The sequence below is a fragment of the Tenrec ecaudatus genome, chromosome 8 (assembly GCF_050624435.1).
Source record: "Tenrec ecaudatus isolate mTenEca1 chromosome 8, mTenEca1.hap1, whole genome shotgun sequence".
Lineage (NCBI taxonomy): Eukaryota > Metazoa > Chordata > Mammalia > Afrosoricida > Tenrecidae > Tenrec > Tenrec ecaudatus.
Window position 1 is genome coordinate 10,475,964 of NC_134537.1, and position 61,076 is coordinate 10,537,039.

A 61,076-nucleotide genomic window follows, 5' to 3' on the forward strand; every position below is an offset into this window, starting at 1 on the left:
GCTTCCACCAGCTGGGAGAATTCATGAGAGAGGGATGCTAGAAGATGCCTCGGTACTCTTTGTCCTCAAATGAGTAAAGAGACCCTAGGTAGGAACTGTTTAGCCCTGGACACCCTCTTAAAGGACCAGCCACTGTCTAACACCTGCCCAGTGTCAGGGCATGGGAATGGGCCCTAGCATCCCCAGTTCTCCCAGTGCAGTACATATAAACTCCTAGGCAAGATTTGCTTTTTTTTAATATGGAGCCCTGGTGGTGTAGTGGGTCACAGAGTGGGCTGGGAACCATAGGGCCAGCAGTTTGAAACCCCACAAAGTTCTGAGGGCGAAAGACGAGGCTTTCTACCCTGTACAGATCAAAAGTCTCGGGAACCTGCAAGGGCAGTTCTACCTGGACCTCTAGGTAGCTGTGAGTCAGAACTGACCGGGAGGCAGTGAGTTAGAATGAATGTGATTGTTGGTTTGTTCCCCCAAACACTGTCGGAGCCCCAGAAAGTACAGGCCATATCTGACAATATCTGATTCCATGTGTCTTTGATAGGAAGAAACTACTTATTTTATTCTTGCATCTCTGGTGAATCTTACTGTTGAAATATCAGGAGGCTGAGGGCTGGGGACTGGGGGCCTGGAGTGGGGTGGAGGGCAGGAGTAATGCCCTCTATCCACTGAGAAATTTTACTGTGCAAATGATGGAGAACAAATAAACATGGCTCCCTGCTGGGTGGCTTTTGTGAGTCTAATTGCTTGTTAATCATCTGGGGCAGATCCGGGAGGGAATCACTGTGTTGGTTCTCACATCGGGTCTGTGTTGATTAGGTCAGAAAACGTGTGGAAGCCCGTTTCATTTTCCCATCTTGTACTGCTTTCATGAAAACGTATCACTCGCAGAGCTTTCTGAACTGGAAGAGAAAATTGAAATACACATCTGCACATAAATAAAATATGCGCGTATACTAAATAAGTCAATTCTTACAGGAGGTACTGGCCCATGTTGATGAAAAATGAATGAGGAGCCTCTCAGCCTCAGCCTCATAGTGAAGACACTAGGTGAGTGAAGACACAGATCGGCGAGGGTCCATGCAGACAGCAGCGGCGTAGGGAGACAGCACTGGGTTTCTGGAACCATAAGCCCTGACGCTGAGGGACTGACGAAGCTTACGTCCTGCTTCTGCCCGAGGGTCAATCATTTAACTTCAGGGTGTTGGGGTTCTGTTTCCCTACCCTGCTGGGACTCCCACTGGTCGGTGAGAAGACCGTGGACCCGCTACGGGCCACGCCCAGACACCTCGCTTTGGGGGGCTGTGTTTTCCTTACGTTTTCTTTCTGTTGACCCGCAGCATTTCCCAGGGTGGGTCTTCTGCCAGCCGGTCCCAGATGAAAACAGCCATGGTGCCGGACAGAGCCCAGGCCACTGTGGGTATGTCCATCCTCATGAAATTCCCCAACCAAACCCACTGCCCTAGACTTGATTCTGACTCCCCATAAACAAAAACTCGGGTCAATTCTGACACATAGTGAACCTTAGAAGACAGAGTAGGACTGACCCCGTGGGCTTCCAGGACTGCAGACCACCATAGCTCTCTCCCGAAGACAGGCTGTTGGAGTTGACCCGCTGACCTTCCATGAGCAGCAGAGCGCTTCGCTTGCTGTGTCACCAGGAAAGGAAGCACAAAGTAAACCTCATTTTAAATACGCTGAAATGTGGCTGGCTGTTTGGTTGCCACTGAGTTGGCACAGGGTCTTCAATGGCTGGTTTTGGGGGGAATAGAACCTCCCGCCTTTCTTCTGAGGCACCTCCGGTGGCCTAGAACTGGCCCATCCAGCTTTGGAGTTAACAGCCGTGCCCCTAACCCATTTGCAAAAGGCCTGTGGCAGTTACATGATCTGTCAACTTGCGAAGGGGGTGGAGTCTAGCCTGTCAGTCAGGGCATCACCAATGAGACCTCTACGTGGGCCTGGCCTTCTCCGGAGGACTCTGGGAACTTCGGTCTTCTTCCTTGAGGCGGGACAAACTCTCTGCTTCCTCTCTCTGTGAGACATTCCTTTTGACAAGCCACATGGAGCTTTGCTGATGGCAGCCAGAGACCTGGAGCTGGAAGAGCCATATAGAGACCCATGCCAGTGCTGAGATGCTTCCACCACCACTGGATCCACAAGACTTTTCTCCCACTGGCCTGTGAGCTTCCTGTACTCAGCAAGCATCATTGAATGTGTTTTGTGAATCTGAAGAGGAATTTACAGACTGGTATTGGACATATGGGCTAATATCAGACTTATGGACTTGATCTGAACTGGGCTGGGATGTTTTCTCAATATACAATTACCCATTGAGCTAAAGTTGTCTCTCATACATACATGAGTCTCCCTAGATTTGTTTCTCTAGTCAAACCGATGAACACAGGCCAAAGTGGCTTGCATGGCAGCATGGACTTGTCCATCTCAACTGATCACATCCTGCCCATCTCGGATGCCTTCCGGTAAAAAGAAATGTACAAGCCCTGGCCTCATTCTGACAACAAACACACCGACTCCCTTGCCTTTCTACATTCTGTCCACAGGTGCCCCAGGCCTCATGCCCTCTCTTCCCCATAATACAGTTTGCAAATAACTTCATTGTACGATGAATTCCTCAAAAACAGGAATCCTATCTTTGAACCCTTGCCATTCAGTGAGCAACCACAAGGGAGCCAACAGACAAGGGGCCTTTCTATAGAAAGACAAAGTTAGAACCATCAGTGCCACCGGCTGATGGAGGGTTTAGTGGTCATTAGTCACCTAGTAAAAACGGGTCCAAAAGCACATTGTGGGGAGAAAGGGGAGAAAGCAATGACCAACATGTAACATACACACACACACGCTCCAAGGTGGACAAACAACAGAACTATGGGTGAAGTGTGACAGTGAACAGTATAAGATATGAAAATAATTATAATTTATCAAGGGGTTACGAGACTGGGGGAGAGAAGAAAAAAAATGAGGAGCTGATACCATGGGCTCAAGAAGAAAAAAAATGTTTTGAAAAGGATGATGGCAACACAGGAAGAAATGTGCTTGACAAAATGGATAGATAGATGGTTATAAGAGTTCTAAGAGCCCCCAATAAAAGAATGTATTGCAGGTGAAGGCTCTCACGCTGGCAGGGGAGAGAAAACAGAACCTCTTGGGAACATGGAGGCAGGCTGTCCCAACGTCACATGTATGCCTATCATGTGATCCAGTCCTTCTGTGTCTGCATGTTTGTCCCAGAAGGATAAAAACACGGGCCACTGTGCTTACTGAGCTGTGATGCAGTGACAGATCACCACACACATAACAACTTACAGTGTCTGTGGGTCAGGAGTCTGAGCATGGCTCAGCTCAGACTGTACAGCAGGCTCCAGACTCTCTCCCGAGAGGACCACTGAGGCGTCTGCAGGGTGGTTCTCAGCTGAGGCTCACCAAGACGTACAGGCACGCCAAGCTCACGTGGTAGCTGGCAGTTTCGGGCTGCCCGGTGCGAATGCCTCAGCTCCTCGCTGGCTGTTGGCCAGAGGCTTTGCTCAGTTTCTTACTGTGTAGGCCTCTCCTTAGGACAGCTTATTTCATCCACCAAGCCAGGGAGAAAGGCTCAAGACCGACGATGACCACAAGATCGAGGGGACAAGGTGCCCTGTGAGAGCCGCAGTTCCTCACGGCTGCCTGGCTTTTCCAGGTCGTGCCAGTTCCCCATCATTGGCAGGGCACGTTTTTCTATCACTCCCCAGGAATGGGAACACCTGAGACTGTCTTCTCTGATAGGTGCCGCCTTGCGCAGGATTCAGCGTTCACGGGTTTTACTGTGTCATTTTATGTAACACGGTCATGGGAATGTTCGCTTCCCTGGAAGGAAGGCACAGGGCCTGCCTTCACTGAGAGGGAGGGACGTGCCTACCAGACTTGAGCCCTGGTTGTGCTGTGGTTAAACCACTCGGCTGCTAGCCAAATGTCTGGCGGTTTGAACTTACCTGTTGCTCCGTGGGAGAAAGATAAGACAGTCACTTCCACAAAGATGTCGCCTCGGAAACGCTAGACAGCAGGTCTGCCCCTCCTAGAGGTCGCTATGAGTTGGAGTCACTAGAGGCTTGGGGCGAATACTAGGAGACAGAGAAGATACAGATGATAAGGTCTCTTCTGCAATATGCATCCAATTCTACACCTCCATGCAGAGGTTTGCATATGAATGTCCAAAACCGTCCATAGCTGGACACACCCAAACCCCGCCCCCAGATGAATGGATAATGAATCATATCAATATACAAGGGAATATCAATATACAAGGGACATACAGGGAATACCATGCGTCTTAGTTGCCTAGTGCCGCCAAAATAAAAGCTCCCCAAGGTGAGTGTCTTTAAAGAACAGGAATTCTTGTTTGACGGTTTGGGAGGCTAAACATCCAGCTCAGGGCCTGGCACCTCCTTGTCCGCAGCCCCCTCGTTTATTGGTGCTTGACTTGAACATGGAGGGTCACATGGTTCCTGAGTCCTCCTGTGTTTGTGTTTGTGTCTGTGTCTCTTCTGCCCTGTTGATCATACAGCTCTCCAAAGTGATTAGGGTTAGGGCCTACCCTCCCACCCTCCCCTGGAGGCTGCAGTAATGTGACCAAAGAAAACCTTATTTCCCAAACAGGGTCCCATGTGACAAATACAGGCATTAGAGCTTCAACATAGATTTTGAGGGGATGCAATTCAACTCCTCACACCACTCAGCCACCAAAGAGAACGAATGATTGATACACAGCAACGTGGACAAGTTTTGCAGAGGCGATAGCTCAAAAACACACAAAAGCACTCACACGATCCTCCCCCCACCCCCAAATATATGGCAACATGAATGCATAATGATAGAAATCCAAGTAGCGGCTCCCTCTGGGTGCCTGGAAGTGGGCAGGAGGCAATTTTCAGGAGCGAGAGAGAACTGTGCTTTGTTCTGGTGGGGCCACGTGGGTGTACACTGCGTTCGAATCACATCCAATGCTTAGTCGAACCAGGCAGGCGTTTCCCTGCATGTTAATCACACGCCAGTCAAATCAAGTGGATTCTCTTGTCATCTTAGTATTTCCTCTTTCAACCACACAGAAGCATATTCTGGTCAGCAGCTAAGTCCTTTTTCAGGTTCAGGTCTACTGAGAAGGAGAGGCCGTCCAAAACCTCACAACAAGGTCAGGCAAAATGGAGTCAGATTATTAACTGTTCCACAGAAGTGAGTCGAACTGAGCCCTTTGTACTGCTATGTGGACTAATTAGCTGTTATATTCCTTTGTGCTGTAAAAGCTTCTATATATATATATAGAAGAAACCAGATGGTGCCCAACTTTCAAAAAAGAATAGCATCCAAGTTTTAATGGCTTGGCTTTTTCTTTCTTTCTTTTCACATCGTACAGAACCCACCCTTTTGTGCTGGATACTATTTACACAAAAATAGGGATTATGTATTAGGAGCCGGTTGTCAGGGAAATCTTACAATAATACTCACTGCGAATGCCAGTCACGGGTTTATCAGAAGAATGTAGATCTCATCACAGCATATTACTATACTGATGTATTAAGTCAATGACTGTCCGCCGACTGACAGCTCAGTGCTCTTGGTGCGCTGTCTTCTGCTTCTGCAAACACCATGGATTTTAGTCTGGAGTCCTCAGGTCCCAGTCGTGTTTGGGGGAGAGCCCAGTTCACCCAGTAGAGTTTCTGCATCGGATCTCTCTGGTGTGGCCTTTGGAGCGTGCTGTGCATTTTGAAGATGCGGGATTCAATGCCCCGGGGTTCTATGGCACTTGGCCTGGGTTCCCAGGGTGTACAGAAACTCAGGCCAATGTGACGTATTCAGTGCATTATGCCAGGGATACTCCCCCCTTAGGGTCCCTAAAATTATGTTTAGTCATCCCCCTACCTTAGAGGTTGGTCCTCCCCCCTTTTCTACCAAGCCATGCACTTGTCTTCTCCAAGACATGTCTGCTTCCTCTCCCTGCTCCTGACTTGACTTTCCCATCAGTATCCCTCATCCCTCTGATAAGGCTGTTGACCTGTCTGGAGGGACCTAGTCATAATTAAGCAGTCAGCATCCCCTTCCCCTGCCTTGACAATTTGATCCCAGCTGGTGTGAGAAACCCTCCATTCAGGTGACCATCAAGGTACACACCTATAGAGGATGGTGTACGGTTCACTGGCACCAGGCAGGCTCTCCATCAGGCTGTCTGGCCACCCTGCCCAGACACTGGATGGAAAGGCTTGTCTTAAAGCAAACAGTCATCTAAGTGAGGTGTCAGCTAAGTTCACACAGAAGTAGCACACTAGCCTGTGTGATCCAGGCCTGAAGGTTTATAAATTAAAAAAATCCAAATCCTCACTGTAAGACATATAATTGATCAAGGTTACAAGAGGGGGAGGACAAAAGAGGCGCTTATACCAAGGGCTCAAGTAGAAAATGTTTTGGAAATGAAGATGGCAACATATGTACAAATATGATTGATACAATGGATGTATGGAATGTCTTAAGAGCTGTAAGAACCCCCAATAAAGTGATTTTTTAAAAAAAATCCAAATTCAGAGGAGGAAATGGCATGAGAACTTAAATTCTGGACAACCCAGTTTGCAGAAGGCTATGGATGGCTAAAAAGGAGGTGGGGGGTTGGGGAGAGAAACATGGGTAGCAGGGAAACAAGGCACTAACCCACCCAAGGGGAGGGTATTGTTTATATCCCCACAAGCAAAGTAGGACCAGACTTCAACCTGATGCTCCAATATGAATGCAACATACCAGCATGAATCAGGGAACCAATAGAGAGAGATCGGCCCCAATCCCAACTACGTGGACAGCGCCCCCACCCCCGGCTCCCAACTCCAGAAGAATTTACTTCAGAGGACAGCACTGAAGCTACAGCTCAGGGAGAGGGACATGTTTGATCAGCGCATACTAGAGAAAATGAAGGGGGAGGGAGAGAGAGTGGAGCACATCCTGGCCCACCAAGCCTTGAGGATGATATTCCTGCTCTGAGCAGTCAATGCAGAGAGGACCTATGGCCAGCCCCACTACAAGACATAACATGCCTCACTGACCCTACAGGGGACAACACCGGAGACACAGTGTGGTAACTGCGCCCAATCTGACCCCACTATACTGAGGCAAAACACTAAGGGCAAGCAACAGAGCAGCAAGGAAGTTCCAAGGGAATACCAAAATTAGACTTTGAGGCCAAGGTGGGGCACCCCATCAGATTTGACTGAAAACACTCCTTTGTTTTGCTCTGTCTTGTTTTTTGTGCATATTATTATCTTTGCAGGTCTGTCTAGATAAGATACACAGGATAAACAATCTGGAGGAGAAAACAATGGGACCGATGGTTCAGAAGGTGGGGGACATGGGAGAGAGGGTTGCTGAGGAAAGGAAGTGGGTGTTAACAAATCCAGGGATAAGAGAACAACAAGTGATCCAAAATCAATAGTGAGGAGACTGTAGGAGGCCTGGCAGGGTGTGATCAAGGGCAATGTAATTAAGAGGAATTACTGAAACCCAAATGAAGGCTGAAACTGATAGTGGGGCAATAGGAAAGTAAAAGGAAACAGAGGAAAGAACTAGGAGGCAACAGGCATTTGTAGAAGTCTAAATACAGGGATGTGCGTATGTAAATATATTTATATATGACGATGAGGAAATAAATCTATGTGCATACATGTATAGGTTTAGTATTAAGGGAGCAGATGGAAATTAGGCCTCTACTCAAGTACTCCCTCAATGCAAGAACACTTTGTTACATTAACCTGGCATTCCATGATGCTCACCTTCCTGACATGATCGCTGAAGACAAAACAGGTTCATAAACAAATGTGGTGAAGAAAGCTGATGGTGTCTGACTATTGAAAGATATAGCATCTAGGTCTTAAAGCCTTGAAGATACACAAGCAGCCATCTATCTGAGAACCAACAAAGCCCACATGGAAGAAGCACACCAGCCTGTGTGACCACGAGGTGTTGATGGGATCAGGTATCTGGCATCAAAGAACAAAAAAATTTTATCATTGTGAATGAGGGGGAGTTCAGAGTGGAGACCAAAAGCCCATCTGTAGACAACTAGACATCCCCTTATAGAAGGGTCATCAGGAGGAGATGAGCCAGTCAGGGTGCAGTGTAGCAATGATGAAACCTACAGCTTTCCTCTTGTACCTAAATGCTTCCCCCTGACCCCACTATCATGTTCCCAATTCTACCTTACAAATCCGGCTAGACCAGAACTTGTACACTGGTACATATCAGAGCTGGAAACACAGGGAATCCAGGACAGATAAACCCCTCAGGACCATTAGTGATACCAGAGTAGCGATACCAGGAGGGGAAAGGGAAAGTGGGGGGAGAAGGGAGAAATGATCGCAAGGATCTACATATAACCCCCTCCCTGGGGGGGAGGTGGGGGTAAGGGGACAGAAAACAGAAAAGTAGGTGAAGGAAGACATCGGACAGTATAAGATATGACAAAATAATAATTTAGGAATCATCAAAGGTTCATGAGAAAGGGTGGCAGGGAGGGAGGGGGAAATGAGGAGCTGATACCAAGGGCTCAAGTAGAAAGAAAATATTTTGAGAACGATGATGGCAACAAATGTAAAAATGTGCTTGACACAGCTGTGGAGGATATATGTACGGATTGTGAAAAGAGTTGTATGAGTCCCCAATAAAACGATTTAAAAAGAAAAAGGAAGAAGGGTATGAGTATGGGGAAGCCCCAAATCCAATTTTAGGGTCCCTATGTGGATTAAGACTCCTGTGAGTTCACTCTGACCGTGGACCGGGGATGTGACCGGCACTGCTATCAGACAGAGTACATTGGAATGTGGATCCTGCAGATGCCAGAATGTAACGCCATTTGATCCCCCTTTGGACCCAGTTTAATTTGCTCCAGTTTAGCATTTTCAGCTTTCTTTTCTACTGAGGTTTTTCTGTTTTATCTGGTCTTTGTTGTTGGTTGTTTTTGGTTTTTTACATTTTGCTTTGGGTATTTTTCTACCTAGGGAACCTAGAATCGGTAAATCTATAGAGATAGTCACTGGATTGATTTCCTAGAGGCTTCAGAGGAGGTTGGGGGAAATGCAGAACTAACAACAACTACAAGGAAGAAGAATATGTTCTAAACTTGATTGTGGTGATATCTTCTAAATATTACTGAATGGCTGAATTGTATGACAGGTGAATTATATGTCAATAAAACTATTTTTAACTGAATAAACTCAAAGTAAAGAAACAGAATAAACTAGAAAATATCAAAGATAACTGTGTGCACAATGTCTATGTCTATCCCTTCTCTCACAAAACCTCCTGTCTTTTCTTCAAGGGTGGATCCAAATGATGATTTGTTTACTCTTTGCCATTATCTACCTCCAGAGACGGTAAGAAGCAGGAAGATGCCTGTCCCGTATCAAGAGACTGAACAAATCAACGTGTTCATTTAGGGGTTGTTGGCTATCATGCATCCCATTGGCATTGAGAAGCACTACTCCCTCTTAGGATTGTCTCCAAGGGACAGGTGTTGTTTGAGCTCAGTTCTGTTGCTATGTCCTTAGTCTCTGCCAGCCTGTTCCTCAATATCTCCATAACGGACCTTGCTTTAGGGGTACGTAGGAAATCAAACAGATTGAGCGTGCCGTCGTTTGAGGGAGAAATGTGTTGTCGAGAGCGTGGTAAATCAGTCAAGGACAAGGCAGGAAAACAAGCAAATGTGCGTCGGCAGCATCCCACCAGAGCCTGAGAGCATCTGGTGCATCATGAATATGACAGGCGATTAAGAAAGTGGCTTGGGGTTTGTTTTCTGGGATGTGCTGCTGTCAGTCATCAAAAAGTAAAAGATTTTTTGTTTTATTTTCCTTCTCTCAGGAGAGGAGCTGCTGTCTGTTCCTTAAATGCGGAACTTTCCTTCCCATGGAGACTCCGTGGTTGCAAAGGAAAGAAACGTGAAATTGGGGGTGGATTGACAGAAAAAAGGATTCCTGGAAACAAACGCTTGCTATGAAAGTCTAGTTTTGTTTTCTGCTGTTCTTTCAGTTTGGGTTTGAGGTTATTAGCCAACAGAGAAGAGAAGACGCAATTCAAGCATCGTGCTTTTTTGGTGGTGGAAGGGGATCTAACCGAGAGATGGCTGTTCCCAAGGTCTGGAAAGAAGGTATTCCAGGGATTTCAGGAGGCGGGGCTCCGGTGAGCCTGCCACTCAGACGGAGAGGGCGATGAGCCCCCTGTGGGGACCCAACACATGTTTACTTTTCCAGACTTCCATTCTCCCTCGCCTGGGCTGGCTGCTCCAACTCCAGGATCCATACAGCCCAGATGTGTGCTCGGTTAGTCCCTAAGTCTCTGAAGCACGCATGACCTTGGAGCATGATCATTAAATTATTTCATTCTGAAATGCTTCTAAATCCTTTCACAGTTAAAAAAATTTTTTTTATTTTGTTTTTGTTGAGAACATACAGAGCAAAACATACCCTACATCTAAGATTCGGTGACACAGCTTCATGTTCTTCAAGCGGCACGCCTTTCTCCCCTCCTTTCTGGGTTGTTCCCCTCGCCCGTTAAATAAACACGTGGCCCCAAAGTTTCCTTCCTATATATTTTTTAATTGCCGTTGTCAGTTTGTTCCCTTGTAGATAGTTCTTTAAAAATCGTAATGGACAAAACTCAGCCCAAACTCATTCCAAAGCCATTCCATCAGCTCTAAGTCATTTCGACCCCGTGTGCGGTTTTACAACTCCCTTCTTTAAGGAAGTACAAAGCCTCACCTTTCTCCCTCAGGACGGCCGGGGGCTTCGAACTGCTGGTCTTTCGCTGGCCACCCAACGTACAACACCCCACCACTAGAGCTCCTTGATGGACAAGGGAGGTGGATGCGGTTTGGGTGTGTTTTTTTTTCTAATTACACTGAATGGTTAGTTTTAAGAAGACATTGGGGAATATTTGTGGTTTACTGTTACTTTGGGGCAATCAATTCCGGGCTTCATCTTTACGCCGTCAGAAAGTGTACTCTGTAGGAGAATTTGAAATTCTAGTCTGCATTTTTTTTCCTTTTTGATCAGGATTTATTAATTTTTTGGTTACGTTTTTATGTTTCATTCCAAATTTATGGAAGAGCTGCACGGATAATTTACCTATTGTCAACCTGTACTGTTCACCTCGTGTTAACTTGTCATCCGTGACCCTTTTAAAACTCTTCCCCTTTTCCTCCTAACCATCCTCTCCCTTTGTGGCACTTACATCATCTCCTGTCAACTTGCAAAGGAGTGGGGTCTAGCCTGTCAATCAGGTCGCAGCTTGATGACCTCATTTGGAAGTGCCAAGGAGATAAATCGCTCGCTGGAGGCCGGAGACACTCTCTGCTTCGTCTTCCTGCTGACAAGACACATGGAGCTACACTAGAGCCCTGGAGCTGAAGGAGCCACCTGGAGACCCCTGTCAGCTCTGAGATGCTTCCACCGCCACTGGATCCATAAGACTCCACCCACTGGCCCGTGATCTTCCTGCATTCGGTGTCATTGCATGTGCTGGATGAGTCTGAAGAGGAATTTTTAGATTGGTATTGGACATATGGGATTAATATCGGACTTATAGGTTAAAATCTGGACTGGGCTGGGATGTTTTCTTAATATATAATTACTCTTTATATAAAGCTCTTTCTCTATACACATGAGTGTCTGTGAATTTGTTTCCCTAGTCACCTGGACTAGCACACCCTTCTTTCCTCTCTCCTCCCTCTCTCAGGTAGGTAAGTAGATAGGTAGGTACACAGGTAGATAATGGGTGGCTGGTAGATGACCTTTTCAGACATATTTGAGAAGAAGTTATGAACAGCGTAACCTCGTCCAGAAAGACTTCAGTATGTGTCATAAGAGTAAAGAGACCCTCCTACGTCACCGTGGCACAGTGGCCAGCTTTGGCAAAGGGAGCAGTGATCCAGCCATTCCACCAGGTATCCTAGACTGTCATCATGCAAATTGTCCCAGCAATGGTTTGCGGGGTTGTTTTTCCCACTACACTCAGACTCAGATGAATCAGGTACTGAATTTAGCTGTCATGTCACCTTTAATCTGGGCTATTTCCTTAGTCTATGACATTCACGACTTTTTAAAATTAAAAGACCGTTTTATTTGGGGCTCTTATAGCTCTTATCAATTGTATCAAGCATATTTGTACATATATTGCCATCATTATTTTCTGAACATGTACTTTCTATTGAGCCCTTGGTATCAGCTCCTCTTTTCACCCTCCCTCCCCACTATCATGACCCTGTGACCTCTTGATAAATTATAAATTGTGGTTTTCATATCTTACACCGACTGCTGCCTCCCTTCCCCCATGTTTTCTGTTCTTCATTCCCACCCTACCCCCAGCAGAGGGGGAGTGGGCGAGTTATGTGTCGATCATTGCAATTGCTTCCCCCTCCTCCCCTCCTCTCCCTGCATCCCCACTACCCTTCTGGTATCACCACTCCTATTCCTGTTCCTGGATTCTGTGTGTCCTGAGGTCTGATCTCTTCTCTGTGCCTGTGTATATGCTCAAGTTTAGCCCACAGTGAAAGGCAGCACTGGGTTAATCAGTGGGGGGTGAGGGAACCTCACGGAACCAGAGGACTATTGTGTGTTTTATCGGTGCTATACTGCACCTTGTTGACTCAACCCTTCCTGCGACCCTTCAGTGAGGGGATGCCCCATTGTCTACAGATGGGGTTTGGGCCACTCCTCCCACCCCCCACTTTCTCAGCTATAGGTGTTTTTGTTTGTTTGTTTTGGGTCTTCTGGTGCCTAATACCTGATCCCACTGACACCCCATGATCACACAGGCCGGTGTGCTTATTCCACAAGGGCTTGTTGCTTCTCTGCTAGACAGCCACTTGCTTAACTTCAAGCTTTTAAGACCCCAGATGCTAGATCTTCTAATAGGCAGGCACCATTAGCTTTCTTTACATTTACTTGTGCACCCGTTTTGTCTTCAGTGATTTTTCTGGGACGGTGAACATCACAGAATGCCAGGTTGTTAGAACAAAGTGTTCTTGCATTGGGGGAGTACTTGAGCAGAGGCCCGAAGTCGGTCCACTACTTCAGTGTATTGCCAAATAATTATATGTACATAGGCCAATACCTCTGTTTTTGTCTTGATGTATATACACATGTACACACCTATGCTAATACCTCTATCCATAGCTTCGCTTCCTAGATCTTTCCCGTTTCCTTTTACCTTCCTCCTGCCCCACCATCATGCTCGCCCTTTTTCTGCCCGTCAGTAATTCCTCCCAGCTAGACTGCTGTTGCTCCAACACCCCCAGGATCTCTACATCCTTATTGTTGTTGACTTAAAATCCCTAGTTGCTCCCTGTCTATGGAGTTGTTTGCTCACCACTCTTCCCCCGCCTCATCCTCCTCCAAGTCCCTTTGGAACTCTCAGCCCGTTGCTTTCTCCCCGAGCTTGCTTCCCATGCCTGTCTTATATAAGTAGGCAAACCAACAACACAGAGACCAAACAAAAAGAAGCAAAAGATCAAATAAAAAGAATATATATATATATATATATATATATATGCATGTGTGTGTGTAATAACTAGCAATAATTCCCCAAACACATGTATTTCCAGGTCTGTCCACTGCCCTGTATAACTATCTCCCCAATGGTCCTGGGAGAATTCCAGGAACTGACCCTCCTAGCCTGACTTTATTTTTAAGAATACAGAAACTTATTTTTTTCCTAAACATAATGTACTCCACTTTGGCTTAGTCCGGTACTTTCTTCTAGTTCTCTCTCCCTTGCTGCCTTGGAGCCAAGGACCCCTAGTGGCATAGCAGGTTACACGTTGGTCTGCTAACTGCAAGGTCAGCAGTTCAAAAGCACCGGTCATTCCACAGGACAAAGATGAGGCTTTCTGTTCCAGTGGCCCTGCTCCATACTTGCCTTCATGAGATGATCCCTGAAGATAAGGGTGTCACAGCAAAGCGTGGTGAAGAGAGCTGATGTGCCTGGCTATCAATCAGAGTAGCATCTGGGGTCTTAAAGGCTTGCAACCAAACAAGTAGCCATCTCAGTGAGGCGTCAACTAAGTCCTCAAGGAAGAAGCACAGCAGCCTGTGTGATCCAAAGACGACCGTAACAAAATTCAAGTATGACGAAGGGAAAAGCATCAGAGCTGAAGTGTGGACACACAATCTGTGGTCCGCTGTGGAGGACAGCAGGAGCCCTACGCCCGTCTGCAGAGTATCTAGTGAGACTAAGCTTCTGCAGCCTTACTGTCAAACAACAGAGGTCCTTGTATTCCTGATGATGCTGGATCAAACTTGATACCTGGTCAGTTGACCTCTCTCTAGATCCAACCTGAATTTGTTCTAGGTACGAGGAGCTCTTGCTTGTTCCATGACAAGAATTCCTTCCTTGGCCATTTAAATATTGGTGGAGGCCTTTTCTTTCTTGCTCATTGTTGCTATTTTATCTTTATATGACTATTGTTTTGTCCTTGCCACTTCATTTTGTTGCTTCACTGTTTCTGTTGGGCTTACCGCTTTGTGACGAGCGGAAGGAGTGGGTGCACAGAGATAATGACTTGGGGGGGGGTGGGGAGTTAGGGTGGGTTCGGAGGGAGATGGGGATTCAGGAGCCAACAATGAAGGCAAGGCGGGAGGGGGAGGGAGCACTACAACGGAGTGTGACTGATCACACAGCTCACTGTAAAAGTGATCTAATCATGGGTGGGGGGAATGAAAGAAAACATTCTGGAATTGATTGTGGTGATGACTGTACAGTTCTTCTTAAGATGAACGAGCAATTGAACTGCATGATATGTGGATTATGTGCCAATAAATGAAAGAAAGGATGCCTATTTCTCAGTATCACACTCACACGCTACACTGAAGAGAACCAGTAGGGGGAGTGCTGTTCTGTAGCATTATTTGGTTAAAAGCATTGTCTGATTTTCAAACTGTGATTGCATTATTAAAAAAATCACTTGCAAGAATTTACCTATTTGTCATAGAGTGTTCCTATCTTAGTGGAATGTGTCTTCATTTATTTAAATTTAATGTATGCCCAATAATTTTTTTTTAATATCCTCTGAGGCTTAAAGCATGCGAGGACCCTGCAGGTGGCTTCCACTGTGCTCCATAGCCTGCTGCAAACCACGTGTTCAGAATTTAAACTCTGATACCACTCCCTCCTCCAGATGTGGATTTTATTTTTTACCATCCTTGGAGCATACAGACTAGCGTCTCTTCTTAGTTGATGCTTCATTTAGAAAAGCTGCTTATTTGAAGACAAGGCTTTAAGACCCCAGATATTATTCTTTCTGATAGCCAGGCACCAGCTAATTTCTTCATCACACTTTGCTATCGCACCTATATTTTAAGTGATCTTTGCATGAGAGCGAATATCAAATATTGTCATGTCTTAAGAACTAATTGTCCTTAGGCTAGGCTACAACTAAGTGCAAGCTCAAAATGTATTCATATATCTATGATTTGTATATGTCCCTAGCTCACTTTAATGATATCATTATTATTTTGCTCAAGTTTCTTTTGTTTTGTATGACTTTTGTATATGAAATGCAGAATAGGTCAATCTTGAAACCATAACTAAATTAATAGTTACCTGAGGGCATGCGAGGGAGGCTGGGGACACACGCGGAGCTAACAAAGAGTACATGAAAGAGCAAAATGTTCTGAAATTGATTATGGTGATGATTACACAACCCTTCTTACTATAATGAACTATTAGATTGTATGATGTATGAATGACATGCCAATAAAACCATTTAAAACATTTTTCCCAAGTTGCTGTCCTCGTTAAATTATTCTCAGAGCTATTTATAATATATTCTCATTTGGAACTATTTTTTAAAAATAAATCAACTCATAAAAATATGAAGTTTAAAACAAACACCCCATGAAGGGAGACATATAGCGTAAGACATGAAAAAATAATAATTTATAAATTATCAAGGGTTCGTGAGGGAAGGAGGGGGGTGGGAATGAGGAGCTGATACCAAGGGCTCAAGTAGAAAGAAAATGTTTTGAGAATGATGAGGACAGCAAATGTACAAATGTGCTTGACACAATAGAAGTATGTATGGATTGTGATAAATTGTATGAGCCCCCAAGAAAATGTTTTTAATCAACAACAAACACACCACCATCACCACCCCAAAATGCATTCTGCTTTCTAAATCCTTCACGTAGATGTTACTTTAAAAATCTAGAGTAGTTTATTATTCTGGGTGTTGTTAATAGGTTTGGGCTTTGGCTGCCAGGTACCTGCTTCCCCCTGACTGGGGATGGTTCTTCTCCACGCATCTCTTCTGCATGCTCTGGGGCCAGGAGGCCAACCTAGGTGAGCTCTTCCCCTGGACATGGGGAAAGTGCAGGGGAGCAAGGCGAAACATGCCAAGACCGTAAGGTCTTTTCTTCCACACTGATGTATTTTCTCTTCAGCCTCATCCTACTGGCCAGAGAAAAGGTACATGTATGACTGAACTGGAAGCACAGGGTGGGGAAACGTACCCTGCTCCTTTAGAGGGAGGAGCTGCAAAGTCACATGACCAATGGGATGGCCACTGGGAGGTATAAGCTTGGATCAGTATCTTGTCACCTAGGCCCCAATCGGTTGGTGGCATGATCAATGACCCAGTGGTGCTAAGGCAAATGCAAATAAAATTCTGGCCTATTATCCTAGCAAACACATAAATTCTTTATCCTGAGAAACATTTACACCAAGTGGCAGGTGTTTGCCACGGTCCAGAGCTGCCTGCCACAATCAGGATAAGCAGCTGAGTGCTAGGCTATGTCTGTCCCATAGCACAGCTGAGTAAAAGCTAAACCTCAGCTGTGCAGACAGAAGGTCACACAATTACGTTTAACACTTTACAAGTCCGTGTTTTAATTCTAGTACTTTTCTTTTCTTTGAGATTTCTCGTTTACTTATTAATTTCCTTACCAAATTGGGACCAACAGGTATGAAACACTCAATGTTATTGGCGGTAAAAACAACGAAATCTTTTAATGTCACTCTTCTTAATTTTTCTAACTCAGGTAATTCTGATTCATGACTACAGTAAGATTGGTGAAAAGTCCCGCATGGCTAACATGTTAGGGGCAGGGAAGAATTTTCTGTCATGGAACAACTAAGAGAAACTTGCACCCAAAGCAAGTTCAGGTCACGTATAGGGGGTTCAACAGGCCAAGCACTGTGTTCGATCCAGCATAATCAAGGTATCAGGGGTCTCTGCCTGATAGGAGGCTGTCCGGGACCCTTGCCCTTGGCTAGCGTGCCTCTGCCATGGGCTCGGTCTGACTAGCCACTCTGCAATTGGGCTTTGTGCCCCCACTGTCCTCCATAGCCTTCCGTAAATTGGGTGTTCATAATTCTAGCCCTGATACGTTCCTCTTCATATCAAATTTTGTAATTGTTCTCTTTGGATCACACAAGCTGGTCTGCTGCTTCTGTGTCCTCACTTCGATGGCTGCTGGGTTGAATACAAGCCTTATGACTCTGGACACTATTCCAATTGATAGCCAGGCACCATCTACTTTCTTCACCACACTTTGAGCAATGAAGTATTTGACAGAAGCATTAAAAAAAGCTGGGCCAAGTTTGGATGAAAAACCATGCCCTGCCGCATTCTGACCACAGCCAGGTCAGGAGGGCTCTTGGCCCTGCATCTGAAGGGCCACCAACCTGGTCGGGTAATGCCAAAGGGCTCCCACACTTCAAGTCAGTCAAGAAAGGCCTAGTTCATGCACACACGAGAACGGGTTTCCTGAAATCCTGCCGGGGAGGTAACTCGGATGACATTGGTTAACAGAAAAGATGCAAGAGTCAAGTGCAGGCAGGATTGTTTTCTTCCTTCAGAGAAAAATGATCCAAAGAGAGCACAGAGTTCTCATGCTCTGGCCCTTAGCAATGCGAACTCCCTTCTTCATAAAGTCAACTCTCTGGCTTCATTTTCAAGTGCATTACCTTTATTTCCTTTGTCAGGCCATCACACATTGGGAATCTACGCCCTGCCGTGAGGGCCACATGGTTTCCTTCTAAGCCCAAGGTTTCCGTGAGCGTCCCAGGAGCACCCGGCAGCGGAGTCACGAGGTGACGATACCCAACTTCTCTCTGCAGCACATGACCCTTTGATGTTGGCGTTACTGAACACAAACTCGCTGGGTAATCTATCTTCTATGTAGTTCATCTCTGCTCCTAAAAAGGGTTAATTGTGCTTTCTTGTCGATGCATACTTTTTTTTTACTGTTTGCTTTATATATATATATATAAATCATTTTGGGGGGGCTCGTACAACTCTTATCACAATCCGTACATCCATTGTGTCAAGCACATTTGTACATTGGTTTCCATCATCATTCTCAAAACATTTGCTTTCTACTTGGGCCCTTGGTCTCAGCTCCTTTCCCCCCCCCCCCCTCACAAATCCTTGGTAATTTATAAATTATTATTACCTCATGTCTTACATTGTCTGATGTCTCCCTTCACCTACTTTTCTGTTGTCTGTCCCCCAGAGAGGAGCTTATAGGTAGATCCTTGTGATCCATTCGCTCTTTCTCCCCACCTTCCCCTTACCTTCCTGGTATCATTACTCTCATTATGGGTCCTGAGGAGATTATCTGTCCTGGATTCCTGGGTTTGCAGCTCTGATATGTGCCAGTGTACATCTTCTGGTCTAGCCAGTTTGTAAGGTAGAATTGGGATCATGATAGTGGCTGGGAGGAAGCATTAAAGAACTAGAGGAAAGTTGTATGTTTCATTGTTGCTGTACTGCACCCTGACTGGCTCATCTCCTCCCCAAGACCCTTCTGGAAGGGGATGTCCAGTTGCCTACAGATGGGCTTTGGGTCTCCACTCTGCACCCCCCTCATTCACAATGATAAGATTTTTTGTTCTTTGCGATAAACACTCTTTGACATCGCTGTGAACAACTTCATCTGAATCTCCTTTTGTCTTTGTGAATTCTACAGTATAAGAAAGACCACTGCAAGCCCCCACTGGTTTTAAACACCAACTTTCAAACCTACATGGTCAGGCTTATCGTTAAGCCGCTGTTTAACCTTGTGTACTGAGGAGGTTGTCAGGGTGAGGCCGGCTCTGGCGGCCTGTAGTTTCTTCTTGCTCACAGCCTGGGCAGTGGCTCCAACTAAGGAAGCTAACCGCTTCTTGGCCCTGTGCACTGGTTGGAGTTCCTGCCGCTCAACCTCTCTCCGTAGACACACACGCACTCACTGATGTCACACGCTCCAACCTCCACTGGTGTCATGTAATAAAACTGTCAACAAGTTTTCAGTAACGTGAGTGGAGCGTCAAAAAATCCATGGAAAAATGTAAATTAAAATGTAACGGATTTTTTTTTCCACTAATGCTTTGAAGTCCCCATGTATAGGCCTTCATCTGGCTGTGTAGATTACATTTTGGATTAAAGTATGCAACCTCTAAAGAACTATGAAATAAGATACGAGTACTCACCTACCTTATATTGTGCGGCTGCCATCCAGTCCGCCCTGAGATTCAAGGTGACCCCACTTTGCTCAATGGACCGTTGTGATTTGCAGGGTTTTCTCCAGCAGACAGACGTTCGCAGCAGATCTCCAAGCCTTCCGTTAACCTGGAAGCTCCGCGGAAACTTGTTCCGCATCACACAACATGCAAACCTCCGGTGACAGCCAGGTAGGCAGTGGCTACACATTCAGTGTGTTTTTTGGCAATCAAAAAGTCAAGAATTGGGGGGGGTGAAGAATAAAAAAAAAATCAAGAATTCTACCACTGAACTCCCAGTGATTCAAACAACTTTATGAAACTGAATAAAAGTAAAGCTCACTGCCAGCGTAGACTATGGCTCACAGGGAGTAGCTAACTCTACAGACCCGAGTAAATGGTCCCCGTGGGCTTCTGAGACTGCAAGTGTGTATAGGAGGACACAGCCTCACATTTCTCCCCCGGAGTGCCTGGTGGCATCAAACTGACGACCTTACAGTTATCAGGCCAGTGTGAAACCAACTACACAACCAAGGAGCAGTAAGTACTTTTTTGTGATATTAATAACTACTTTTTAATTTTTTAAATATTTTTGTTGGGGGCTCTTACATCTCTTATTACAATCCATACAGTCCTCCTTATGACTCCAAACAGCTCCTAGCCATTTGTTTTTGTTGATATTCAGGTTGGGCATCATCGCAGGTATCCAAAACAAACATCTGGAGATGAAGACAGAAAACTACTCTTAACAAACACACCAGGTAACGCAGATACGTGGCAAAGCTCCTTGTTGGGTGTTGGGAAGTCCAACGCATAGAGACCACATGAGAGAGTAGAACTGCCCCATAGCATTTTCTTGGCTATAATTTTAACAGATTGTAGGTCTTTGGCCTGAAAAATGACATGAGTTTTTGGGGTTTTTAAAATCATTTTATTGGGGGCTCATACAGCTCTTATCACAATACATACATAATTTCAAGCACATTAGCACATTTGTACATTTATTGCCATCATTTTCAAAACATTTTCTTTCTACTTGAGCCCTTGGTATCAGCTCGTTTTTCCCCTCCCTCCCTCACAAACTCATGGTAATTTATAAACTGTTGTTTTTCCATGTCTTACAATGATCGATGTCTCCCTCCACCCACTTTTCTCCTGTCCATCCACCTGGGAAGGGGTTATATGTAGATCATTGTGATAGGTTTCCCCTCTCTCCCCCATCTTCCCCTAATATCACTACTTTCATTATTGGTCCTGAGGGGTTTATCTGTCCTGGATCCCCGGTGTTTCCAGCTCTTATCTGTCCCAGTGTACATGCTCTGATCTAGCCGGATTTGTAAGGTAGAATTGGGATCATGATAGTGGTGGGGAGGAAGCATTAAGCAACTAGCAGAAAGTTGTATGTTTCATCGGTGCTATACTGCACCCTGACTGGCTTGTCTCTTCCTTGTGACCCTTCTGTAAGAGGATGTTCAATTGTCTACAGATGGGCTTTGGGTCTCCACTCTGCACTTAAGTTCACATTAATGCAAGCAATGCTGTACTCAAGTCGTTTGCAGTAATTGCTCAACATAGTTTTTGCTTGGTTGTAAAAGATCATCATGCTCAGTACCAAGGGCAGCTCAAAATCCTACTTCACTCACCCACCAAATAAGGCTCAACGCTACCTACTGCCCAGCCCTTTTTATTTCTAAAAAGTAATGTATGGAGGCTTACTCAGATGTCTCCCATACTGATTTTACATATTTTAGCAACTTGCCAAGATAATCTCTATGAGTCATGCTAACTGGGTAGAAGGCAGTGTTTGCAGACAGAAAATCAGAATGCCCACCAAGAAAAATTTGCATGACAGATATAACAAAAATGAATGCCCTTTTGATTTAGTCAGGAAACAAAAAGTTAGGTGTATCCTTATAACAAGAGCCAAATTAAAGAAAAATACTAATTTTTAAAAAACCCATGTTTAAAGACATGATTGGAAAAATATATAAAGTCATGACTGGATATGATTACTATCATGTAAGTAATTCCTGTCATTACCTTCAATTAATTTATTTCTTTATTAATTCATTCATTTACAATTTTTAATAGAATTTTCCCCCAAAGCTATGTATTTAATTTTTTTCCCACAAAACAACCTATCACCTTCGAAGTACTCTCCATTACACTGAATATATTTGTCAAATCTGCAATTCCATTCTTGAGAACATTTTTCAAACTCATCTGTTTGGATGGCTGACGGCACCTCCTTGTTTTTTCTTCACCTCTTCTACATTGTCAAATTGCTTTCCTTTCATGTCCCTCTTCATTCACAGAACCAAGTGCACGGGGCAAGAAAGGCATGCTGTATTTGTCAAAACTGGTGCAGAGATGGTTGCATGAGCAGATGCATTGTTGTGGTGGCAAAACCAGTCCCCCAACTGCCACAATCATGCTTTTTCTGTCACAAACTGTAAGCAATCTTTTCAGAAGCTCCAAATAGAAAGCTTGATGTCAGACCTGAAGAAATGATCTCCAAATGTACTACAAGTCGACATTTTTGTCCTTTCGGGACGTTGACAGGCATCCAGAGCGAGGTTTGTCATCAATAGATATTTCACCTTTTTTGAAATGAGAAAACCACTCGTACACTTGAGTTTTTCCTATAGCGCTGTCCTTATTTGTTCAACATCACAACAGTTTTCTGTGGCATTTTTCCTGAGTAGGAATCAAAATCTCACAGCTGCACGCTGTTCTCTTAAATCAGCCATCATAAAAAATGAGGTTCGAGTGAAACTCCTTTTACAAAAAAATTCACTGTAACCAGAGAGAACCTTCCTAGGTGATGCCACTGGGTGCACTAGCTCAGAATGAGATGCTCCATGTTCTCCTAGTGGGAAATGTGGACTATGAAAGCTCTGCTCTGCCCTGCACAATTCCGGGGTTTTTTGTTTTGGTTTGGTTACCACTTGTACATATGTGTGTATAAATTAACTGGTCAAAATTGCATAGATGCATGGAATCCTCAGTGATCCCTGCCAAGGGCAACACAAGTTCAACTGCTCTAATACACACCAAACCATTGGCTCACTAACCCACCTGCACATATTTCTAAAATCCACTGTTAGAAGCTGGTCAACTCTTTACTCCCACAGGTCCAAATGACACCTCCTCTTTCTCCCAGGCTGCTTCTCATCATAGTGACCCATTACAGGGATGCCCTCTGTGGCAAAATGTCTGAACATCTAATGTGTTCTTCCCATGAAAAGTGAGGAGGACTTGAAGCACTTGCTGACGAAGACCAGAGACAGCAACTATCAGTATGGATTATGACTCAACATAAAGAAGACCAAAATCCTCAACTGGACTGGGGCAACCCCATGAAAAATGGAGACAATATCAAAGTTGTCAAGGATTTTGGAAGCAGCAAGTCAACGGATCAAACGACAACACACATTGCATTAGGTCAGCCTTCTGCACAGACCTCCTCAGAGGATTGCAAAGCAAGGATGTCACCTTGAGGACTAAGGTGCACCTCCCCTGGGCCACAGGATTTTCAGTCGCCTCATATGCACGTGAAAATTGGACACTGAAGAACGAAGACTGAAGAAGAATTGACGCATCTGAATTGTGGTGCTGGAGAAGAACACTGAAAGTACAGTGGACTGCTAAAAAGAATAAACCAATCTGTCTTTGAAGAAGTAAGGCAGAACTAGGAATCAAGGCTTTGTCTGACACACTTTAAGCGTGTTGTCAAGAGAGACCATTCCCCGGAGGACACTGCGCTAGCTCAAGCGGAGGGGAACAAAGGAGAGGAAGGCCCTCGACCAGATGGACGGACGCCAGCGCTCTTACGAAGGGCTCAGGCATTCAAACGATGTGAGGCGGGCGCAGGACCAGGCAGACCTTCATCCTGTTGTGCACGGGGTGGCTGTGGGTCAGAACCGACTCGATGGCACATCACCACCACTGCCTCGCGTCCTCTCAGCACTTCTAACACTAACAGTCCCACGCGGAGACACAGCCACTGCTGTTCAAACCGAAAAGGTACAAATACAGATGACAAGTATATTCACGTTCTACTAACAGAGCGACTTTATTATATAAATAGTCTTTAAATGCACACAGACTGCAAGGGTGTTTATGCTCAGTTAAAAGCAACAAACACAAGGATTAAAAACAAAAACCAACACCGAAGCCACGGAAACTCACACACAGTTGGAGACCTGCTGGGCCGAAGAGCCACAGAAAAGCCCTGGTCAAGTTCATGAGTGGTGAGACCCAGGGGCCAGAATAACAGGGGAAGGTCTCACAGCAGGAGGGAGACCCTGGAAGACACGAACAACTTGGATGGGTGGCAAAGGCGTTCCAGAGGTGGGCAGCAGCATGAGCAGAGGCCCTGAGTTAGGAATGAGCAGAGCATGTGGAAAGGTCACCGAAGGCACGGCCACAGCCGGGGCAGCACAGGCAGCCTGCAGAGGAACGGGAGTGAAGGTCAGGGGAGGGCACCGGGGACTGATCAGGGACGGCCCACGCGCCTTGGCGGGCTTCTTCTCGGCGGGGTGCATTTTCTGATGCTGCACAAAGCTCCCATACCACTTGAAGGTTTTCCTACACACCTTACACTCATAAGGCCTCTCCCCAGTGTGCACTCTTTGGTGCTGCACGGAGGCTATTTTCTGAGTGAATGCTTTGCCGCACTCCTTACACTGGTAAGGTTTCTCCCCGGTATGAATTCGCTGGTGGACGATAAAAAGTGATCGGCACCCAAAAGCTTTCCAGCAGTCCTTACATTTATAGATTTTCTCCCCCGTGTGCAACCTCTGGTGCTGAAGGTAGGCGGCGTTCCTGCGGAAGGCTCTCCCACACTCCTTACATTTGTAGGGCTTCTCTCCCGTGTGGATCCGTTCGTGCTGAGTCAAGGCGGTGTTGGAACTCAGACCTCGGCCGCACACCTTACATTCGTAAGGCCCCTTTCCAATGTGGTTTTTCTCGTGCACAATACAGTCATAGCTGGACTTGAAGGCTTTGCCACATTCTTTACACTTGAAGGGCTTTTCCCCTGTATGGCTCATCTGATGCCGAATAAGCTTTGAGTTGTATCTGAAGATTTTCCCACATTCTTTACATTCGTAGAACTTCATCCCACCTCTTAGTATCAGATTTGGATTTGGGTTGAAAGTTGGCCTGGTTGCCTGGCTTTCAAAATCAAAGTGCTGAGACGCACTGCCGAGGGGTCCTGCTCCCGGCGTTCTGGACAGCTCTGTGTTGCCAGAGGGCTCCTGCTTTACAGCCGGCTCTTCACTCTGGATCCAGGGCTCACCACCTGACCAAAGAAATCACAACTGCTCCCAGTTACCGGACTCGAGGAAAAGCAGGGCCCAGTGGTCTTAGTTTTCTCTTGTGGAATGAGACTGGCACTTCCCACAACACAATGGCTGCAGTGCCCACACCGGAGTGTGAGGAAAGTAAGCCAATGGCACCACGGGCAAAGTGAGGACACTGGATCAGACAAGGAGATGGCCGAGATGTGCCACCTGCAGGGAAGGCTGTGAGGTGAAGCAGGCAGGTGACATGAGAAAACCAAGACCCGTATGGAGGGGGAGAGACAAAATTTTTTTAAAAATGAAAAAGAGAATGAGATAAGGAAAAAAGGGGCTCAGTAAGAAATGGGAAAGATTTTTGAGAAAAGGAGAGAATGCAAAACAGGGAAAAAATTCAGGTAGACTTGGGGTGTGGAGAATGCGTGAGCAGCCCCAGCACTCCAAGAGGCCCAAATCGGGAAACTCAAATTAGAAAAAAATCCATTAAAAAAAAAAAACACACAAAACACCGATAGCCTGGGAAAACCGGCCCCCACACAAAAAAAATCTAAATAATCTCCTGACAATTATACTTTTAAATAATCCACATAATATTCTGGGATAAAAGATTATTCCTTTTTTAAAATCACCTGGAACAGGAACTGGCATAAAGAACTGCAGGTTATCACAGCATCCCTGGGAAAGGAACCACTGTTTATGAAACCACAGCAGGCAGAAGCTTGAAAACTGCTTCCAAAAGAAATGAAAATCCAAGCTTTCCCGAGAACTCTCCGGCTCTGTGCAGCCGTGCTGGGGTGCTGGCATTCCGTCCTCCCCGACAGACCCACATGTACAGATGCGGTGTAGCCCTGCAAGAGGGGGGGGCTTTAAAAGGAGGACTTTTAGGTTGTCTTCACATTAAAAAGGCAGGCCAACACCACTCTTTTCTTGTGGGAGAGCCTAAACTCAAACATCGGGCTGGACACAGGTAAGCCCAGGTGGCCCGCGGAAGCATGTCTGCCTTTAATTTGGCTGAACCATGCTCACCTGTGATGGAAAGAGGTCTAGCATTAAACACCTGCTGCCCTGGTGCATAAGAAAGAGCAGTGTGGGCGCTAGCTGCCCTGGACTGGGAGGAGGCGCTTGGATAGGAGGCAGGCTGGGCCATGCAACCCTAGGGCCAGGGTCCAGCTTGAGGCTGGTACTCAGCGAGAGCCCGAGAGAGCACGGAGCTCTGTCCCCTCCAACAGAAGAACTCCCCCTCCCTGCACATTAAAGCGGGAAGGCAAAATGAGAATTGAGACGGAATGTTTCTCTTACTCACCTGGACAGATGCCCCTCGAAACCTCTGTTTCCCAGGGATCCGGGCCCCACGGTGCTTCTTCCCTCTCCAGCTGGGAGATCAGACGAGGTTTCGGGAATGGAAAGGCTACTTTGAGAAGATAAAAAAAGAAGCCTGAGTCGAGGGAAGACATCCCTTCATATTTTTTTTCTGAGACTCCTCTGAGCCTACTCTCCAACAGGCTGCTGGACAAGAAGAACAGAAAGTCCAGGCCCAAGTGAGCTGCCAAGGGTTCCACAGATGCGCCCTGACTGCTGCGGGGGAAGCCAGGGTGGTGCTCCTCGGGAGGGGCTTATCCATCTGGCCCTGACTCAGAATAAGCAAAACTACGAAGACGCTTCAAAATGTTCATGGAAACCCTCATTATCTTTCCATGACTTTTCCCCACACACTTTGTGAAGCCCTGTCACACATACTGAGATCCTGAGAAACGCCTCCACAAAGGGGCACCCCAGCGTGTCTGGAAAGACGGAAGGACGGAAGAAGGGAGGGCTCACATGTGGAACAGAGGACAAGCCCTCCACCCCTGCGTACCAGGAAGTTTCATTTCCAAACCAGAGAAGCCAGGGTTCTCCCAAGGCAACATCCAACAAAAAACAAAACTGAAATGGACCCAACTCAAAACTAAACTCACTGCCATCAATTCAATTCCAACGCATAGCGATCCTATAGGGCAGAGAACTGCCCCTGTGGGCTTCAGAGACTAACTGCAGGAGAGAAAGTATCATATTTCTCCCAAGGAGCAACGATGGTTTCGAACAGCTGATTTTGAGGTTAGCAGCCTAACATATAACCCACTGGACTGAAGGCCACTAAAAATCATAAGGGAGCGGAGAAAGATGTCACACGGTCAAGGCGCCTCACCTAGGGAAGCCACGTGTGCGTAGTTCTCCAGCATCACCTCCTTGTATAGAGCCCGCTTCGCAGGCTCCAGGCTGGCCCACTGACTCTGGGTGAAGTGCACAGCCACATCCTCGAAGGTCACCGGCTCCTGAAACAACAGAATCCTGCTCAAGCCCTGGGGAGCCCTGGAGGGGCGGGCCTGACCAGCAGAGTAGGGCTGGACTTACTGGGGTCCATGGCTGAGCCCCATGGAAGGTTTCCATGGGAGAGGAGAGGCACCCAGCACCTGGGAGGGGCCAGCTAGCGCTCAGCCAGTGTCCCCACTTTCAACATGCACACCCCTGTGACCACAATACTGTCAGCCCCACGGCACTCTCATCCCCCACAATCCCCTCATCCTCACAATACTCTCATTCCCCCACAATAATCTCAACAATACTCTAATCCCATGCACACATCCAGAAACATGCTCTCAGCCAGGTAACAGTATCAGTGACCACTGTCCTGGCTCCACAGTCTGTCCCTCGGGGGTCTTCCTGCTCAAGGGTGTACTCCACAAATTCAGTCACATTGTTTTCTTTAAACCAGCCACTGACAACAGATGCCCATCACCTAGTCTCCACTAATCCAAGTACATTTCCTGTTCTGGACACAATCTATTTGCAGGTGTGGCTGCCAGGACCCTGCCCCTATGCACAGGTCCATCCCTAATCTTCTGAGCTCAGGACCATCTGCCAAGGCCACCCTCTTCCCCTGTTTGAAGAACAGCTCGGCATGGTCCTGTCATAAAGCACCCCAAAAGCATGACCCTTTGAAGCTTTTCTTGTTTTCCTTTTAGCTACTGTTGTTGGCAGACAACACACACCTGGCTGGTTACAGGATATTAGCATAACAATACAGGTAGCTTTATTCTTCAACAGCTGTTTTAACAAAGCACAGCATGAAACAAAGACTAAAAGCTTCAGGGCCCAGAAGTCTCTCCATCTGCCCTACTGGTTAGGCCTAGCGATACACCAGCTGTCCCACGACACCAACTACTGCTCAGCACCCCAAGCTGCTCAGATAAGCAACCTGCCCTCTGAGTAGGCTGGTGCGTCATTCCTATTTCCTGGACCACCTAAGTACATAGCAATTATAGACCCTAGTCCCCGAGCCCTACTTGGTCACCTCCATCATCCAAAAAGCCAACCCCATCCCCTCTGAACTGATGCACCAGAGGTCTGTCCCCTTAAGATTATTTACCTAAATCATAAGAATACAAGACTCTCAGCCATACCAAACACCAAAATCATTCCTCCCACCCTAACACACTAAAATGCCACAAGGCAGCATAACAGCATGCCTCCAGACACTGTCTCCAACTGCTCCAAGACCTTGGCTCCACATGGTCCTTATTTCCCCCAGAACAAGGTCTAGACCCAGCTCTTCTCTTGTTGGTATTGCTGTTGCTCTCTGTTCTATCATTCCTCTGTCTTCCCATTCTTTAAATTTCATCCTAGTCTTAAAACTCACCCTTAATCAGGACTTCCACATTTTTTGGTATATGTAAGGACAGAAAAAATAAATACACATAATATCACTAAATGCTAATGGACTAAATACACCAGTAAAGAGACAGAGCAGTAGTAGAATGGCTAAGAAAACAAAATCCATCAATATGCTGCCTACAAGAAACACACCTCAGAAACACAGACATGCAGACTAAAAATCAGAGGCTGGTCAAAAGCATACAAAGCAAAAAGCTACCAAAAGGAGTAGGGGTAGCAATATTAATCTCTGGAAAACAGACTTCAAGGCAAACAATGTATGAGACACAAGACCAGACATGACATAATGATCAAGAGAACAATAGCCCAAGAAGACATAATTAGAACAAACACATGTGCACCAAAATGAAAGACCCTTGCAATATATCATTCAAATCCTAGAAGGGAAAAAATACAGACAACACTACAATAACAGGAAATTCAATACAACATGCTCAACAAAAGTCAGATAAATTTTTTAAAAAACAACAAAAACCTCAACAACAAAATCAACCTCATAGACATCCAGAACACTCCATCCAACAAAATCACAGCTTAGGTCCTTCTCAACACATGTGGAACATTTTCAAGAGTAGACCACAAGGAGGCAAAAATCACACCTCCACAAATTCAGAAAATGTAACCTACAACCTATCATCTCAGACCACAATGCTATAAAATAAGAAATCAACAAGAAAATGAACAGAAACATAAGCACAAATATATGGAGACTGAACAACATAATACTCAAAAGTGATTGGGTAATAAAGCAAATAAGGGAAAATTTTTTAATTCCTGGAGACAAATGAGAATAATAACACAAAATATTAAAACCTTTGGGGTACAGCAAAAGCGGTAATCAAAGGCCAATTTATAATAATCAACACACACACACAAAAGAAACAAGAGGAGAGATGGTGCAGTAAACACTGGATATCCTTTTGCAGAAGAGTGAAATAGGATCCTTACTTCACCCCATGCTAAAAAAAAAAAAAAAAAAAAGAAGAAGAAGAAAAGAAAAGAAACAAGAGGAGAGATCCAAAAGCAACAGCCTAACACAACACCATCATGAACTGGTACAAGAACAACATAACCCACCAATGAAAGGAAGAATTCATAAGCATCAAAGCAGAAATAAAAGATATGGGAGGAAATGGAGAAACTCAACAAGACAGGTTTAACAAAATGGACCACTGGCAAACTTAACAAAAACATAAAAGACACAAATGTCCCAAATAGGAGATGAAAAAGGTGACATTACAACAGATCGAAATAAAATCAAAAGGATTTTTAAAATTCGACAATACACACTCAAATTAATTCAGACAGATATTGAAAAAGTCAACAGATGCAAAATAAAAGAAGAAACAGAGCAGGTCAGTATGTTGCAGGGCACGCATAGACCACCAAGTATAAAAGGGAAATCACACACAGTGGGAGATAAAATAGATGCCTGGGGCATGCTGAAAATACATCACTTAGGCACTTCATCAAAAAAGTAAAATGAGAGCCCACAGATTGGGGGAAATGTTTTACCAGTGACACTTGAGAGAAGGGTTTAATTATCAAAATCTACAGAACTCAGAAAATAACAAATAACCCAATTAATTAGTGGAAAAAAGACATGAACAGACAGTTCACCAAAAATGAAGTACCTAAGGCTAAAAAACACGTGAAAAATACACTCAAAATCACTAGTCAGGCAGGAGATGCAAATTAAAACCACACTGAGCTACCACCTTACGCCCACAATGCTAAGCCAATTCAATGAAATAGGAAAGCAACAAACACCAGCAAGGCTGTGCAGAGAATGGACTCCTCTACACCGTTGGTGGGCTCCTCAACACAAACAACCACTATGGAAAACAATACAGCAATCCTGAAGGAACTGGGAATTGAAATCCCATATACAATCCAGAAATACCACTACTAGACATACACCCCAAAGAAATAAGAGGCACAACAGGAGTGGATGTATGCTGCTTAGAGCAGCCCAGTTCACAATAGCAAGAAACTGGGAGCAGCCCAAATGCCCAACAGTGGAAATGGAAAAAGACACTGTGGCACACGGAATACTACGCATCCTTAAGAACGGCGATGACAGCATGAAACGCCATCTGACACGGAAGGACCTGGGAATCATTATATTGTGTGAAGGTAATCAACCACAAAAGGAGGAATAGTGAATCAGTCCACTGCCATAAGGAGAAGCACCAATTAAACAAATCTTAGAGATCAATTCCCGAACAAAGGAGTAAAAAGTCTGCCTACCGGCCATGAACCATACACCACCCCCTTTAGATGCACTTCACAAGAACCCCATGGAAAGGGAAACCTCCGACTGGCTGGGGTCACTCCTTCAAGAAGGGGGAAAAGGGAGAAGTCCCTCCACTTGGTGCCATGCAACACTGAGCCAGGGCTGCGACGACAAATCCACAGGAGCTGCACAGGGATGAGAGGACCCCGCTGGAAAATCAAGTTAAGAGCCGCGGGGAGAGCATCTACAGTTTGGAGGTACTGTATTTCTGTTGGCAGATATGGGGGGACGCTAAAGCGTAATTGTAGGGAACCTACGGGGAGAACCAGTTCGGTGCTCCTAAGTAGACACTTGGGATTGTTTCTACCCAACCCGCGGTGCACCATGCCATGGATGAAGCACTATGAGGGCCGTAGACACTGGCCTTACAGGGAACATGGCACCCACCAAGGGCCACACCGGAAGTCCACCTGAATGACGTAGGCCCTGCCTCAAAACTACCTGTACCCTTGACTAAAGACTGAAATACTGAGGGGTGAGGAAGCAAAGGTAACCATCGCCAGACTGTGGAAATGACAGCCATTAGACCTTGGGTGGGACTCCTGATTTTGTGGGTGTCCAATGAAAGGGGACCCAGACCACCATATATTTAGTACCTCAGTGCTCCCCTTGCATTAATTTGTCAGGTGTTAATCTGATTGGCAAGGATCTGCCCTTGTAAGAAAGGGTACAGGGAATTTTCCCCAAGCACCAAGCCCCATGGCCCAATGTAAACAGAGCACTATTAAGAAATCAATCTGTGCAAAGCAACAACTTATGGGTTGCAGCTCACAGATTATACTCACATACACTCCTCTTATCAATAGTGCCTTGAATTCTATGCCATTGATAATTAAAAAATATTCTATGCCATTGGATAAATTACTTACGTTATCAATGAAATTTGCCTTATACCCCATGGAGGTGACTGACAATGTTGTTTTTTTGGGGGGAGTTGTCTGTTGTTCTTGTCCTTTTGTCACAATATGACAGCCAAAGTACACCAGTCATTCATGACCCATGGACAAGCAGATGGACTCTGGGCTCCCATGTAATTTGAGGCCCAATCCAAGAACAGCTCTTGTAACACGGGGCCTTTTGATCTCACCTTTGTGAAGAGATATCACTGAAGGTAAGGGAGCTACAGCAAATGTGGTAAAGAAAGCACACGGCCCCTGGCTATCAATTGGAATAGTGTCTGGGATCTTAAAGACTTGTATTCAAAGCAGCAGCCATCTAAGAAAGGAGTCAACGAAGTCCACACCGATGAAGCACACCAGCCTGTGTGATCCGATGATGACAATAACAAAATCCAAATAGGAAGAAGGGAAAAGTACCGGAGCTTAAATTGTGAACATCGTTTGCAGGCGACTATGTAGGGCAGTGGGAGCCCCACAGCCAACAGCAGAGCATCTGTCAGTTTAAGGCTGACAGAGCCCCTCTGGGAACAGGCAAGGGACTCAAAACAGTTTCACTATGGGAGATGATTACAAACTTCACTATGGTGGATAGAATCATGGAATATGGCACTTGGTCGTCAGCTGACCTTTGACCCAACCTGAATTTGCTATAGGAACAAGTATTTCCCACTTGTTCCACAACAGAAATTCCTTCTCTGGTGTTTTTAATGCTGCCAATGGTCTTTTCTCTTTATTTTAATGTTTATGCTATTTTCTTCTATATTGTTTTTTGTTTCTGTTAGGTTTCCCAGTTTATGAAGCACAGAAAGAATGGATGCAGAGACAATAACTGATGCAATCAATGGTTTATTGGAGACAGGGAGGTGGGACGGGTGAGAATTTAAGAGGAAGCAATAAGGGGGCAGTGACACTAAAATGGATTGTGATGATATACATACAACTCTTTTAAAAAGTGATTTAGTTACAGAAGTGTATGACATATGAATGTTCTATAAAGTAAGTACTAAAATTTTTCAAAGAAACGAAACTTGACCTATAGCTACCAAGGGTAAAGGAGGAAGAGTTTTGCTCAGGGGACATTGAGTTTATGTTAATGATGGGGAATAATTTAGAAAAGGGCGCACATAATCAAGGGCACTGAATTACACATGCAGCTGTTGAATTAGAGAATGTTTGTTGTGTATATTTCTGCCAGAATTTAACAAAATAGTTGCACAAGTAACAATGAGCACAGGGAAGAAAATGTTCTGAAATTGATGGTGGTGACTGTACAGCTCTTCTTGCTATGATTATTCCGTTGCGTTCTATGATGGGTGGATGAAGGGCGAATGACACTGTTAAACCAAAGAGAAGAAAACCCAAATCCTCACAACTAGACCCACTCGTGGCACCATGGTAAATGGAGACAAGAGTGAAGCTGTGGCGGATTGCGTCCTGCGTGGATCCAGTCAAATGTTCATGGAAGCAGCGGTCAAGAAGGCAGAAGACGCGCTGCACTGAGCAGAGCAGACCTGCTGCACAGGAGCTCTGTAACCGCCCAACGGCAAAGGTGTCACTCTGAGGACTAAGGTGTTGTACCTGTCCCGAGCCAAGGTTTTTTAATTATTATTTTTTTCATCATTTTATTGGGGGCTCATACAACTCTTACCACAATCCATGCATCCATCCATTGTGTCAAGCACATTTGTACATTTGTTAACATCATCATGCTCAAAACATTTTCTACTTGAGCCTTTGAGATCCGCTTATTTTCCCTCTTCCTCCCCCACTCTCCCTCCCTCCCTCATGAACCCTTGATAATTTACAAATTATTTTCTTACATGTCTTACACTGACCAATGTCTCCCTTCACCCACTTTTCTGGTGTCCATCCCTCTGGGAGGTTATATATAGATCCTTGTGATCAGTTCCCCTTTTCTCCCCCACCTTCCCTTAGCTTCCTGGTGTGGCTACTCTCAATATTGGTCCTGAGGGGTTTATCTGGCCTGGGATTACCTGTGCTTCCAGGTCTTATCTGTACCTGTGTACATGCGGTATTTTCAACTGCCTCATATGCATGTCAAAGCTGAGCAGTGAGTAAGATCAAAGAAGAACCATTCATTTTAATGATGGTCCTGGGGAAAACTATTCCAAGTACTCTGGATTACCAAAGAACAAATAAATCTGTCTTGGAAGTAGCAGCCTCCCTAGAATCAGGACAAAGACTTCAGCTCATGTCCTTTGGACATGTTATCAGGAGACCAGTCCCTGGAGGGTAGCATGCTGGACAAAGTGGAAGGGCAGCGACAAAGATGAAGATGGTCACGGCAATGGACTGACACAGTGGCTGCCACACGGGCGCAGAGATGACGACGGTGATGCTGGGGCGGCCCAGGCAGTGCTGGTTCTTTGTACAAAGGGCCGTTATGAGCCGGTACTGACGACACCAAACGACAAAGCCCCCTCTCACATCAGGCTCATAAGCTTCTCCAAAAACATGGCTAATCCCCCGGGCTCATCGTAGCATGGTACTGCACCTCCCCCTTTTTGTAATTTTATTTTACTGGGGCTCTTACAGCTCTTATCACAATCCATACATCCATCCATTGTGTCCAACACATCTGTACATGTTGTCATCATCTTTTTCAAAACATTTTCTTTCTACTTGAGCCCTTGGTATCAGCTTCTCATTGGTAGCAGCTCTACTCGTTCGACCCTCAGGTCCTCATGCAGGTGTTCTTGTAAAACAAAAGGAAGACGGGACACTCAGTCCTAGGGAGATTCTGGGAGAAAAAGGAGACCCTCAAAGGGCAGTGAAGCAGAGCAAAAATAACCCACTGCCACTGCGTCAATTCCAACTCAGCGACCACTCGGAGGACACGGCAGAGCTGCCCCACAGGATTTTCAAGGATGTCAATCTTTCTAGAAGCAGACTGCCCCACCCTTCTCCTGCAGAAGGCCCTGCAGGTTTGAGCGGCTGGGCTTTCTTGAGCAGCACAGCAATGTAACCACAGGACCACCAGTGCCCCCCAAATAGTCCAAGCCAAAAAACTCACCACCAGACTGAACCTCCCTCCCTGCCTGCCTGCCAGGCCGTCCTGTGAGTAACCTGCTCCGTCAGGGCTGCGGAGGGCAGTAACTAGACTCGCAGGTAGACACAATGCACCTCTTGTCCAGCAAGTCCATCCTCGTTCCCTAGCACCTCCAGATCTCCCAGCATGTTCTCCCCCCAGCCCAGCACCATTAGTCTTTCTCCCCACAGTCGCCTCCCAGTGGCCGCCTCAGAACCTCCTATCTTTATTAACCCTGCCTATTTGGGGGCCAGCTGTTATCAATGCATCTTCCACTGTGGATACCGAAGAGGAGGAAAGGGGCTTCCACTGCCCGGCAACGTAGAAAACCAAATTCACTGCCATCAAGTCAATTCTGGCTCATCGAGACCCTACAGGCCAGGGTAGAACTGCCCTCTGTGGGTTCCTGAAGCCATCTGTCTCCTGCTGAAAGGGTGGTGGTTTTTGAACTGCTGACCTTGTGGTTAGGAGACCAATTCGTACCCACTATGCCACCAGGGCTCCCCCAAAATGCCTACTGTTGAAGGAAAACTTGCTCTGCTGAGGCAGCTGGATTGGGGGCATAGTTTTTCTTCCTTATGAATGACTCCATGCCCCTACCCCTTGTTTTCCCTTCTCAACACCTGACATAGGATATTGTAGACTGCCTACATCCCCCACCCAACCAGAATGTAAGTCCAGGCAGCAAGGATTCAGTTTTGCTCATTACTGGTTTACCGGCACACAGTACGGAGCCTGGCATATACTAGACGCTTAATATATAAGTACATGAAAGCATTACCGCAACAATGGCTTGAGAGTAAATTACGTGAATCCTTTAAGCCTGTGAACACGGTCAGAAACCAACAGCAAACACCACCTTAACAGTGAAATGCTAGAGCTTATTATGGACTCTACTTCTACTTTCTGGAAAAGACGAGAGGGGAACACAAAGGGAAAAGAATGAGTAGAAATACCATGGCTCGTGGCTAATTATCTTCCTAGAAATGCCCAAGAAAATAATTACTAGAGCTGACCATTCGGTTACCAAGATAAAAGATAAGTAAATCAATACCAATAGCTTTCATAAATGACCATCAAACTATTAGAAAATAAAACAGGAGAAAATAAGAAGCCATTTATCTAAACATAGCAATCAATAAGCCTAACAAGTGAGGCGCAAGAACAAGATGGGGTGGGTGGTAAACTAAATGTAATTGAAGTACGCGCACATACAAGTGAGTGAGTTGGAAACTAAAGTGGTCCTAAGTGGGAAGAACCAAGTTTGGGGGGGTGGAGTCAATTATCTCCAAATTTACCTAAGAAAGATCCAATAAAATCCACCCCATCCCTCCCAATCCTATGAGATTTGTACAGGAGAGAGGGGGTCACTTAAAGTCATCTGGGGGGGGGGAAGTATGAGATGAAACGCGGCTGGCTCAGAAGAAAGGCGGGTCAGTTCATCTGTATCTTTAAGGGACGATGTTTTATCTCTCACCTGAATTGCAACCGCCTCCTAGTGGACTCAGTCTTCTGCATCCAGTTGCCAAAGGAGCTGGAGAAACCTTTTGAATTTATAAAGCTAACGCTGCCTCCTGCCGTGGCCTAAAATGCTCTGTCTCTCCTGAGCCCAGAATAGAAGCCAGTCTTCACTGGCCAACAAGCCCCTTGCCTTCTTCTCCAACAGGCCACCAGCTTTGTCCACCGCAGCCCCTCTCACACGGGCCTTTGCAGTCGCTCCCCTCCTCTCTGGAAAACTCTTCTCGACCTCTCTTCACCGTTTCCCATAACTGACTCCACCTTTCTTGAGCCCTGAGCTCTGCACTCACACATGACTCCCCTGATGAGGGACTTCCCAGCTCTCAGGTCTCCTCTAATTTAAGCTGCACCTCAACAGCCTGTTGCCCCAGCTCCCTGACCCCACTCGCCCACCGCGACACTGACTCTGAGTGGGGTCCAAGAATCTGCATTTTGGACCAGTTCCCTGTCTGTGCCAAACATTAAGAATCACTGTACTTACTCTAAGCACTGTTACCAACACGGAATTGTGGGCACTTATTTACTTGGTTTACTCACTACGAAGTGGTGTCAGCAACACACCTGAAGGTAAGAGGTTCACATTGGCCCACAGGTGCCTGGGAAGAGAAGGCTGGTGATCTCTTCCCCAAAACTGCTGCAGTAGAAAACCCACAGTTCTAATCTGACCCTCGTGGGCTCACCATGCATTTCAGAAATGACTCAACGCAAACTGGAGGTTCCACTAGGAAAGGGAACTGGCCTGTATATTCAATATCATGATATTCAATACAATGCCTTTGGAAAGTGATCGAATTATTATTCTGTTGCATTCTAGAATAAGAATGATGGCTTCTCTGGGCAATCTCTGCAGCAGACTCTGGTCTGGTGACTTCATATTTGTGGATGACCTAATTCCTACAGTGGGTTGGCCCTCCGTGCTTGCACTTAACCCTATACTTCCCAGTTCATTGCTCTCGACACACATTCTCATTTCTCCCACAACCGAACAGCATCTGCCACATGCCTCAATGATCATCCGCCGAGCCAAATCAGGGGTTCTTATAACTAAAGACCTCTGGCGAATCAACGGGTTAAACATGGGCTTGCTGGACACGTTTGGTGGTTGGGGGGCCCATCAGCTGAAGGGCAGCAGAAAGAAGGGACTGCTTCTTCTGGCACAGATTTACGGCCTTAGGAACCCTGCAGAGTCATTCTACTCTGTCCTCCGTCTGTCCCAGTGAGGCCGGGCCCACAGGTTTGAATGATATTCGCTCATGGAGTAGAAAGGCTGAAAGGCACACAGCTCACCTGAGGCCAAGTGGGCTGGAGCATGGCTGGTGTCCCCTGGCTTCAGGCACTGTCTTCGGAGATTGCAAAATCACGAACCTTAGACGCTAAGAGAGGAGGAGGCGTGAGTGCGAAGGACCGAGACCGGCATCCCCCACAGCCACTTCCGGCCCTCGGGGCCTCCTTTCCCCAGCACTAGGGAGTCTCGGCCAGGCCCCTGTTCACTGCCTTCAGGGGGGTCGCCCCCAACCTCATCAAGAACTGCTCTGCCGGCTCCACAGGGCAGTCCTCCTCCATCCAAGGGGTCTCCTGAAGGCCACTCGGGCAAGGAGGCAGAGCGAAGGCTCTGACAACCTTCTCCTACGACGTGGGTTCCGTAACAAGGGCAGTTTCACGGAATGCTTACGTGGGCCGTGACAACGACGCCTTCGCCCCCACTCCCCCCGAAACCGGTGCCTCTGGAGGGAAAACGGGGCAGGCGTGCATGTGCCCTAACCGGAGCCCCAGCCGGGGCCCGAGCCCTCCATCCCAGCAAACGTCAGAAACCTCAGTACCGGGCACAGAAGGCGGACAGGCCACCTCTGGAGGAAAGACAAGCGGCTCGTGTCCCTCCGGGTTAAAGCTGGGCCCGGGGGAACCGCGCAGCCAGCCACCTCGGGCCCAAACGCGTAGGCTCCTCCGTGTCGGGGCGGGGCGGGCCGCCATCGGGACGCAGCTCAGGGGAAGGGGCGCTGACGGGCAGCCAGCGGCAGCGAGGAAGCCGGCATCGGAGGGAGCTGGCATGGAACACTCGCGGAAACTCGCTCTCGGCGACTTGGGAACTCCGGAAGCTAGTAAGTAGACGCCGAGCCGGAAGCCAGAGTACTTCCCGGGCCCCTCTAGGCCGCCGGAGGCCGCGCGTCTCGGTCACCCCAGCGGGGAGGCCCACGTGACTCGCCCGCCCTACGGAAGAGGCGGGGTCTGGCCCGAGGGCGGGCTCGGCGTTGCAGCGCCCCCTGCCGGAATTTCCTGCTACACTGCCTTCCGGGCTGGATGTCCCTGCGTCCACGTGGCCGCGCGGTGCCCGGACCCGGGTCAACGCACAAATTGAGCCGCAGGAGTCCTCCGCACTGAATCTCTTTGGTATACGTGTGTGTTCACATACGTGTTTGTGAGTTTTCTGCCACAGGCCTCTTGGCTGTTCCAAGCCACATGCTGCCGGTCTCTGCCCTGTTTCATAAGCACACTGAAAACTCACAGCCCTAGTCCTTCTGGCTTCCATGTGGTTGCCACCTGCTGACTTGACCTTGTATTATAACCCTTGACAATGCCTGGGGCCCTTGAAAACCCCCTGCCATTCCATTGCCAGAGGCGCAGGCCAGCCAGGCTGGTAGAAAGCAGAATGAAGTATTCCTGCTGGGAAGCCAAAGGACATAGCCAGGGTTGGGTGGGGAGGAGCGGATTGGGGGGCTTGGGGGTGCTTTTGTTTTGGATTAGTGAGTCGGTTATATGGCATCGTTTTGCTGTCTTTCTTTTTTGGCAAATTCCGGAAATCATGTGATAGGCTGAGCTCTTCATTGTGTCCACTGCAGGTGACTGGCTCCACATGTCCCTGACTTCATTTGTAAACCTCCCCTCTGAAAGAGACCCTGCAGGATCAGGCGATGTGAGCACTGTGACACAATGCCTGTCTGCATCTGTTCTGTCCCTGCCTGTACTATTGGATTGGGTGTACAGCCATGTGTGTTCAGAGAATGTGTATAGCACTCTGGACCTTTTATCTTTAAGCACTAGGTGATCAGTCAATGAGGAAGCAATGGGAGACCTTAATGATAAGCTGCTGGGCATGTGTTTTGTGTATAGTGAACTGACAGTCGTATTTTGCTATTGTCTGTTTAACAGAAGTAAAAATGTAATTCATAGTGACCCTAAAGGACAGGGTAGAACTGCCCCTGTGAGTTCCCAGGCTGTAACTCTTTACAAGAGTAGAGAGCCTCATCTTTCTCCCCCATCCTGGTAGTTTCAAACTGCTGGCCCTGCAGTGAGCAGCCGAACGCGTAAGCATACACCACCGGGGCTCCTACTGGGATATTAGAACAGGAAATTGTTTTCTGGATCAGATAAGGACCTCTGGTGTAATGGATTATGAGTCGGGCTTCTAAATCCAAGAGAAGTAGTTTAAAACCACCTGCCCCAGCTTAGGAGAAAAATGAGGCTTGGTGCCTCCATATTTAGTCTCAGAACCCCACACAGGGCACTTCTACCCTGTCCTGCGGGCTCACTGTGAGGAGGAGTAAACTTGATGACCCTGAGAGACATTTCACCAAAGAAGATAAATGGCAAGCAAATAAGCCTGTAAAAAAAATACACCATTTGAAAATGATAATAATTTATATTTCATCATGGGATGGGAGGGGGAGGGATAAAAGAGGAGCTGATACCAAGGGCTCAAGTAGAAAGAAAATGTTTTGAAAATGATGGCAAAAAATGTACAAATGTGCTTGATAAAATTGATGTATGGATTGCTACAGGAGCTGTAAGAGCTCCAAATAAAAGGGTTTATTAAAAAAGAAAGCATACACAATTCATTCGAGAAATGTTAATGTACCTAAGTTATTTTACTTACTAATTAGCAGTGGAGTTAGAGAGAAGAGAGCCTTAGGAAAGGCAGCTAGCTGGAGGTACTTTACTTAATGTCGTCCCTATGGAATTGATAGACTCGGCACTGGGGAAGCAGGAAACCTCCTTTGTTTGGAAAAATGTGGAGTGTTTTTCCCCATATAGCTTGAGGTCCTGCGGTCCTCTCTGTGGAAGGCAGGATGACCATTCTCAGCAGAGTCGGAAGAGCAAAGGGATTTTACGTAGGGAAGAGGGGAGCCGAATCAGAAAGGCAGGAAAATGCCTGAATCCTTTTCAAAAGGAGGAAGTTGTTCACCTCTGATGGACAAACAAGTTTTCTCACAGAGGTTCTTTTGTTTAAAAAAAAATGGTGTCAAACATGTGTGTGGCGGGGGGAGGGAGAGGATGAAACAAGAACAGTGGATATTAATAAGTTCTCCATGCTTGTTGCGGTGAGTCTCCAGGCTGAGGCACTGGAGGGTAACTGAAGTTGTTGTTGTTGGGTACCATCGAGTTGATTGCAATCCAGAGCAACCTCATGTACAACAAAACAAAACACTGCCCGGGCCTGTGGCCTCCTTGCATGTGGAGCCATTGTGGCAGCGACGGTGTCCATCCATTGTGGCAGCGATGGTGTTTGAGCCATCCATTGTGGCAGCGACGGTGTCCATCCAGCTCTTTGAGGGCTTCCTCTTTTTTGCTGCCCCGTTACTTTATCAAACAGGATGTCCTCCGGGGCCTTGTCTCCCCTGAAAACATGGCCAAAGTATGTAAGATGAAGTCGCACCATCCTCGCCTCTAAGCTCACGCTGGCTAGACTTCTTCCAACACGGATCCATTGTGCTTTTATCAGTCCGTGGTACTTTCAGAATTCTTTGCCGGCATCACAGTTCAAATGCACCGATTCTTCTTCAGTCTTCCTTAGTCAGTGTCCAATTTTCACATGCTTATGAGGTGATGGAAAATACCATGGCTTGGGTCAAGGACACCTTAGCTCCCAAAGTAACATCCTTTTCAATATTCTAAGGAGGTCTGGTGCTCGCTTCGGCAGCACATATACTAAAATTAGAAAGACACAGAGAAGATTAGCATGGCCCCTGCGCAAGGATGACACGCAAATTCGTGAAGCATTCCATATTTTTAGGGGAGACGCCGGGGAGTGTAAGATAAGATATAATAATTATTTATAAACTATCAAGGGACCAGGGGTTGGATCGGGGAGGGAGGGGGACGGGGGGAAAAAAGGGAAACCGAGCTGATTCCAGGAACCCAAGTGGAAGGTGAATTATGAGAGTGACGAGTGCAACGAATGTATAGGGTGCTTTGCTCAATTGATGTATGTACAGACTGGGATAAGAGCCTTATGAGCCCCAATAAAAAGATTTTTAAAAAAAGGAGGTCTGATGGTGATGATTTACCTAATGTGATGTGTCTTTTGATCTCTTGACTGCTGCATCTGACCCACAGATGAGGTGATGATTACTTCCTTGACACAAATTTCTTTCTCGATACAAAGTTCTGTCTTATACATCTATGAGTGCCACTATAAAACCCAGGCTAACACACATGTGCTTCCAGAAGAATGGTCACAGCTGTATTGGAAGTACTGCCAGAAGGTTCTTTAAAAGCAAGGATGAGGAAACCAGCGGAGCGGTCTGGGGGGCCGGCCCCAATCCCAACTACGTGGACAGCTGTCCATCCCCCCAGAAGAATTTATTTCAGAGGACAGCACTGAATCTGCAGCTCCGGGAGAGGGACATGTCTGATCAGAGCACACGGGAGCAAATGAAGGGGGAGGAATTGAGAGTGGAGTACATCCTGGCCCACCAAGCCTTGACAATGATATTCCTGCTCCGAGCAGCCAATCCACAGAGAAGACCACATGGCCGGCTCCTCTGAGACAGGACATCCCTCGCTGACCCATAGCCCTACAGGGGAAAAGACTGGAGACACAGTGTGGGAATTCCACCCTATCTGATCCCACCACACCAAGGCAAAACACTAAGGGGGTGTAACAGAATAGCAAAAGAACAGAGCAGCAAGGTCCCCACGGAATACCGAAAATAGACTTTGGGGCTTGGCACCCCAACAGACTAAACTGGAAAACACTCCTAAAGGCCAACAAACAGTCCCTGAACTAACTACATGCTCTTCTTTCTTGTTGTGTTTTGTTTTGTTTGTCATTGGCTTCTTGTTGTTTTATTTTGTTCTTGGTTTTGCTCTGTCTTGTTTTTGTGCATGTTATTATCTCTGCAGGTCTGTCTAAATAAGATAGGCTGGATGAACAATCTGGAGGAGAAAACTGGGAATGACAATTCCTGGGGGACATGGGAAAGGGGGAGGAGGTACAGGGAAAGGTCGTGGTGTTAACAAACCCAGGGACAAGGGAACAACAAGTGATCCAAATCAGTGGAGAGGAGGGTGTAGGAGGCCTGGTAGGGTGTGATCAAGGGTAATGTAACCAAGAGAAAACCCAAATGAGGACTGAGCATGATAGTGGGGCAAGAGGAAAGTCAAAGGAAATAGAGGACAGAGCCAGGAGGCAAAGGGAATTTATAGAGGTCTAAATAAAGGCATGTACATATATAAATATATATATATGGATATTGATCTATGTGCATATATTTGTAGGTTTAGTATTAAGGTAGCAGGAGGACATTGGGCCTTCATTCAAGTACTCCCTAAATGCAAGAATACTTTGTTCTATTAAACTGGCATTCTATGATGCTCACCTTCCCAACACAATCGCTGAAGACAAAGCAGGTAAATAAGCAAATGTGAAGAAAGCTGATAGTGTCCAGCTATCAAAAGATATAGCATCTGGTATCTTAAAGGCTTGAAGCTAAACAAGCGGCCATCTAGCTCAGAAGCAACAAAGCCTACATGGAAGAAGCACACCAGCCTGTGCGATCACAAGGTGTCAAAGGGATCAGGTATCAGAACAAAAAATCATATCATTGTGAAAGAGGGAGGGAGTGCAGAGTATAGACCCAAAGGCCATTTGTAGGCCCCTGGACATCCCCTTACAGAAGGGTCACAGAGAAGAGATGAGCCAGTCAGTGTGTGATGTAGCAATGATGAAGCGTACAACTTCCCTCTAGTTCCTAAATACTTCCTCACCACCACCCCCCAAACACACACACACACACACACACTATCATGATCCCAATTCTACCTTACAAATCTGGCTAGATCAGAGGATGTACACTGGTACAGATAGGAACTGGAAACACAGGGAATCCAGGGCGAATGATCCCTTTAGGACCAATGGTGAGGTGATGCAGGGAAGGTGGGTTGGAAAGGGGGAACCAATTTCAAGGATCTACATTTAACTTCCTACCTGGGGGACGGACAACAGAAAAGTGGGTGAAGGGAGACATCGGACAGGGAAAGATATGACCAAATAATAATTTTGGAGCTGATGCCAGGGTCTTAAGTGGAGAGCAAATGTTTTGAGAATGATGAGGGCAATGAATGTACAAGTGTGCTTTACACAATTGATGTATGTATGGATTGTGATAAGAGTTGTGTGAGCCGCTAATAAAACAATTTTAAAACGTTGTAAGAGCCCTCAATAAAATGACTTATTAAAAAATAACAAAAGCAAGGATGACGAGAGTCTGCCTTACCTTTTTTGAGCATGTCGTTAGAAGGGACCAGGCCCTAGAGAAGGGGATCATACCTGGTCAGTGCAAAAAGAGGAAGACCCTCACTGAGGTGGGCGGCACAGGGGCAGGAACAATTGGCTCCATCAGAGAAACAGCTGTGAGGTTGGTGCGGAGATGGGCAGTTGATCAATTATTCTGCTACACGCATGCTCACGGTGAGTCAAAATGATTTGCTGGCACCGAAAACTTAAGTTGACTTGAGGTAGAACCCAATCCTGATAACAAAGTGCGTTTAATCAGATTTTTTCAAAAGTACTAGGACTCCCTGGAATACTCTTAAGAGAGAACTCAATCCATTTGATATCTCCCAATGCTCGTTTGAAGGAGCCCTGGTGGCATCGAGGGTTAAACCCCAGGGCTGCTAACAAACCACATGGTCTCTGCAGGACCAAGATGCGCTTCCTGCTCCTGTAAGGACTTTCAGCCTCCTAAACCCAGAGGGGCAGTTCTCTGTCTTACAGAGCCACCCCGTTGGTATCCACTCGATGGCAGTCAATTTGGTTTGGTTGGTATTCCTCCTTTTAGTTAGCAGGTGCACAGACCCGATGGCTGGAGATTAAACAGCTGCAATGGACCATGAGGTGGCCCTGAACTCAAGAGCTGGCACTAGGCCAGCGGAAGAGAAAAGTTGGAAAGCGACGGGATCGAACAATAAAGCTGCTGCCCAAGCCCTGGGTGGTCTTCTTCAGACTTCTTGGCACTTTGGGTCTTCTGTTATATGCAGACTAGTCCTAACTGATGGTGAGTGACGACCCTTGTCAGGACACCGAGAAAGAGTAGGCCGCCCCTAATTCGGGTCAAAGGGCTCTCACAGTAGTGAATGGAGCAACATTCCAGAGCTCCCACATGTCACTCGCTACATGACACATCCAGTCTGATGGGGATATAGGAAAAAATTACTGCGCGCCCCAACTCCTCAGACTGTAGCCTACTGTTATGGATTCAATTGTGCCCCGCTTGGGGGTGGGGGGCACATGTGTTAATCCTAAACTGTACATAACCTGTAGTTGAATATAACCTGAAGTTATATTTGGGAATAAATTTTGTTAATGAACCAATATTCACGTTGTATTTTAAGAGAATCTCATTTGTTCCTTCAACAGATGCACAACAGAAATGGTGAAGGGAGCCTGCGGATGGTGTTTAAAACATGAACATAAAAATCACTTATCAATTATCAAGGGTTCACGAGGGAGGGAGGGAGAGGAAGAAAGAGGAGCTGATATCAAGGGCTCAAGTAGAAAGAACATGCTTTGTACAAATGTGCTTGAGACAAGTGATGTATGGATTGTGATAAATCCATCAGAGCACCTAATAAAATGATTTTTAAAAGAGAATCTTTTTTGAGCTATAAGAGTTTAAACAAGCGAAGGAGCAATAGACAAGAGCAGAGAGATGCCAAGGCCCATGAGGGGTGCCCGTAAATAGAAGGTCAAAGGGGACAAGGAAACGGGCCTTCTCCGAGAGCTGAGGGAGAAAAGGTCTTCCCTAAGAACCAGTGCCCCGAATTTGGACTTTCAGCCCCTCAACGGTGAGGAAGTCAATTTGTTTGCTAAAGCCATCCACTTGTGATAGCTGTTACAATACCACTTGATCACCAATATACTTAGTGATGATTGCCTCAGACGGTATAACAACGCAGCTTCTGACCCAGGAGTGAGTGGGGAAGGGAAACCTGAGATTCTGCCTTTCCAGCAAGGCCTCGGTGATGCTCTCCCTACTGGCTAGTGGACGGCACTCCAAGTCATACCGTTGTAGATTTGAAACCAACCGAGCAGGGGAGCAAAAATACAGACAGCTAGACCAGAGACCGAGACAAGAACAGTTCTCTTGTATAACTTAGTTGGACTGGAGTTTAGAGAAATTACTCAAGTCAAGCCTGCTCCTTTAATAAAGTGAAGATCTGCCTCAGGATCTTTCTGATCATTAACCAAGGATGGAGAGTGTATTGTCCATGGGCAGAATGTCTTAGAAAGTGGATGCCCTCCTCCCCTCTTCAGTCAGCCCAGGTAAGGGCAGTCCAAGAGCATGCCTGGGTGTGTCCCTTATAGTGATCACGGTGCTGGGACGGGGTTGCAGTCATGAGTCACGCCCTATCAGTTTTGCCCCGCCTGCCTTGGCTGGAAGGCCCTGGACCAATCATGTAAGCTCTTACATCAACATAATGCACGTGTCCCAATCACGGCCCTGTTCTGTCTTCTGTAGCCCCACCTCTGAGGTATTCATCTGCCACCAGTCATGAACTTGTGAAGCTGCTAGCATGGACCCGAGTGAAGCTGGAAAACAATGTTTTGGAACATTTTGTGGATTCAGATGTTTAAATAAGACAGCTCACTTCTCCCTAGCCTTTTTTTTGGGCAGCTCACAATGTCAAAAGCTAAATCACCAGGGGCTCTGCAGGAGAAAGATTATTTTTCTGCTTCTGGAATGATTTGCAGGCTCAAACCCACAGGGGCAGCTATACTCTGTTCTATAGGGTCACTGAGTCAGAATTTACTGGTATATGTAATATTGAGACTGTACTGCGTAACTGTTGTTGCCAGGATTTTTATGCCCGTTTGGGGTGGTTTCACCCAAGAACGGTGGAGGATCGATACCAGTTCTCCTGCTTTGACACTTGGTGAGATGGAATGCCTGTTCTGTGGTGGGAACTGGCATTCCACTCCCAAGGATGTTGAGCATCAGTGGCCACTTTTTAGTTATTTTAAATAGGTTAACTGAAGGGAAGCAGTTTTAAATTATGTAGCTACTTTTGAAGATTTGTGCTGTTTTGAGGCCATAGTGCAGTCAAATTCTTAACAAGAAATACAAGGGAATATTCAGGCACCCAGAGTGACTTTATACATTGCCAGAAATCAGGCTCTTGACCTTCATGGCACTGCACCTGAATCAAACTTTTGCCTGTGGGAGTCTACCACGGACTTCTTTCAACCTTCAAAGACCAAACCAACTGTCAGTCAATGCTGACGCGGTGACCCCTGTGGGTTTCTGAGACTGTACAAGGGAGTAGAAAGCAGTCTTTCTCACGAGGAGCTGCTGATAATTTCCAACTGCTGACCGTGTGGATCCTAGTCCATCATGTAATCACTACATCACCAGAGCTCCCTAAGAGCAATCTATTTAGATTTTTGCATCTGATCCTGCCATTAACTGCCCTTTTACTAATTTTTGATATCACTTCTGAGTGTATGATAAATTTACTATTAAACTTTTAAATGAACTTCTATAAACCTAACCTTGATACAAGGTCTTTCTAAGCAAAACATTGTGTTCTTACTGCTAGACAGTAATATTTAAAATGTATACTTTTAAGAATTCTTTTTACTTAGGAACATACTTGTTAAGTATTTTAATATGATCAATGAAATGAGCCATTTGACAGGGTTTTGTATGCTTTCATCAACTTTAAGAATCTATGGTAAATGACCAACGATGTTTTAGGATTAAGGAAAAACCATTTTTCCACTTTTGCTCAGCCTATGCTAGTTCACACATGCCAATTATTAGTTAATTTTTGCCCATTCTAAGTAGACATGGCAGGTGGCGCAATGAGTGAAGTGCTGGGCTGTGAACCCAAAACTGGAAATTCAAGCCGAGAGGGCTGCTAGCAAAAAGGCCAGCCAGTTGACTCTTTCGATCTCCGAAACCCTGCAAAGCAGTTTCTACTCGATCCAATGAGGCTGCTATAGCCAAGTTGATTGTTTGGTCAAAGGCAGAGATTTTTTAAAGAATCTAACATAGCTGAAATTAAATAAGAAAAAACTTATTCAACTTAAGAAATATTAAAGTTTTGAGAGATATGTAAGAATGTTTGAAAAGCTCATTAATGATCTCTGAACACAGGGTTCACACGTAAAGGGTTTACCAGACTTCCCAAATCACATCTTTTGGAAGGCAGATGCTCCTGCACGTCTCACAGCCTTACTGACAAATCATACCTCATGGAAGTCCTGGAACCTAAACCCACTTAAGTTTGTAATTCATGCAACTGCCTGCCATGTTCCTCACCTCAGCAATTCATGGAAATGGTTATGTTTCCATGACTTTACCTTGCTCTGGAACAGACGTGGATAATTTGGCCCAGAGGATCATCTAGCACAGTGGTTCTCAACCTTCCCAATGCCGAGACCCTTTCACAGTTCATGTTGTGGTGACCCTACCATAAAAACTATTTTCGTTGCTACTGAACTGTAACTTTGCTGTTATGAATCGTCATGTAAATCTCTTTATGTAGGATGTATTAGGCAACTCCTGTGACAGGGTTGGTGGATCCCCAAAGGGGTCGAGACCCACAGATCTAGGACTATTCTACCCACAGGGCCATTAAGACACCCAAGATTGTCTGACCTTCACGTTACTTTTATCTGGTTGCTATAATATTTAACTGAGTCAGAGCATGTGACAAATTATTTTTTGAAGTACCGAGCTAACGATCTCACTATGCATCTACCTGTTAGTCCCGCCCCAGCAACAGGCTTCATGGAGTCATAGGGTGCAGCTGTGGTCAGCCTGGCCAATAGAAACTTTATTACTTTGTATAACAGCGTGTTATGCTTTCTTGCCAGTTGCCTTGGGGGCGGGTGTTTTCTGGGCTGGAGCCTTCTGGGCTTTCTGAGCTTTTGGAGGCCCACCCTTCTGACCCGCAGCTTTCTCCTTCTGGGCGGGAGCCTTCTCTTTTTGACCTGCAGCTTTCTCCTTCTGGGCAGGAGCCTTCTTGCCTGCAGCGGCGGCAGCAGCCCCCTTCTTAGCTGGAACCTTCCCAGCAGCTGCTCCCTTCGCAGCACTTGCTTTTTTGGGAGAAGCCTTCAGGAGAGCTGCCCTTTGAAGCTTCTTAACTTCGTACTTTATGAGCCGGTTCCTCTGAAAGATGTCAAAGAAAACACTTGTTGCATATGTGCATAAAAAATTCTAGGGTTGGACTACAAATAACTCTAAAACTCTCCATCTTAACAAAGAAAAATTTTACTTTAACACTAGGGCTGATGGATGTGTCGTACACACCTCTCTATGGGTACATGTCAGACTGATCTGTGTGTAGCCATATTTTCTTTTTAAAAGCGTACACCACTGACTTTTAAGTGGAACTATGTATTTGTATAAAATGCAACATTTGACTCCTTGGGTTTGACTTACTTATCCTTAAGGGCTGCTCAGTGTATTAAGTAGGACAATCTCTGCTGCATTTTTGTTTTTTCATTTGAGGCTAACTCTTGACTCTATATTACTAAAGTAATGCTTTCACGAAATTAATCCAATTTACTGGAATAAATCAATTTACGTTTGCTTCAAATTGATTAGTAGCCAGACATAGGTATACCAAAGAGCATTTTGATATTGAAAGACTTGGAAAAATGAACTTGGATATATGTCTGGCTACTAAAAGGACAACAGTCAGCATAGTGCTGGGAGGCAGTTCCTTTGTGTTGAGGAATGCAAATGTGTCCAAAGAAGGCTTCCTGTGAGCCCAGTGCCGAACATTTGTCCATTAAAAAATTTAAGCGACAATTTATAGAAAAATTTTCCTTAAAGAAAGAGCATTAGCTAGTCTTCCTCTACATTAGAAAAAATAAGCTTATTTTAAACCATTTCACAGACATACAATACAAGCACCATACACTTCAACCACATTCTTTAAGGGTTGTTTAACCACAGGTACAAATCGGTTCCAGTACATTTCCTCCTCCTTAGTCTGAATTGTTTGACTCAACCTGGGAATGACCAACTGGTTGATTAGCCATTGATATTGCCACAAATTTATTTTCAATAGGAGTGTGTACATAAACTTACCATTTTCTTGGCCTTCATGACTTTAAAACGATCAAAATCTGTCATCTTGGCTTTCTGTAAAACAAAAGAAAAATTATCCTCCTGGCACTACCCTCCTCCCACCCTACAAGAAAGAAAACATCAGAACCAGACCAGTCTAATTCCAAACCATTACCTTTTCTCTGGCTTCGATCTTTTTGGCCCATCTTGTGGCTGCCCATTTTGTATTGATATCCGCCTTCTGCCAGGCTTGTCGGACATACTTCTGTCGGGCACTAGGAAGCCAGGACCACAGATAAAGGAAATCAGCGGGGCAATTTTAGTCAACTGCAAACCAGCCCATTTTATGGACCTGAAAATCACCAGACCAGGTACCTAATACCATGCAATAGTTCATGTGTAGAAAACCATTACTATTTGGGCATTGGGTTTTTTTTACCGTATGTAACAGATATTTGTAAGTTGTGCAAATGTACCACGTAGGACTATCAGACTGAAGAGAGAATCCGATGAGACACCTACAAGAATGCTCTGAAGAACAGCCGAAACTCCTCTGCTGTCATGAAGCTTGAAAAGCACCCTCTACAACAGGGGGGTTAATCTCAACTTAAAACGCAGGCTCCATCTGGTGCAACAGGCGAGATTCACGCAGGCCACGTCACATTTAAAATTTTCTTAAATTTATATTTTTAAGTGAGGATTCAGGAATATAGACATAATTAAAACACTATATACTTGCTTTGATTTAAACATTTATTTTATTTAATATATTTATAAAACTAAAAGTATTCCTTTTTTACCTGAAACTTGCCAGCGTTTTCCTCCTACTAGTTTTCCAATATCTGGATTCAAAGACTGAGAACAATCTCATTAAGGCAGATAGATGTTCTCGGTTATTCTTGATCTGTGTGCCATTTTATTTAATTTCATGGATGAAAACAGTTGCTCACACAATGGTTTCCCTCTAAGAAATGTTACTAGTGTGGCCCTAGGTACTGATTCATAACAGCACAACCTAGAGTGCTCTTTTTAGCCTTTTCGCTATTGGGATGTTTCCATTATGTGACACTGAAAGTGGCAGACACATCACTTCTAAACATCACTGAAGCACATTTATACATGTCCACAGGTCCTCAGGAAAGGCACTGGGCCACGTATACGCGTCTTCAGTTGTTAAAGGTAGCAAGGAAAATGTGTATACGGTATTGCCTCAATCACCCCATAGCACTATTTTCTTCATGTTTTCTATTTTTATTTTATTTCAGAGCTACCGTGAGCCACAAAAAATTACCTCAGGTGCTGCATGCAGCCAATAGGTCGCCAGTTTGACACCTCTGCTCTAGAACAAGTCCTGACCACACTCCAACAAAATGTTGTACAAGGGTTGTCCTTTGACCCATGGTAACTGGACTTGACAAATATGGCCAGCAGAAACAGATGCACAATGTGCTCCTAATTAATAGATAACGGTAGTCATATGCATGTTCACCCACACAAGGGGTGGTTCTAGTGGTGCTTGGGAAGACGTAGGACCATGGGTAATTTTGGTACAGCCTAGGATGGCTTTGGAAGGTATCTGTTGACACTAGCATTCAAAAACTGCACTTGTCCAAACACCAGCAGCAGTGATATAACCACGCAATCCAGATGGTTTTTGAGTAAAAAGTTGTTCACACAGCTGCTTTTGAATGCCTATGGTATGTGCACACGCACCAGGTACCACAATCGTACCAGTTTTAGTGCAGGGGAAAAAAACTCTCCCCTTTCCTATTCTACCCACCTCTGATAACCACTATTTTCTATATACTTGCTTATTCTAGGAATCTCACACAAGAGGGATCACATATTGGTGCTCTGTGACTGGCGTCTTTGACTTCATATGCTTCCCTGGTTCATTCAGGTTGTACCGTGTATCAGTGTCATTTCATCACGGATGCACATCTCTCCCTACTGTTAATGTCCATTGACTTAAGATGCTAGGATCACATTGGGACTCTGCTTTTGGAGGAACTCTGCCTGTATTGTTTTCTATTTCCACCAGCAATGCAAGAGTGTCCCATCTCTCCACATCCGAACCCACCCTACTTTATGTACTTGCTGGCCACTGAAGTGGTGTTTTCATTGCCACACACTTTCACCTTGTTCAAAAACCAACAACCAACTTTACTTTTCATGGCCTACATACTGGCTGTCGCCATCAACTAAATGATGCCTATTACTTAAATAACAGCAGAAAACATATTGGTAATGGCTGTACATGACCGAGGTGCTTCAAAGTCATTTAACTGTACAAGGAAATGCTGAATTGCCCAATGTTCCAATAGATATTATTTACAATAGTAACTAAGACACCAGAATTTATTGGTGTGGACTTTGTTGTCTGAAATTCTGAAAGAGGGGACCAGAAGAGAATGGCCAGGGAACGATCCATAGAAAGTGATTTTAAATGTAAATAATACCTGTTCTACAATCTAAGCTTATTCTGAATCAGTTTTATCTGTCCGTCGTGTTTACTGTATTTAATAACAACAACAATCCAGCGCAGGCATTACCTGTGTGGGAACTTGAGGATGAAGTCGGTGAGCTGCATGCATTTGAAAGGCATGGCCTGCCGTCTGACTTGAGTGCAAGGGCCATCGACCAAAGCCTAAAATTTAACAGCAAACAAAAAATGGACAGATGTTCTCAATAATGTCTTTTCCCTATCATTAAATCCCTAATATTCCAATGTACTGCTCAAAAAAAGGAAGATCATCCTATTTTTGGGGTGGACTTCAATCACTCCACACATTCTAGCTCTAGTATCAGCACACCCTACAAACCAATGGCACACAGTGCACAGCTTTGACAACTTTAATCCTTGCGTTGCCAGCCAGCATGCCGATGTCCATTTACAGGCTTTGACTTCCTCCCAATATAATCAGCAAGCACAAAGTACTTTGCTTGGAACACTTCTAAAAGGTAAAACTTCACATTCTCTAACTTACTTAAGCTGCAATATTTTAGCATCTGTTGAGAAGCTCCAGGTAACTCTTAAAGAGTCCGAGATTAATTCTCAAACTAAGTCGTTCTGGCTGGTTCAAATCTGTTCCACCGTTTCTAAATTGATAACGTAAAACTACCCTAGCGTCCTCCCACCGTTCATCGGGTAAAATAGGCGTTATCGTGTTTTGCATCAACAACTTACCCGGTTCTGATCAATCACATCTACAATCGCGACCAGTTTCCCGGCATGAGGTCCAAAGGAGATGTAGGCCACCCGGCCAACCTCCACGAAGCGCCTGAACACCTAGAAAGTAGAGGAGTCCGCGAGACTTACTCAGAATGCACGCACCTTTGTCCGGTCCCGCAGGTGGAGCGAGCGTGACCGAGCCAAGCACCAGGTACCGCGAGGGAGCTTCGCTGGCGCCGGGGCCAAGCGGGACGGAAGCCCCGGGCGCTGGGAAAGCCTGGCCCTGGTCGGCCGGCGACCTCCGGGGTGGAGCACCCTGTGGCCCCTCTTCCGCTCGGCGGGGCCGGCCGGGCCACCCCCCCGCCTCCCTCAGCCGCCCGAGGCCGGCGGCGCACGCGGGGCCCAAGGCGCGCCGGCCCTCCACGCGCTCGACAGCTCGCGGTACCTGGGAGAGCCCGCACCCCGCCCGCCGGGAACGCTCAGCACGTGTTGCCCGGAATGACCCGGCACCCCATTCGGCACCTCAGCACCCTGGCCGAGGGAGGGGACCGAGCGGAATGGCCGCGAGAGCCGGAGGCCGCGGCAGGCGCACTCACCATCTTGGCGGCGTTCGGCGAGAAGGAAGAAGGCCCGCCCGGCGGTGCGCATGTGCAGACGGCAGGCCCCGCCCCTACGCCCGCGAGCCGCCGACGTGAGCACGGATTGGCTGGCGGGCGCGCGTGCGCAGACGCACGCCCGCGGGAGAACGTGGCGGAGCCGGCCGAGTTGTGGCTGTTACGCACGCGCGTGGAGTGAAATTGATTATGGGGATCGGAAACGCTGCGTGACTGGTCACCTCTTTGGAATCCGGGTTGAAGATAAAGGCAGAGAAGCTAATAACTTCCCTAGTATACGCTGTTCGTATCCTAGTTGAATTCCTCTCTAATTAGCCATCCTCACTTGTTCCTTAGGACATGAGCCCCCCACCCCAGTGTCACCCAAATGACACCAGTCATTTTGTTTATCGTTTTATTTTAAAGTAATTCAGAGTTACAGAAAATCCGCAAGACTACTAAAATAATTCCCATAAATCCCTTTTTAAGATTCTCATGCTAACATGATACCTTATTTCCTTTATCATTTCCTCTTCGCCCCTACACAGAGTAAACTGCAGACATGCCGTCTATGTTTAGCATTTCCTAAAACAAGGCTGTTCTTTGCCATACAGTGTTGCTAGCTGCTGCCCAGTAGGCTCGGCCATACTTTATATAAGAGTACAAAATATCGCCCAGTTCTTTCTCATCAACACAATATATTTGAGCTCGATAAATAATCACAGTGTTGTTTTCTTACACCCAGTCCATGCTGATTCAGTGGTTCCACAACCAGGGAAACACTGAGGTCCCTTACCATCCTTACAATCTTGCCTATGGTCGATCCATCTCATTGAGGAGCTTCGTTTTCACTGCTGACCCTCCATTTTTCCAAGTATGATGTCCTGTTAGGTACCTAACTGAGGGACGGAAGGGTTGTCAAACCCATGCCTGCAAAGGCCCCCATGGAGGAAATTGGAAAGACATCAGGTATCCCATTAGACACCAATGGGAGACACCAAGGATTGAGCCTGCTCATAACTCAAGTCCCCCAGGCCCAGGTAAAACCAATAGCGTGGGGACACTCACATTAGGTACTGCCTGGTCTTGGCAAAAGGGACTCCATTTTGAATCCGGTGCCTTCAGCGTGGCTCTCAGAATTCACCTCTCATAGACCTCCCTTTCACTGACCTCCCTCTCACTGATCTCCCCCTCCCCTGCTCGACCTTCAAATTCCTGGAGCGGCTCCTCCCAGAGCCAGAATGTTTTCTGAGGATACGCACACTCCACTCTACCCATCCTTGGCATATAGATAAGGTCAAAGACCTTCTCCCTTCTGAAGCACCTGTGTGCACAGATCCTCCCCAGTTTGGATCCTTCCCAGCTGTGCCTGCCAGCAGGGGTATAAAAACGCAGCCTAAATTTCCCAAAGTGCGGTTTCAAAGGCTCAATTCCCTGAGTTGCTGAATCCGCCCGCAAGCCTCCCAATAAAGCCTGCTTCTAAATTTTGCCAGTTGGATCTTTGGTTCTGTTTCGCGCCCCAAAATTCCTTACAGGTACATCACACAGGTGGGCCTAACTCAGCCAATGGGATCCACCAATACCATCAACCACGCCTCCCCAGCCAGAGGTTTGAAATGTCTGACTGTGGGAAGGGCTCCCTGTCTCTTACCCTGCTCCTGGTCAGCCGCAGTTGGAGGGTGGGGGTCTCCCTCCCCCACGCAGGCCCACTTGCGCCCACTCCGGGCCTACTCAAGGCCCACAGCCTCTTGGCCCACATGCTCTGAGCCTCTAGGTTTCTTGGGCTTCTGGCCTCCTGGCACCCCCACAGTTCTGCACATTTGGGTGTTCTTTTCCACTTGGTTGGTTGTGCCAAGTTGTGAATGCCAGTGTGGCTTCCACGAAGCTTGGCATACTTTCCAGAAATAGCATGTACCTTTTGGAGACTGTAAAACCTGAAATTTGGCTTGACCTTGATAAAAACTCACTTGGATCACACAGTGTGCTTCGGCGTGAATTCTTTCAGCATGTGAAGCAAAGAACAGAGGTATAACCATTCCAGAAACTGAACACGTCACTAGGGGCTGCTCATTCCTGATAACATGTCAAAAGCACATGACAGGAAGTCTCACCATCTTTGCTTTCAAGGAGCATTCTGGTTGTACTTCCTCCCAGAGAGAGTTAGTTGTTGGTTCTTCTGAACGAAACCCAAACCCACTACAATCGAGGCTATTCCAACCTACAGTGGCCCTATGTAGCAGCGGCTCTCAACCTGTGGGTCGCGACCCCTCTGAGGTTCGAGCAACTTTCATGGGGGAGTCGCCAGATTCGTAACAGTTGTAAAATTACAATTATGAAGTAGCAATGAAAAAAATGTTCTGGTTGGGGCCAGGGGTCGCTATTTTATCCTGGGAGGTCAGGGAAAGCCTTGCTACCAGCCACACCCTTTACCCTCCTGGCTGCTTTACTTTTTCAGTAGCATTCCTCATCATGGTTCATCAAGCACTTGTCGTTTGCCTCCAGCCTTTAGGAGGGAAGCTCCGGGAGAGGGGAAGAACTTGCATGTCTTCTTCATTGCTGTGTCCGTGCAGGCTCGAATAGCTCCTGCACAGCCCAGGTACTCACTATTTGCTAAACGAATGAAAGCATGAGTATTGAGTCCATTCATCTGGTCCAGACTGCACTCTGTCAGCATCTCTCCTATCCAGAGACTCATGGCTCTGGGCATTCTTGTTCACAACTGTGGTCATTAAGCTGCATTTGTCCTTGCTGGAATGCCAGTGCTTTCAGGGAGACGTGTTTCCATAGTGAGGCAGGAGATTTCACCTAGTTAGCTCTGAAAGCTCTTGGTCTATTTCAGGTGCTTTTAAGACTTCAATGCAAGTGGAACTTCCCATGCCTACCCCAAAGAGGATCCGTGTCCATATGGTTATCTAGGTAGCCAAATCTATTTACCGGCTTCTTTTCATAAGCTGAGGAGGTCAGTTGATTGGAAGCAGCCCTTATTTTCAGTGGTGATTTAGAATGTTCTAAGGCATAGGAAATTAGTTCATTCACAGAAATATTGATTGAGGGTCTATTCTGTTCAAAAGGAGCCCTAGTGGCAGGGAGGGTTACGTGTTGGGCTGCTACCCCCAAATCCAGCAGTTCAAACCACCTGTTGTTCCACAGGAGAAAGAATGAGGCTTTCCATTTCGTAAAGATTTACAGTGTCAGAAACCCACAGGGGCAGTTCTACTCTTGTCCTATAGGGTTGTTATGAGTTAGAATTGACTTGATGGCAGTGAGTGAGTGAGTGATTCTGTTCTAGGCACTGTTTTAGTTAGGCACTCCATCTGGGTTCCTGGTTTGACCTGGTAATTTATTACCCAACCTAATGTTGATGTTGTGACAAAGATGAAGCTTTTGCTTGCTGCTCTCTGGAGCTCAGCCTTACAGTAATGTTCAGGATCATGATTCAGTAACAAGCCAGCAGTCCTGTAGGTTTCCATCACTCCAAAAAGCCAGCTTCCGCTGCCTGTCCTAGAGTCAAGAAGAGACAAAGACACAGATACGCTCACTCGATTGTGTTCCACTTTGGAACACTGTACACACCAGGGACACACTGATATCTCACACCACAGATACATCTATTACACACACACACACACACACACACTCACAAAACCACCTGTTTTCCTCACACTGGCCACAGTCCCTGCTATCCCTCCTCTCTCACCCCATACTGGTACCCATTTGACACAGCACCCAGATAACCAGCTCTTCCACCATATCCCAGTACGTCCATATCACTCCAACATCCTCACTCCACACAAGCCCATCCATATGCACGGCAGACACAAAATAGGCACTCCTGTTCCCTAACAGTGTGCTGTTTACACACTGGGGTTAGTTGTTGCTAGTGGTCATCCAGTTGGCTCCATCTCACTGTGACTCTCTGGAGAACCAAAGGACACACTGTCCGGTTCGGTCCTACCCTCACAATTGTTGCTAGGTTGGAGCCCATTGCTGCAGCCACTTTGTCGCTCCATCCCCTTGGCGGCTTTCCTCTCCTTCGTGGACCCTCCACTTTATCAACATGATGTCCTCTCCAACAGCTGATCTTTCTTGATGCCATGTGCAAAGCACGTGAAGTGAAACCTCGCCATCCTAAGGAGCCATGCTTGTACTTCTCCTGTGACAGATTTGTTTGTTCTCCCAACGGCCATGGTATTTCCAGTATTCTTCACCAGCACCCTAATTCAAACGAATTGATTCTTCTGCGCTCTTTTGTACTCACTATTCAACTTGCCCCTGGAGAGGAGGCAATTGAAAATACCATGGCTTGAGTCAGGCGCACCTTCATCCTCAGAGTGGCATCTTGCTCTTCAATCCTCTAAAGAGGTCGTGTGCAGCACATTTCCCCGATGCAGTACAACATTTGATTTCTTGACTGCTGCTTCCAGGAGCATTGACTGCGGAGTCATGCCTATGAAACCCATGGCAACATCAATCTGTTTGCTGCTTATCATGATCATGATGTCTACTGGTCCAGTGGAAAAAATTTGGTGTTCTTTACATTGAGCTGTGAACTATACTGAAGGCTGCAGTCTGTGATCTTCATCAGCAAGGGCTTCAAGTCCTCCTTGATTTCACCAAGCAAGATTGTGTCATCTGCATTGCACGGGTTAAGAAGCCTTCCTCCAACCCTGGTGCTGCATTCTATGATCCAGCTTCTCAGATTATTTGCTCTTCACACAGATTGAACAAGTATGACAAAAGGATACAACCCTAAAAAAAAAAAAAAAAGGATACAACCCTGACCCACACTTTTCTTGGTTTAAAATCACACAGCGCCCCCTTGTTCTGTTCCAAAGACCACCTCAGAACCTTTCATGTCATCCAGAGTGTGTTATGATCCTTTGCATAGTCACTAAAACACAAGTAAATATTTTTCTGGTATTTTTCTCACGTGGTTTGTATACGATCTGTAATCACACGCGGTTTGAGTTTACCTCCAATGGTGCGAAGAAAGATCTAGAACCACCCATGGAAAGAACACTCGGCATATCTTCCTACTATACCATCAGCACCACTGTTGTGTAAGTAACGCCTGTCTGGATCTGACAAGGTAAAATCGGCCTGGGTGTTCATTAGGCAGGAGTAAGACACATCTAACGACAGCTGTGAAGTTAACAGAAAGCAGCACTTCTTACAAGGAAAAGCTGCCTCTGCACAGTGCCCCTGCAAGTCCTTTTACTTTCAGTTACTATTGCTTTTTTTTAATCAAGATAACTTTATTTATTTTAAATCATTTTATTAGGGGCTCACACGATTCCTATCACAATCCATACATACATCAATTGTGTAAAGCGCATTTGTACATTCGTTGGCCTCATTCTCAAAAACATTTGCTCTCCACCCAAGCTCCTGGCATCAGGTCATTTTTTTCACCTCCCTCCCACTCTCCCTTCTCACTATTACTTTCTTACAGAGAAACATTGTCCTCTCAAATCAAAGACTCTCGGAAACTTTGCTGTTTGGAATTATATCTGTAAGGTTGAAACAGCCCAGTATTGCCGAGAGGATTGAAGTCACTTTGGCACAGAGGGAAAAAATGAAGCCAACAAACCAAACAACCGAAAAACCATGGCCATCGAGCGGATTGTAACTCATAGAGGCCCTGGCCTAGAGGACAGAGTGGAAATGTCCCTGTGGGTTTCCAAGACTCTTGACTCCTACAAAGAGGCTGGTGGTTTTAAACTGTTGCTCTTGCATTTAGCAGCCCAATGCTCAACCACTACACACCTGGGCTCCTGCTGGCACAAGGCAGCAGCCTCAATTCACAATCCAGGTGCCAAGCTTCAGGAAGGGGTTTGTGAAGAGTATTTTCAAAGAAATAGGACCCGTGCCCATTGTGCCATCAGGTCTGATGCGCACTGCTTTACACAGATCTGCTTAGCCCTCAATCTAGCAAAACAGTTTCATATTCATTTCATCAGAAAGCCACATTCTCCCAGAATCCTACAACATGCTCTTTCTGGTTGGGTGATGTGGTAGTTACATAATCCTTTGTCAATTGGAGACTATTAAGAGTGAAGGGGGTGGAGGTTAACCTGTCAATCAGATTGCAGCTTGATGACCTCATTTGAAGGCACTAAGGAGATAAATAGCTCGCTGTGGGTGGAACACATGCTCACTCCCTGGGAGATTTATATACTTAATGGGCATCTTTGTTTATTTATTTATTTATTTAAATCATTTTATTGGGGTCTCGTACAACTCATCACAATCCATATATATATCCGTTGTGTCAAGCATATTTGTTGCCCTCATCATTCTCAAAACATTTGCTTTCTATTTGATCCCTTGTTTTCAGCTCCCCATTTTTCCCTCCTCACTCCCCCCTCCATCATGAACCCTTGATAATTTATAAATTATTATTTTGTCATATCTCACACTGTCCGACGTCTCCCTTCACTCACTTTTCTGCTGTCCATCCCTCAGGGAGGAGGTTATACGTAGATCCCTGTAATCAGTTCCCCCTTTCTACCTCATCCTCCCTCCAACCACCTGGTATGGCCACTCTCAGCACTGGTCCCGAAGGGATCATGTTCTGAATTCCCTATTTCCAGTTTCCCGGGAGACATTCCTACTGACAAGACACATGGAGCTACCATAGAGTCCTGGAACTGAAGGAGCCACATGGAGACTTCTGCAGCGCTAAGATGCTTACATTATCACTGGATCCACAAGACTTCCCACCCACTAGCCTGTGATCTTCCTGCATTGGGCATCATTGCATGTGTTTTTGTGAGTCTGAAGAGGGTTTTATAGATTGGTATCAGACATATGGGGTAATATCGGGCTTATGGACTTGAACTGGACTGTTTTCTCAATATTCAATTGCTCATGTGTATAAAGCTCTTTCTTACACACGAGTGCCTATGAATGTGTTTCTCTAGTCAACGCAGACTGACACAGGTGAGACGCTCCATGTCAAAGCTCCCTTGCTGAAGTGAAATGGTAGATCCGATTTTGCTGGTTTTCTCCCAGTTGCCAGAAAAGTACTAGGCTGCCTGGCTCAGCTTCAAGGCTCACCAAATGGCACATTTTGAAACCAGATGTGGCAGACGGTTTCTCGTTGCTAACCAAACATGCATCTCTCTAGAAGACGACCCAGCCACGTGGGTCAGCTTTTGGGATGGTTCACGTCTCAGAAAAGTCACAGGGACAAGGAGGGAGGTTAGCGTGCTGGGGATGGCCTGGTTCACTTCTTGAACTCGCTTAGAGTGCTTTCTTGTCCACAGACGTTTGCTGCTAAACTGACGCTCCCATCCCGAGCGACTGGGAACCAACCAACAAACATGAAGCAAAAGTAGTCAGCTCAAACAGTCAGGAATACCGGACCCAGCAAGTTATACCGTCCTCTGCAGAGACCCTGGGGTGCTGCTAAAGTCGGGTGCGCCGCCCGGGGCCCCACAGCGGGAATCCGGAACTTGGCGCCCTCCCTGTTCCTCACATTCCTTCCCGGGCACAAGAAAGAGCAGGAGCGGAGGCTTCAGAAAGCGCAGCTCCCGGTACCCGCAAAGCAAAGGAGCAGCAGGATGTCCGGTAGCTACGAGCCCCTTTCAGAAGCTCCTCTTGGAGTGGGCGCTGACGTCGACCCGCTCTCTCGCTGATTGGATAACCCTGGAATGACGTCATTTGGAAGGCGTGGCATACAGAGGATGGCGCATGCGCATAGAGCTGGTGTAGGATGCCATGTTGATTTCTGGCATCGCCTTC

At 46.1% G+C, this 61,076-nt stretch overlaps 2 protein-coding genes and 1 non-coding gene across 4 annotated transcripts; 1 reads left to right on the forward strand and 2 right to left on the reverse strand.

The window, feature by feature from the left end:
• Positions 1 to 20,410: 20,410 nt before the first annotated feature.
• Positions 20,411 to 38,409, reverse strand: LOC142454767 (zinc finger protein 621-like). Of its 2 annotated transcripts, none has more exons than XM_075556017.1 (5): positions 38,088 to 38,409; positions 37,555 to 37,640; positions 26,980 to 27,106; positions 26,098 to 26,202; positions 20,411 to 24,796 (listed from the first exon to the last, which is right to left on the reverse strand). In XM_075556017.1, exons 2-5 carry the CDS (start codon positions 37,576 to 37,578, stop codon positions 23,736 to 23,738), a joined length of 1,317 nt encoding a protein of 438 aa, XP_075412132.1. In that variant the 5' UTR covers positions 37,579 to 37,640; positions 38,088 to 38,409; the 3' UTR covers positions 20,411 to 23,735. The 2 variants fall into 2 exon arrangements, with proteins under 2 accessions (XP_075412132.1, XP_075412131.1); XM_075556016.1 differs by having other exon boundaries at positions 26,098 to 26,205; positions 38,088 to 38,408.
• A 2,757-nt stretch (positions 38,410 to 41,166) lies between these two features.
• LOC142455692 (U6 spliceosomal RNA) lies at positions 41,167 to 41,273 on the forward strand. The gene has a single exon (XR_012785842.1). It is a non-coding gene; the product is annotated as a U6 spliceosomal RNA (small nuclear RNA).
• Positions 41,274 to 48,292: 7,019 nt separating this feature from the next.
• Positions 48,293 to 53,425, reverse strand: RPL14 (ribosomal protein L14). Its single transcript, XM_075556018.1, has 6 exons — positions 53,334 to 53,425; positions 52,753 to 52,854; positions 52,118 to 52,212; positions 49,741 to 49,840; positions 49,587 to 49,640; positions 48,293 to 48,659 (listed from the first exon to the last, which is right to left on the reverse strand). The coding sequence occupies exons 1-6, from the start codon at positions 53,334 to 53,336 to the stop codon at positions 48,348 to 48,350; spliced, it is 666 nt and encodes a 221-aa protein (XP_075412133.1). The 5' UTR covers positions 53,337 to 53,425; the 3' UTR covers positions 48,293 to 48,347.
• Positions 53,426 to 61,076: the final 7,651 nt, after the last annotated feature.

Excerpts from the sequence above, each read along its gene's own strand:
- LOC142454767 (XM_075556016.1), bottom strand. The coding sequence starts at position 37,578 with ATGCTCCAGCCCACTTGGCCTCAG. Across the intron at positions 27,107-37,554 it reads TCCAGCCCACTTGGCCTCAG|GAGCCGGTGACCTTCGAGGA; the intron begins GTGAGCTGTGTG and ends CTGTTGTTTCAG. Across the intron at positions 24,797-26,097 it reads TTCGAGGGGCATCTGTCCAG|GTGGTGAGCCCTGGATCCAG; the intron begins GTGAGTAAGAGA and ends TTCTTTGGTCAG.
- RPL14 (XM_075556018.1), bottom strand. Across the intron at positions 49,841-52,117 it reads ATCCTCAAGTTCCCACACAG|TGCCCGACAGAAGTATGTCC; the intron begins GTAATGCCTGCG and ends CTGGCTTCCTAG. Across the intron at positions 48,660-49,586 it reads TCATGAAGGCCAAGAAAATG|AGGAACCGGCTCATAAAGTA; the intron begins GTAAGTTTATGT and ends GACATCTTTCAG.